Source organism: Peromyscus leucopus, chromosome 17 (assembly GCF_004664715.2).
Source record: "Peromyscus leucopus breed LL Stock chromosome 17, UCI_PerLeu_2.1, whole genome shotgun sequence".
Taxonomy (NCBI): domain Eukaryota; kingdom Metazoa; phylum Chordata; class Mammalia; order Rodentia; family Cricetidae; genus Peromyscus; species Peromyscus leucopus.
In genome coordinates, this window is record NC_051077.1 from 25,588,408 (window position 1) to 25,660,496 (window position 72,089).

General features: G+C 42.7%; 2 protein-coding genes across 2 annotated transcripts in view; both read left to right on the plus strand.

Moving 5' to 3' along the window:
- The first annotated feature begins 1,713 nt into the window (after nt 1–1,713).
- Nucleotides 1,714–60,397, plus strand: Slc7a2 (solute carrier family 7 member 2). The gene is given in 13 exon segments (XM_028872354.2): nt 1,714–1,874; nt 36,611–37,001; nt 38,221–38,376; nt 40,301–40,466; nt 42,438–42,571; nt 43,517–43,606; nt 43,609–43,738; nt 46,393–46,529; nt 49,015–49,117; nt 50,557–50,762; nt 52,026–52,192; nt 53,040–53,148; nt 54,984–60,397. Coding segments are annotated over 12 exon segments (1,971 nt in total). The 5' UTR covers nt 1,714–1,874; nt 36,611–36,625; the 3' UTR covers nt 55,181–60,397.
- Nucleotides 60,398–67,963: 7,566 nt separating this feature from the next.
- Pdgfrl (platelet derived growth factor receptor like) overlaps nt 67,964–72,089 on the plus strand; it is a 64,792-nt gene continuing 60,666 nt past the window's right edge. The window contains exon 1 of the mRNA XM_028872353.2: nt 67,964–68,188. Coding sequence (XP_028728186.1) covers nt 68,134–68,188 — 55 coding nt within the window. The 5' untranslated portion in view covers nt 67,964–68,133. The remainder of the gene's footprint in view (nt 68,189–72,089) is intronic.

Sequence of the window (72,089 nt, forward strand, 5' to 3'; positions counted from 1 at the left end):
ACCTCACTTCTCCACTGCCTCAGCTGATCCTGTTTCCTCAAACTGGAAGCCTCTGTGTCCTCATCCGAATTGATCTCAGTTGAACTGCTGCTAAAAGCCTAAAAGCTTAACTGGGGCTCTAGTTCCTGGTCCTCACGCCTTATATACCTTTCTGCTTCCTGCCATCACTTCCTGGGATTAAAGGCATGTGTCACCATGCTTGGCTATTTCCAGTGTGGCTTTGAACTCACAGAGATCTGAATGGATCTCTGCCTCCAGAATGTTAAGATTAAAGGTGTGTGTGCCACCATTTTCTGGCCTCAATGTCTATCTAGTGGCTGTTCTGTTCTCTGGCCCCAGATAAGTTTATTAGGGTACACAATATATTGGGGAACACAATATCATCTCAGAGTGGAATTCTCTATAGTCATGTCATATGACCCTAAGATAGATTGCATCCAGGGCTTGTTAGGGCCAGCGCTTCAGTCCTGCTCTAAGGCAGCAGGGTCCTTGCTCTGATCCCAACCTACCTAGAGTCAAAAATCAACCTTGTTCTGAGGTTAAAGTAACTCAGCATGACTATCCATTACAGAATGATAGCCACAAAACCTTCTATTTAAAAATACATATATACGTGATTTTTTAAAATAATAGATCCATTGTCCTTATAAAATCAGCAAGGCATCATGAGGCTTGAGAAGTGTGGGAATGAGTTTGAATAGATATTTGCTGTTAGTGTCCTTGTGTATTGATTCACTCGATGTCACTAAGGACAGTTTGAATGGAGAATCTGTGATAAAATGGCAGAGTTCTATGCTGCTGGCTTTTATTGCTTAGCACTTTTACTTTATCAGTTCCCTCGTACTCACTATGCTCTCTAGACTTGGAATTCTTCACTGAGAACCATGGTTAACTTCATTGGATACACAGCCTCTGAAGATGGTAACAGAAATTGTGTGCACTCAATTAAATTTATGTACTGCATCACATGAATGGGCACGTGGCTAACATCATTAGTAGCAGTTGAATAAAGAGCCCTTCACCACAATGTAAGCTGAAAAGGGTAGCCTTTCCTACCAAAACCATAAAAATATACAGTGATACTCAATTCTGGGCCAATGTTCTGCTTCGTTTTCTGTTACAAGAAAGTTTCACATTGTAACTTTAATCTTATCAGAAATTCCTAAAGTAAACAAAATAGCAGGGAATGAGAAACCTTGATTGTGTAACTTCTGCTTTTGCTGGCTAGGAAATACCAACTATCGTTTTCTTAAAACCCACCCCCAAATAACCATGACTGCCTGCCTATTCACAGGTCTCCAAGTTTTGATCTCCTTAGAGGTACCATTGCTTGTATGTTCCCAATTCTCCATGAAAAAGAGACAAAAACCCTGCTTCCAAGAAGCTTCAGAAATGCCCCTGCGATTGGGTCCTGCCAAGGCAAAGGGGGGCATTTTCCTCGCCCCTGCCAAGCCCTGCCTTTCCGACCCACGCCCACCCACCCAGCCCAGCACCACGTGGTGCGCGCGCCCTGGCCCTGGCCCTGGCCCTGGCCATACAGAGGCGCGGAGCCGGACACCGCCTTCCTGGGGCTCCGGCGCGCGGCCGCGGCACGCGCTCCGGGCGGGGGTCGCGAGCAGGAGGGCGGGGCGGGGAGGGACGGCCCCGCCTCTCGCCCCGCCCCTCCGCCCATCGCCCCGCCCCTCCGCCCCTACTCAGAGGGGCGCCCACGTGCCCAGCCCGCCTTCTGCAGCGCGGCGGCGGGAGCTTCTGTCTGCGCCGACCTGGAAGGTAGCGGCGGCTCCTCTAGCCTTCCGCAGCTTGGGATCCCCAGCGCACCGCAGCCGGTCACTCGCCGGTCCCCGTCCCCGTCGCGCGTCTCGGGCGCTGCCCCAGTAAGTTGCAGAAGAGTGCGCAGGGGGGCCAGAGGGAAAGCGGTGGGGCGCGGGCGTCCAGGCCGCGTCCAGCTGCGCGCAGCTGCCCCGAGGCCACGCGAGCATCGGGGAGGGGGGGTGTCCTGCGGGCAGGGGCTGCAGCCTCGGACTCTGGTCCTCCCGGCTGCACCCTGGGCTGCCACCCTCCTCCTCCTCTTGTCGACCCCCGGGGCCGCTGGTTCACTTGCACACTCGAGGCGTGCACGATCCCCGGCGGCCACGCGGGTCGTAGAACTTGGGGTAGGGCCTGTCACTGGGACTCCGTGAGTGTCCATAGTCACTTTAGTTCTGGGGGACCCTCAGTATCTCTCTCTCCGAGAGGGCAGCCTGCCTCCACACCCTCCACACGGAGTGGTCCCCCCGAAGTCGCCTTTCACTCCCTTGGGATTCTTGGTTTAAATTTGGAACAAGGCTTGGATCGCTAGAAGTCTTTTCCCATCCTCCTCTGGATCTGTAAGACAGGTAAAAATGACCCACTTGGGGTGGGGTGGGGGTCTGTATTGATGTTTTGAAGTAAATGGGTGCAGCATTAAGCGCTTGAGTTGGTCTGTGCCTTTTATCCTATTTCACGAAGCCTTCAGCCTTGATTGCCTTAAGACCATTGCTTCAGGTTGTAGCTCTGACTCGTCTATTCCGCCTTCTGTTGCCCATATATGCAGTATGCGGTGTAAGGAGGCAATCCTGTAGTTATTTCAAAGAAATATGCTCAACAGAAGTCGAACGGTCGTAGATGGCTCTCAAAGTGGAAACTGCCTGCATGCCAGAAGTAAAAGTTAATCCGGCTCAAACTTTAAACTCCGTAAAACTGTCTTCAAAGATCTTTAGGTCATGACTCCTTTGGGACTGAAGAATTAGATCCGTGTGGATCCGTTCTTTGCTAGAATGGAGCTATCAGATTCTAGGGCTTGGGCCGTGTAGTTAAGTGTGTCTGGCCTAACACTTCATTCTTTTAAAACTTATTTTTCTTTTCTACCTCCACATTAATATTTATCTTCTCAGTAAAGAGAAACATTTTGTTGTCTCTGGCTAGGGGCTGTACAGGTGGAGAATATACTATTTTTATGTTTTTTTGTTTTTTGTTTTTTTGTGCTATTCGATCTTTTTTTTTTTTCTTCCAGTTGCACCAAAGTAGCATGAAGACATGATACACCCGCTCAAAACATTTTTTTCCCCTTACACTCAAACGTTGCTAGTTGGCAACTGTCCAGGAGTGAATCGTGGAGGCAGGATGACATGTGTTTGCATTTTCAAGCTTTCCCTTTGCTTCCTGCTCTCTTTCCCTTTGTCTCCTGATTAGTTGAGTGTCATTTCCCTTAAGACATTTTAACCTTTTGGGGCTATGTCCCGACCTTGAAGATCAACCACGCTAGAGCTCCATGGTATCTGCAGAGACTCAGTTCGCAGAATCCTGATCTTCACTTGGTCAGCAAAGCCCCTTTGATTCAGTCTCCAGTTTTTATCACAAGGCTTAGAGTTGAGAGCCTGGGAAGAGGAAAGACAGCTAAGAGGGCAATATGGTCGCTGTGGGCATTTTAAACGTCTGAGAATTTGTTGAGTTTTTTTGACCTGTATTCCCATATCTCTGGGCCCCTTGAACACACGTGTCTGGAGAGCTTTAAAGCTACAAGCCACTCACCTTTGCAGAGGCATTTGCCTCCTCTCCCTCCTGGGTGGCTCAGTGCCAGCCTTTCATGTTCTTCTTCTACCTTCTAGTTCAAGTCAGTGTTACTTCTTCTGACTTTTAGCCAGGGACCCTCCTCCTAAATGGCCGTTTCATCTTTTTCCAAATATTCTTCCCTAAAGGTTTTCTTTGGTAACATGTCTAGCCCAGCTAATGAGTTAATGTTCTTATTTGGTTGCTCCTGGTGTGTGCGTGTGGGGGGGGAGGCGTTCAGAGCCATCTCCTGGTTTTATCTCGTTGCCTTTCAGAGGCAGCTTTCAGAACAGAATCCTGAAAACATCCTCACGCTGCTATTTGCTTCATTTTCCCCCAGACATAGTAGGGACATGATCTTGAAGTCTGGTTTCTTAATAGATGACTTCTTGTGTGCCAAATTAGAACAAAAGGAAATTTTTCAGTTGAATGTGTTTCTAAGCTTTCCGTGTTTGATACTGTGTGCCAGAGGAATGCTTCTCCATACGTCTGAAAGGCCGTGGGAGCTGTACGACCTCATTCTCGTTATGTTTATCAAACACCTTAGCAAATTTAAATGTTTAACTACTTCTGAACCGTTATGAAAATACCAAGAACTATGTCGATAAAACCTTGAGCATTAATAAAAAACCCATGAAGCACTTCCTTTTGTGGTTTTCTATTTCAGTAATTTGTTGTTCTATTTCCTCACCTAGTGTGACCTAACACCTGTTCAGTGTGTCTTTATTGTAAAATAGACAGCCGTGATTCCAACAACTTGAGAAAACATGTTTTGTCTATTTTCTAATGTTCTCATACTGCCACTGAAAACATATTGAGTCCCCACAGTACACCAGGCATTGGCTGACCCCACACTAAGGACTGCCATCATGGAGGGATTCTGCAAATCATTTTTGCATTTGGGAAACTCTTCCTTGCTGGATTTGAAGAACGGTTTGTTGTTAACTGTATGACAGTAACAAATTTCTGCACATGACTTGGGGGCTGTGTGCACTCAAGCACCATGATGGCTGCATTGTGACATATGAAGATGGTGCTGCTATTGGGTTATCAAAAGCATGCATGCTGGGTATTTTTGTTTCACAGAGAGCAACAGCTTTACATTGATCTGCTCATACACCCTTTTACTGGTTTTTCTGGCTTTTGCCTTAGTAGTGGAACTGTGAGTGCTACTTTGTAAAAACCAAACCCAGTAAGGATTCATTTCCAGCAGGCGGCAGCCAGTCAAGACAATCCCAGCTTCTTTTATTCATTTTTCTTGTCTGACTCAGTAAATGTAACTGTTCTGTGCTAATCTAGGGGCAGACAGAATACTATTGCTTTTCACATACTTACAGACACTTTTAGACCACAGGTGTCACTTTCTGAAGACTTCCCCTGCCCGAATGACAACATTCTGACTGGTAAGCATGGTTAGTATCAACTTAAAAAAGCTATCTGAGTTAATGTGGCTTTTTTCTAAAAGACTAGCTTTGAAAGTGTGGGTCGTAGTCGTGTGGCTTCTCCGTTCTTATTGCACCTTTCAGTTTGGATCTCTGCCCTTACAGAGAGCTGGGCTTCTTCATTGCTGGGTGGGTATGGATACAATATGTTGTTGGAAACCTTGGGTTTTCTTAACGAAGGGGTTTATTCATCTGTGATTGGCTCATCAAGCTAGAGGCTGCCATGTATTCTCTTTTGTGCTTTATGCTTATCTGCCTGAAAAGGAGTAAAGATAAAGTTTAAATTTGTGGAATAAGCTTAAAAATGAAAAGCATGCTTACACATGCTAGGAGGCTAGAATAGCTCTGTGTGTGCTGGCCCCTCCCTTCAGAGAACTGACCCTGATCAGAGAATCTGCAGCACAGAGAAGGAATACCCCGTGACCTCTCCTCCAGGAATTAATTTCATTTAAGAAATACTTGTTAAACAATATGTAACAAGGGAAGCTTATGGCCCGTGTTGGGTCTTGCTGGTTGTCTCCCCTGCTGTGGGGAAAATCCTCTTCTTTCCTGAACTCATGCTGGCTTTGAGACTCTGCTTGTCTTCCCACCATGTCTAATATGGCGCGTCTCGGCACTTCTCGGGCCATAGAGATGCCCTTCCAGTGTCCATGTGGTGGGCACAGCATAGAGACCTTGATGTCCTGTCACCCAGGGATGCAGAGCAATACCAGAGTCAGGACGCTCACTTTGTTCTAGTACTTTGCTGGGTGGGAGGGATGTTCATAGTTAAAATAATTTGGATCCGTTACACTTAAAAACAGGCGTTTTCTTTTTTTCATACCATCAGATAATAAACCTTACAACTCACGTGTTACTTGTTTTACTTTTTGTGGGGAGAAAAATGGTGCTTGAGCTCATAACCTCAATTATAATTGGGAAATAACTGTGAGGATTTCTTTCTTCACCTTGGCAAACAATGATGGTGCTAGTCACTGGTAGAATTCATAGCTATTTTATATTGAACCAAAGGGAAAAATTAGAGTGTCCTTCCAATTTCAGCGGTATTTATTTAATATGAATTTGGGACAGATTTTCTAAATGCAATACAATTTCTTAAAAAAAAAAAAACCAAACAAAAACAAGAAACAAACTTAAGATACTTGAGCAATGGTATCTAGGTGTCACCCACAATGTTTGCTTTGCTAGAGCACTTGGCTCCCCCGGGTGATTTCCCCTGCCTTTAATTCCAATTTATAGAAGGTCTGTGTCACATGAAAGCAACTCAGTGTGCTTCTGAAGTTGGCATGCCAAATTTACCTCTACCACTAGGTAAAACTTGTGCTATTTAATAATGACATATTAAGCCAGATGACTGAGTGCAATTTCCCAGGTCAGGATTCCCTTAGAACAAAGCTTTGCAACTTCCATCCCAAGAATATCCTAGGAGACATTCTGTGTGGAGTTTTCCATGGCTAGAGATTAGTTTATCTATTGTGCATTAATACCTGTTGTAGCTGTGTTTGCGTATGTGTGTGTGTGTGTGTGTGCGCGCGCGCGCGCGCGCGCGCGCGCCCACATTTATGCTTGGCTAATAGTTCACAGAATGTTTTTAATTTGCCCTAGCAGTTGTCCTGATTTAAAAAAAAAAAAAAATCAAGGCTGAGCATGGTGGAGCACCTTCAATTCCCAGCCCAGCACCAGGAAGGCAGAAACACTCAAATCAAATGAAACACTCATCCTGATAGTTTGTATCAACTTGGAAATTAATTCCTCTAGGAGGAGCCTGTTTCTGAAGCGTCAGGTGGCTCTGTAAAGCACTGTTGCCTGCTTTGTGGGCTACTTTCCGCTCACAAAACATTTATTCAGGGGAAGAAAGAAGAACCCATGGCCACAGCAGCTAGCTCCTCTTCACAGCAGTGGCTTGTAACATGTCTGATGAGACTTACAGATATTTTGTGATAAGTTTTTCTCTACCCATCCCACCCAGTTCCTTTCTCCATAGAAAAGAACACCGATCCCTGACCATCTTGCATGAGATTTCTGGACATTCAGAGTCTCTGCTTCCACCCAGTAGACAGAGTTTCTACAAATCGGGATAAGAATCCCACAATACAGAAGCCACTCCCGATGGCTTGGGGAGGTGCCTGGGGAGATTCTGTTGAGCCTGCATGGAGCAATCTTGGTCATGCATTCTGTCTTCCTTGATGCTTTAAGATGACCTACAGATTTCAAGGTGGGCAATAGTGGTTGGGGACTCACTGTGAGATCAACTGGTAAAAAGATAAGGTTTTTCCATCCCCTGTAATTGATGTGATCATTAAAGCAGAAGGGACTATACTGAGTAGCCTGGAGTTTGAGAACAGCCCCCCGCCCCAGAAATTATATCCAACTTGATACAAACTAGCAGGAAGAGTTTTCATAGTAAGCATAAGTATGACCTGCCTCTTTGTGCCGTGGTGAAAAGTGTTATACTTCCCTCGAATCTCTAGCATCATAGTCTATTCTCCAAATTCTCAGATTCATGGATTTCAGCATGCCTACAGACCAAGGAGTGAATTTGATTCAGTTTTAGCAACAGAGCACCTCGTTTGTGTATTTGTGATTACACACATAAACAAGTCCAACAAGAATGGGTAAGAATGATATGTATTGGAACATCTTTGAAATGACATTGAGATCCATCTTCCTGTTTGGTTGAACATCTAATGTAGAAACTGTGGAAATCTCTGGAATTTCGTAAACTTATTGACTCAGAGCCTAGCTAAATGCTAGTGGGGGGGGGGACACATGTGACTGGAGCAAATGACTAGTTTGTAGCAGTTGCTGGTTACATTTCTTAATAATGTGCTGAACCAATGGCAGTGAGCCCGGAGCAGGGTATTTACAGTCAGTTTCTCTGCTGAAGTCCATCTTTTGCAGAGTTTGTGTGGTTGGGATTTGTAATATTTGGTTAAGGGGGTGGAGGAGAGAAAGAAAAGGCCCTCTGATGTACTGCATTTGTAGCCCAGCGCTCCCGTAGGGGGAACAAGTCTTGTATGCGTGCTATTCACCAAGGAAAGAGCACAGGGCGCATTTACATGCCATTGAGGAACAGTAGTGGGTGTTGATACAATGTGTAGTACTAGCCGTGTAAACACATCCTAGACTGGTGCCATATTAAACTCCTGAAACTGAACATTTCATCTCCAAAACAGCCGTATTCTCAGAGGATTCGTGCATGAGTAAGGCTTATCTGCCTGGACATGCGGTTGGTTTTATCACATAATGATGGTGAGACGTGATTGTAGTAGTTGGTTTTGTGTCCCAAACTCTCCAGTACCTTGAAAACTGTCTTGTGACAAATGTCTGTCATTTCCCAGTGTCTATTTCTTGCATCCTTCCCCATGGACAGTAATGAGTGGCTGGAGCTTACTTCTATCCTAAACAGAGCACTAGACAAATGTGTAGAGGAGGGAAGCGCCCAAGAACGACATTTTAGAATGCTCTGTAAGCTCAGAAATCAAGTTCTTGAGAGAGAGAGAGAGAACATTGAAAATTGAGTACAGTGGATCCAGAGCAGAACTTAAGAATTCAGATGTGGAAGAAAGAAGCAGTTTGTTTCAGGCCATTTTGTTTTTGTGAAAGAAAACTGTAAGAATTGCTAAAATGCACACTTCGTGTGGAATTTTGCAAATGGGAATCAAATTACAATACCCACTTAAAAGTTTTTAGATTTATAATATTCTTAGACCCTAACATGTTTGCGTATTTTTAGTAGAGTGGCATTGTGAGGATGTGAAAATTTTTAATAAATGGCATACTTTACAAGGAAACGAAAACATAGGCTTAATCTGAAAAAAAGAGACATTTTCAGTATGAGTTCTAAACCGTTAATGTCAGTGCGAGCTGAACCCCCACAAATGGCCCTTCTGAGCAAGTGCTGTTTGTAAGTGCTTATTGTGTTAGCTCAAATACAAGAAGAAAGCTGTGTGAATTTTTGTGTTTTCACATTATCCTAGGTAACAGCTGGTTTGCACTTAGTTCAGTGACCCAAACAAAAAAAAGAGCAGACTTTGCATAAAATTTCTGTTGATATTGCATGTTGGCCTCACTGAAATGGATCAGAGGAACTTTCTGCATAATGAACAGCGTATTTACATTGTTTGGCTCTTTTTTTCCCCAGCTACTGATCACAAGAGAGATATGAAGAGCAAACAGCCCAGTACTGACACCTTAAAAGTTATCCTTGCGAAGTGTTTAGAATCCTCTTCTGTTTTTCTGCCTCTAGGCATTTTCCATGCCTTCTCTACCACTCAGTGTGATCAGTCATCTCACTGAACTCCCGGCACTGTACTAAGTCACCCTTTTGCAGGGATTTTAAATTGTGTGGTGTGGGCCTCTAGAATCTCAGCGTTTGGGAAGCAGAGCCAGGAAAGTCAGGAGTTCAAGGTCAGCCCAGCTGCAGGAAACCCTGTCTCAATTCCCCTCTCTCTTCACACAATTTAAAAGTATTTAGGGGTTGGGGATTTAGCTCAGTAGTAGAGGCAAGCGCAAGGCCCTGGGTTCGATCCTCAGCTCCCCCCCAAAAAAGTATTTAGATAGTTAATGTATTTTTTCTCCCATTGGTGGATGACCTTTCATAGTGTTCAGCTTTCATGATATGCAGTGGTAAAAGCTACAGGCGGTGGTGGTACCTTAGGGTGGAATGAGAAATGTTCCCAAAGTGCAGCTTGTGGAGGCATTGTCCTGTAACTCCAGCATTGAGGAGGCTGAGGCAGGAGGATTTTGAACCCAAGGCTAGCCCATGCTACACAGTAAGCCTCTGTCTCCCCCAAACAAAATTGGTGTTCCTTTAGTGGAGTCGTTCTCCTAGAAGGAAATAGGAAACACCAGCTGTCTTCTTTGGTAATAAGAGTAATAACATTTTTGAATTTTCTATTTTAAGAATGAGTCTTTATTCCAAAACATAGAATCTTAATGCATTATATGTTAGGTTCAGGGAATAAACAGGGTTGAGCGAACTGTGGTTCCACTTCTCATTTGTTTGCTTGAATCAGAATTTAGGGTCTTTTCAAGAGTTGGTGGGAAAGTTATCTCATTGAATTAAGTATAAAAGTAAGGTAAGTAAAGGAGGAAAAAATACAAAAAAAAAATGCTGTTTCTTTTTTGTCCCCAATAAAATGATGTGCATAGAATAATGCTTTAAGAAGTTTCATCTACAGTAATTACTTACTGTACTGAGATTTGCATATCTTTTCTTTTTTGTTTTTGAGACAGGGTTTTTCTGTGTAGCCCTGGCTGTCCTAGAACTTCCTCTGTAGACCAGGCTGGCCTCAAACTCAACAGAGATCTGCCTGCCCTGCCTCCTGAGTGCTGGGATTAAAGGTATGCACCACCATCACCCTGCCAGATTTGTACATCTTTAAAGATGAAATATTCAGTATTGCTTGCCAGCATTAGTGAGTTATCATATTGCTGGCTCAGAACTGTATCTTTTACATTTCTTGTCAAGCAGAGTCATGCCTGGCTATTTGTCGTAGGTCTACATATTGTGAAAATGTGGGCTGACTCTGGAATGTCTGTGCAGATGTCGCTGAAAGCAATCACATTTCTAAATGGCTACCATAAATATCTGCGTTTTCACATTTAAAGATAACAAATGGTTGAGGGTATCTGTATCTGTTTTAATACCCACCACTGCAGTGTTGGTTTTTCCAGCTCTTTACTCCAGTGCCTGGGGAACAGGGGTAGTTAGAACTTCACAAGACTGTTTGTGTTACTACTCTGAAGGAGCAAGTGGCCTATCCCTCCCTGTTCGCTGTTCCTTAAGATTTTCCCCTCCCTGCTGTGATCCTTCTAAACACATTGCGCTTGATGCCACTCTTGCGTTAGAGGTCCTGGTGTATGGCTGGGACATTCCTGATGGTTTATGACGTGTGGAATGCTGACATCAGGTCCCATGTCGTTCCCTTCCTCCCCCTCCTCTTCCTTCAAAATGAAATGAGTAGCTAGCTAAACCCAAGGCTAATGCTCATTAGTGTCCGAGCTGAAATGCTGGATCTTGTGTGGACTCTCTCTGGGTGTCCCCCTATTATCTAATATCCTTGGCCTGAAGAAATGGCTCAGAGGTTAAGAGCATTGGCTGCTCTTCCATGGTTCTGAGTTCAGTATCCAGCAACCACATGGTGGCTCACAACTATCTGTAATGAGATCTGGCGCCCTCTTCTGGTGCTCAGGCATACATGCAGTCAGAATACTGTATACATCATAAATAAATCTTTTAAAAATAGATTGTGTTTTCTGCGATCATGGAGGAGGCACAGGCCCTAGGAAATGTGCTGATGTGTAAGGATCCTGTGCTCGTCATCTGCTTATCTCTCCTTCCTCTGGTTTCTCTCCCCTGCTTTCCTCAATCCTGACTGTAAATGCTGACTCTGGAGTCACGGACAGCCTTTGTAAGAATATGACATGGGAGCAGGATAGCTATAACCCTTTAGAAAGCTTTCGTCTCCATCAGTCTATGCCATTGTGTTATCTTTGTGAGGCAGATCTCTGGTTACTCAGGAAAGGGTTAGTGTTGGGCTTTCCCGTTCTCTCTTGATTATCCATTTGAGTGCTTCTGTGAGTAAAGAATTCACGTAGAGTAGCAGTTCCCACGGGTTGAACTCTTCTTCTGTTAGTATATTTGTTACTGTTGCAGTTCTTTACAGACCTGAAAGCCTTCATTGGCTTACCTTTGCGTTGTGTGTACCCTGTCTCTGAAGTATTAATCGTGTGTCTAGTGAACAGGTTATATTTTTGTCATGTTTTTCAAGGACAGCATGTACTTCCTAGAGACGTACTGATCCAAAACATCAGACCTGCTTACTGCGGTGGGGGAGGGGAATCTCATTCCAGCTTAGACTCTTGAAAGCTCAAAGTTAAGAGTGAGAACTCATACTGGTCACTGAAGCCTGTGTCCTTTCTGAAAGCCACCCCATGATAAGCTGTGGCATGTGCACCCGTTCATTTCACAAAATAATCTATTGTCCTTAGAGGAAATGACCTCATTTAAGAATCTTTGGATTGCTGGCTTAAAGGTAAATTTTAAAAGTTTAAAAGTTTTAAGAGTGTGTGTGTGTTGACTTTTAATTTTGTGATCCTACAGTTTTATACAAATAATATAAAATCTGCTATCTGAAGTTTTTTTAAGTATCCAGTTCAGTATTGTTAAGTACATTCACATTGGTGCTCAATAGTTTTCCAGTGCTTTTGAATCCTGAAAAAAGGGGGGGACTATATCCCTGGGGTGGGGTGGTAACCACCATCCTATTTTCTGTCTCTATGAATGTGTAGCAAGAATTTTACTTGTCCTTTGTGACTGGATTATTTTATTCAGCAGAGTGTCCTAGGTTCATTCATGTTTTACTGTGTGTCCGAATTTGTTCCCTTTGTGGGAGGGGAAGTGTGGGTGGGTGTGCTTGCCCGTGTGTGTATGTTCATGTGGAAGCCAACTGTCATTCCTTAGGCTGTCCAGTTTGTTTGAGAGAGTCTCTGACTGGCCTCAAACTAACTATGTAGGTAAGGCCAGGAAGCCCTGGGGATCCACATGTCTCTGCCTCCCCAGCACACTATGATTACACGTGTGTGCTACCACACCATGTTTTTACATTTTATTTATTGTGAATAATGCATCTATGAGCACAGACATGTACCTGTTTCCTGGAGACCCTGCTGCCTTTTAGCTGTGTGCCTAGAAATAAAGCTGCTGCATCATGTGGGAATTCTACATTTTAGTTTTTCTTTCAGTTTGCAGTACTGTTTTCCAGAGAGGTGGTACCATTTCACATTCCCACCAGCAGCATGCCATCCAATTGGCTCTCATTCTCACCCTAATCTTTGGAGGGCACTTCGTAGTTACAAAGTCGCTCTAATGTCTCCAAAACAAAAACAAAGCAAGCCTTTCAAACTTTTGCTCATACACACAGAGTTTAAAATCATGCCGAATATTTTTTCCAAGATTTAAATGGTTTAAAAAGACATCTCAGGATGTCTTGTCTGTATAGTAGTGACCACCATGGGGTAGGGGACTCCTGGGATTGTTTCATGCAAATTGCATTTAAATATTAAACATTCACAGTAATGCTGGTTTCTTTCTGTGTGGGAATGTGTTCGCCCCTTGTAGGATTGCTGGGCAGCAAAAACACCTCCACAAATCTGTGATGGATGCTTTCTTTATCCCAGAGTCTACTACTAATCTGGACCCAATTCTTTGGGTCCAGAAAGGAACATAAATGAATGAAATCCGTATGCAATATAGTAAGGAATTTGTGGAACTAAAATGAACCAGAGACCAATTAACTTAGAAAATACTCTGTGTCCTGAAACATCGCTGGAAGCTGTGACGGATAAACAGTTGTAAAGGACTCAGTGCCAGGAAGCCTCTAAGTCCAGCAAATGGGAAGGTTGAGGCAGGAGGATCAGCCTGGGCAACTTAGTAAAACCCTGTCTCGAGATAAAATGTTCGAGCTGGGATGTGACTCTGAGTAAAGGGCTTGCCTAACGTGAACAAAGACCTGGGTCTGATACCCAGCACTCACTTCATAAACCAGGGCAAGAGATGAAGCAGAAGGGTAAGTTACACATCCCAGACCAGGCTGGGATACTTAGCAAGACCGGCTTGGAAGAAAAGAAACACCACTCGGAAAAAACAAGAGTTTGTTCAGGTGGTACCCCAGTGCCAGAGGCTACATGAATCGGACCCGGTGAGTCAATGATAGAGCAGTTTCTTCTCGTCTTTGGAGAAACGGTTCCCTGTCTCCTCGGTGGGTACACTGGCAGAGCCATGGGTAAGGGCAGTGCCTGCTCTTTTGAATTAAACCCACCACTGGAATAGAGGGGAACAGGGAGTGAAAGGGAAATTGCACAGGTAAACAGCTGGCCGGAATAGGTCGTTGCATCAGTTGAACCTTTAAACTTAAGGAAGGTTTACCAAATCAATATTTACATGATCTAAGTGTTATGCTGTGGTGTCATGACCTTTGGCCCTTTTCCGGAGTCATCGGTCACGAGAGCACGGCTGTTGGTTTTCCTAAATTCTCTAGTCCCTGTGGTCTTGGTGGGTGCAAGGATGGGGATGATGAATGGGGGTGAGGTTTGGTGTAGTATGTGCTTTCGAGGAGGATGCTTGCCTCTGCAGCCTGACTGTCGGCTTGAATGTGTGCAGAGAACCAGGGGCAGAGCATTGTTTTCTTCGGCCACAGAACTGTCGTTAGATTCCAGCAGCTGCCATAGCTGATACCCTACGGAATCACCTGTCCTGTGGTCACACTCTGTCCCTGCCTGTTGTTACCCAACTCCTGCATTCTTTCATTGATCTGTAAGTAAGGACATGGTCTCCAGACCCAGACACCTGGGCCTGTCCCGATCACACTGTATTTGAATACTTCACAAGGACTTAAGAAGATGAGGCTAGAGGAAGGTATCCGTTCAGGAAAATTATGAGTTCCTGCTACATGCCAGTACCAAAGTCTCTACCTGGTGTAGCTTACATTCTAAGGGTCTTTATGCTGTGCCTCTCAGGCTCTGCCACACTGCCTTGTCATCCAGGGATGGACCAGACTGGCTTAGCAAAGGAATGAAGAAAAGATGGACACACCTGGGTGCTGACAGAATTACCTGCAGTCCAGTGGACTGGGCTCTCGGCTGGAGAAACCCCAGCACCCTGGAAGCTCAGCATGTTTATTAGGTAGAGTTGAACAGGGAGGCGGGGTTGTTGCATACAGCTGAACAGGGAGGCAGGGTTATCACGTACAGGTAAGCAAGGAGGCAGTGTTTGTGGTAAACAGCTGGATCTAGGGGGCTGGTTTAGCTGGTCTCTGTAGGAACGGTCTCTGTAGTGGGCTGGTCTTCAGGTGGTATACATCCCTAGGAAGGAAGCTATGGTGGACGTTTTCTGCATACACCGCCAACACTCTCACTTTATCCCCAGAGGAAGGCTTTGCCAACCTTTGAGCCTGAGGCTGATGGAATTCTTACCATGGTTGTGCCCCTATCAGCAGCATACATTCGATTTTCATTCAGGACCTCCTTCGCTCTCCGTACCCCACAACAGCTGTTCAGAAGTAGAGGTGTTGCTGGGCGGTCGTGGTGCACACCTTTAATCCCAGCACTTGGGAGGCAGAGGCAGGTGGATCTCCGTGAGTTCCAGGAAAGGCGCAAAGCTACACAGAGAAACCCTGATTCTATGTGAAAACTTCAAATAATGCTTGAAACATACCAGACATCTCTACCTGTTACCCTCATTTTCATCACATCAAACACATTCCTTCTGTGGATTAAGAAAATAATGTGAACTCTAATTGAATTATACTAATTTACTTCCAGACATGAAATAAAGCCTCAGAAAAACCTTTTGATAATAGGAGGGGGTAGTTCCTGATATTACAGTGGTCAACTGAAATAAAAAAAAACTCTTTACAAAGTGAAATATAAAATGGTGTGACTTGGAGGGCCAAGATATTTGCTCCGAAACAGTTTTGGATTCAGAAATATGTGAAGACTTGAGAAGATTAGATATTTGAGAAGCCAAAAGTTAGATGAAGAATGTGATGAGTAAACCATGAACTATGTACAGTGTTTTAGGTAGTACAATATGGTTGCACAAAAATCAGCAGCTTTTTACTGCAAATAGCCTTATATTAAATCAAGGAAGGATTTTACAGCCGGAAGAAATAGGATTTTAATATACAGTGGCAGTCTTGACATGATGCTTATCTAGATATTTTTCTTTACCTTTAAAGATAGATTTTCTATGTTGCTTGCCTAGTAATTATTGCATTTCTCTTCTTGGCCAGTTGTGGCTTTGGGCACTTTGACATTGAAAGGCTAAAATCTCATGCAGGTGAAGTTTTACAATTCCAAAGCTTGCCAGGCAGTAGTGGCACACATCTTTAATCCCAGCCCTCGGGAGGCAGAGTCAGGTGGATCTCTGTGAGTTCGAGGCCAGCCTGGTCTACAGAGTGAGATTCCAGGACAGGCAACCAAAACAACACAGAGAAACCCTGTCTCAAAAAAAAAAAAAAAAATCCAAAGCTTTCCAGATATATATTTTTTAGTAATATCTGAATGACCTTCAAATGTCCTTTTATCAGCTGAGCATGAGGTGTGCTGCCTAGAGCCTGGGACCAAGAAGAATTCTGCATTTTCTTGTTGCTTCTAGGTTATTTGGAGCAGAGCAAACAGCAGAGACTTACCAGCCATCAGACCTCAAGTTCAAATGTGTGTGGTTTTGAACACATTATTTAATGGTGCTGAGCTTGTGTTTCATCATCTGAAGACAAGTTGAGGTGCTGAGGACTCAGTGATGCACACGTCAGGAGCCTCAGTGGATGAGAAGAGCATCCACTATTTCCAGCACTGTATCCCAAAATCTAATGTAGGACAAGCTTTGCTTAACCGTGGAATCCTCTTTGAATTACTTTTTTCTCCCCATATGAGAGCCTCAGATATTTAGTCCTTTTATTTTTCTTTTCTTTCTCTCCCCTGCCTCATCTCCAAGTATCAGAGCTAAAGAAAACACTATATCGGGCGCCTCTGTGGACCTGGGAGTTTCTCTGCTGCTGCTATACTGAGCTGGATGATGTAACCATTAGCTAACATTGGCCTCTCCCCAAGCTATGGCGACAAGGTTCCTTCCTGAAGGCATGCTGTGGGTAGTATTTCAGCTCAGTTTAGAAGGCATACTTCATAACAGGACTATTTATTCATAGAGAACTGCCTGTGCTTTGCTTTCTGGGCTGTGGCAATTAACACTTTGGTCATCTTGTTTCCTCAAACAAGTGCCCATCATGGGAAACTGAGCTCTGATAGAAGAACAGACTTCAGGCTTGCCTCTTGGGATGGTGCAGGGCACCCCAGAACTTCACCCGCTGCAGCACAAATTCAAAGGTTGCGGAAAAGAGGGGGAGAGGTTATATTCACTGCTAACTCCCCTGCATTGATTCTAAAATGCCAGTGCACATTACAGCCTGTTTTGGACAGTCAGACAAAGTTGATTCTGTGTCCTAACTTGTGATTGTCCCAGTATCTTCGTCTGTACCCTAACAAATAGCCATAGATTGGAGGCTCAAACCATCGGCATTAATTTTTTTTCTAATTCTGGAGGTTGAAATATCTGGGAGCCAGCATGGAGGGGCTTTGGTGGGGGCTCTCGGCTTGCAGATGCTTCTTTCTCTCTGTGTTTACATGGTGGAGGGGGAGTGTCAGCTCCAGGGCTTATTAAAGACACACTTGCATCATGGGTTGTGGTGATATTTTATTTGTGCTGTAACAAATAAACTTATCTGGGGAACAGAGGACAGAACCTGCCACTAGATTGGACATAGAGGCCAGACAGTGGTGGTACACACCCTTCATCCTATCAATCTGTCTGGATCTCTGTGAGTTTAAGGAAACACTGGAAACAGAGCCAGGCATGGTGGCACACACACACACCTTTAATCCCAGGATTTGAGATCTCACGTCTTTGCTTGGGAAAGATACACGCCTTTAATCCCAGGAAGTGATGGCAGGAAGCAGAAAGGTATATAAGGCATGAGGACCAGGAACTAGAAGCTTTTAAGCAGTTCAGCGGAGACCCTCAGGGGTGAGGACTCAGAGGCTTTTCAGTCTGAGGATTCGTGGAAATAGCATCAGTTGAGGAGTTGGCAAGGTGAAGTTGGCTGTGGCTTGTTTTATCCCTCTGACCTTTCAGCTTTCACCCCTATATCTGGCTCCGGGTTTTTTATTAATAAGACCATTTAGCAACTCATGTTACAATGGGGGATGGGAGCAATTCATTCATATGACCTCATCTAACCCCCATTTCCCCCTAAAGTGTCTTCCTCCAAACACCATCACATTGAGTTATAAAACTCAAGTGAATTTTGAGGAGATGCAGTCCATCCGTAACACTTAGCTGGAACTTAGTCTCTCAGGGCTCTGGTTTTGTCACCTATAAACTAGAGATGATAACAGCAACTACAGCATAGAGTAGTTTTATTGCCCTTAGGGTCCCCAAGTCCAGCTCTTCTTGATGAAGGTTGTTTGCATAGCCACACTAGTGTATTGGTATATGTTTATAAACCTGTCTTAGTTCATGCGTTTATTAGAACTATTTAAGTTTCAAAGTGATGGTTACATTCTCTGTAGCCTTATCAAAGTCTCTCTTCTGTGTTCCTGCCCCTTCCCCCAAGCTCTGTTCATCTAGGTCAGCCTTCACCCAGGGCGTGATTGCTGACACAGTCCCTGCCATGATCTTTGCCTCACATCCTTCAGACTATTTTTTTCTTGGGTTTTTTTGTTTGTTTGTTTGGTTGGTTGGTTGGTTGGTTGTTTGGTTGTTTGGTTCGTTTTCCGAGACAGGGTTTCTCTGTGTAGTTTTGGAGCCTTTCCTGGAACTCACTCTGTAGACCAGGCTGGCCTTGAACTCACAAAGATCTACCTGGCTCTGCCTCCCGAGTGCTGGGATTAAAGGCGTGTGCCACCACTGCCTGGCTCTTCCTTGTTTTTGTTGCTCTGTCTTGTCTGACTCATTCACTTCAAGATGATGTGTGTTTTTAAAAACCGGGAAGAAAAGAGTTCTTTGGGTCTTCTGAACCAGGACGGGCGGTTTCTTACACCAAACTGGTGCACTCATCTTACACAGAAGGCTCAGCCTGCTTATTCTCTACTATCTCTTCCCCAGAAAGCCTTCCAGAATGACTGACAAGAGCCCCCTGCCTCTTCTGTAAACCCTGGTTCACTTCCTGCCAGAAGGACATGTGATGAATTGAAATGTCTGTCCCCCCAACAATGAATTTGGAGACAATATAGTTTTTTTTTTAAGAATTTGTGATTAGCATCATGACATTAACACACACTAAAGCTAAAATATATTTAATATTATGTTACTTCAGTACTGCTGGCCACCTCTTTGGGCCACCAAGAAAGCCTCATGGAGAAATTAAGATTTGAGAAATATAAGGAGAGGAATAACAGGGGTAGATATAAGTAGAGATAAGTATTGACTCACTTAATCCTAAAAGAGATTAAGCCCTGACATACAGACTAGAACGTGTGTGTGTTTGAGTCACATCAGTGAACAGCTGGGGGTTCTGGGAACTGAGGGTCCTGGGGTGAACTCTGGATTGAAGGACTGCGGTGCCAGAGGTGCCCGTGAGCAGCCTCTTAGTATTTTTCTATGTAAATCTTTAAGAAAGAGGATATGTATTTTTTTAAAGGAATAGCTGTTTGGTATGCTATTGTAGATCTGTGAACACAGAACTACTGTATAAAATTCTTAAAGTATTTGGAAAAAGCCAGTCCTTTCTGCTATCTGCCCTAAAGTTATTCAACGTGTTGGTGCAGAGCTAAAATATTCGAGGTTGAAGTGACCTTTTGTAAACCTGTCCTGGACTGAACAGTTTTTAGGTTTGATTTTGAAAGAAAACACATAGTACCATAATGATATTTACTCTTTCAGATTTGTTGATATTATTGATTAGGCTAACATACGCAAAGTGACTCTAATTCTTTTACTAATTCTATTCTCCTTTTTTTCCTTGAGCCTTTTTTAGGATACTTGCCTTTTAGAAAGAAATACACTTAAAATATGAAATTGTATATTTTGATAGGAGGACAAAGAAGTATTTATATTTCAGAAGAAAATGGGGGGAAATACTTGTAGGGGTTAGGCAATGTTTAGTGTACTCTGTGTTTTTCCCACATAAGAAGAAAAGGAGCTTGTAAATGACCAGTATTTGTTCTTTGTGATGGATGGGAAGGGAACAGAGTGTGTGGCTGTAGGAATTTGCATCAGATTAGTTTGGCTAATAGCTCCTTTAGACAGAGTTTCTGTGCCGGTCGGTCTTTGGATTGAAACGCCTAAATCAAGATTGCACTGGTAGAATCTGCTCTTCGACCCCGACTAGTCCCTATCCGGCACCATTTAGTGCCTCAGAAATTCTTCCCTCAGTCAGAGCACACGGTGAAGACAGCCATAGCAGGACTTGGCTCAGGGTGAGCCAGTAGCCCTGGAGGGGTGTTCTGTGAGGGAAGGAGACGTGGCTCTGGGCTCTGGCCTCCTTTCAGCGTCCTGGCAATGACTCTCTCATTAGCATGGGGTGCTGGGATACACTTGGCTGAGGAGGAAAACTCAAGAGAAGCCTTGAAGAAAACCCAGCTCTTGTGTCCATGCCCAGAATGATGTGTTACTGGCACACAGCTTCCTTCGTACAAGGAAGAAATCAAACCCAAATGTGGAGGCAGGCTGCTTTCATTTTCCTGTTAAAGTGTTCTGTTCAGCGTTCACCTCTCACAGCAAAGGCCAGGCTTAAGGAACTGTGTTTGGAATGGTTTTTCAATTGAGACTTCAGGGGCCTTTGAAACAGCTCAGCAGGTGAAGGCACTTGCTGAAGACTTGCAACCTGAGTTCAGTCCTCTTGGTAGGTGGAGAGTGCCAAATCCTGCTAGTTCTCCACTCACCTCCACACATGTGCCATGGTGTGTGCAAATACAGTCAATCAATCAATCAATCAGTCAATCAGTTATATTTAAACTGAGATTACAAAGACTTCCAAACCAGTAGGGATGCCTCAGTGACTATAGTGACCTGGGCCCTGAAGTTTAAAAGTTTTCAGCACCAAAGGTGGTTTGGAGATTGCAAGTCCCATGTGCCCTCGGCTGTACTACCCAGGTAAGTGAGTGACTGAAAAGAGAGACCGGGATGTTACCTTGTGTGATGTAATAGAGAGTTCTGGTTGTCCCCAGGGTCTGCTTCCCGATTTTAACCTAGAAATCTCCATGAACATCTGAAGTAAAGAGCAGAGTCTCAGTGTCCTCTGAGGGTACTGTGGCCACTGAAATAACTCTAGCTGATATCATGTAAGGTATTGTAGCCTTTGCAACTTCTAGCAGGGGCCCTTCTTCTCACCCCTTTCCATGTCCAACTGATGGGAATACAGAGTTTGAAGAGCTCCTCCGATCGGGAGGTTAACTTAAGGCTGTGTAGTGAGTTGGCAGGGCATAGGCTATAAAGGGCTTGTGTTTCTGGTCTGTAGAACTCATCAGGCAGGTGACCTGGACCCACGGACAGTGAAATTAGCCTCTGGTTCAGACCACTCTGTTCTCAAGTTTTCTCTCATTGATATTGGAACATAATCCTGACACAGGGACTTTGTGGTACAAATGCAGACAGACAGAAGAGGTTTAAGTTTTCAATATAGGGGGCTGGAGAGATGCCTCAGAGGTTTAAGAGCACTGCTTGCTCTTTCAAAGGTCCTGAGTTCAATTCCCAGCAACCACATGGTGGCTCACAATGGTCTATAATGAGATCTGGTGCCCTCTTCTGGCCTTCAGGGATACATGCAGACAGAACACTGTATACATAATAAATAAATAAATCTTTATAAAAAAGGTATTCAATATAGGAGAATTTTTTAAGAGCAGACGACGTTAAGAACAAAATGCATTGGCAAGCTCTCAGATGAATGTTTTAAAACACTCAGAACAATATTTCTAGGAGTTTATACTGAGTTCTTTTTGCATAAAAGCAGAACATTTGAAAGGTTGGAGGATTTGTTTTTGTTTGTTTGTTTTGGGTTTTTTTGGATCCCTGAAATTCTATGAAAACTGTGAACTGTATTCTCAATTTCTTGAGTATATGGGTAAGTTTCAAAATGTCTGGGAGTTGTCTGATTAATAATTTCCTTCCCCAGATTAAAAAGTTGTATATGTTTTTACATGTTTATCCTGGGTGTGAGATGTATGTGGATTCTTTAGTTCCAGATGAAACTTCTCTGTGTGTTAGAAGAACATGCTGTTTTGTTCATTTGTTGATTGTTTGTGTCCACCCTTGCATTTTGTTTCCATGAGGATAAGCACTTGGCTCTGTTTAAACCCGTCTTTCCTCAGGGCCCAGGACAGTGGCAGGTGCATAGGAGAATGATGGAGTGTAGAAATGGGTTTCATCCAGTGAGCTGTCCATATCACTTGTAGTACTGACCGGTATATGTGCGTTCGGAATGTTTTAATTTTCATTTTTAGCATCAATAACTGAAGAGGGTAAGTTGAAGGCTGCCATGATGAACACACATTTGTCAATTTGTCTCTCCAGTTCTTTATTTTCACTTCACTTTGAAGCTGTTTTACTGGTGCTTCTTGTTAGATGTGACTCCTCAGTGTGAGGTTAGTTGTTTACAAGCTCAGCCCTCAGCGTGGCCACGTTGAGAGGTTGTAGGACATTGAAGAGGTGGTACGAGGCTGGAGTTGGTCGTACCATTGGGGTCATGACCCTTGGAAGGGACTAAGGTAGTCCTTGTCAGTCCTAAATGAGTTCTCACAAGAGGGTTGATATTAAAAGTGTGAGAGTGGCCTTTCCCTCATCAGAGCTTATTTTGTGATGTGATCTCTCCCTCTGCTCATGTTCCCCACATGATGCCATCCATGATGAAGCTGAAATGATGCTCCTGGATTGAGTAAATCCCTTCTTTTGAAGAATGCCCACCTTCAAGTGTTTTGTTATAGTCACAAAACGGGCATATCTCTATATTTTTAAGATTCATTTCTTCCCCAGTGAGTTGAATTTATTCTATTCTGCGGAGAGTCTGGTTAGGCTTTTAGCCTTAGAATTTACCATATCTCATAAGCTGCCATGGTTTTCATTATGGTTTCTCTCTCTTTATATTATTGGCATGTGCTTGGTGGTTTTGCCTTTATTTGTTGTGGTTATAACATTAACTAATTCTTTTTTTCCACCCACCTGTAAGACTTCCATGTTCTTCTGATTTGATGAGTCAGTAATGACACATATAACTGAAAGATTAAAAATCCAGAAGGATATCAACGGGAAATTTTTTCAGCCATATTTAGTATGATCTTTGGTACATTTTGATATCTGCATTTTAACTAGTGATTTTGTTGTCTTTTTTTTTTTGAGGTTTTTTATTTAACATAATTTTTTATTGATTCTTTGGCAATTAACTAGTAATTTTTATGTTTTGTTTTGTTTTTTATTTAATCTACTTAATTGGTTTTCTGTTTTGATTCATATTTTTAAACAGTAGTTTGATCTTTTACATTTTTATGCTCATTTGTGATTTCCATTATCTGAAGTTTTAGAAGAGTTAACATAGTTACTTTTATATGTAGTGGTTTATTGTATAGGGTCCTGGTTTGTTTTGTTGTGTGTTCGGAAAATTCTGGTTGTAAGCCCATAATTGGCTTCATTGAATCTGTAGGAATGCTGGAGCCCTCAGTGGAGTAGGCTTTCCTCCCAAGAGGATTTGCATTCGTGCAGAATACACGCCAAGAGTCTGTTTTATTAGGGACACAAAAGTGCTACTGGCCTTGGTCACTTGGGTCCTGTTTCCATGCTGGGGGCAGCTCTCTGGTTTCTGCCCTCTTGTCCTGCTCTTCTACAGACATCTGACTCCTTATTCATCCACTGCTGTACTTCCACCTTATTCGTAGTCATTCTCTGCCTCCTTCTCTCTCTCTCTCTGCCTCCCTCCCTTCCTCCCAGACCCCCCTCCTCTTTCCATTTCTCTTTCCCTCTCTTCTTTGTGGACCTCCCATCATTGCCTTTTGCCAAATGCTACTCAACTGAGCTTTCATTGACGCAGACTTCAGTGGTGGTTTGTAGGCACCTTCTGAGCATTCAGCCAATGGTTCTTCTGGAAACAGGATTGTCTGCGTAGTTGCCAGGCATTAACAGTCTGTGTGCGTTTCATATTGCACTTGTGATATGGGAAAGGTGGTTTAGCACCTGTGACATTTAACAGTGACAAATGTTTGCCAGATTCAGCCTCTGCTGAATGCTCCAGTCTCTTGACATTTGAAATTCAGGTTGAGCAATCCTTAGTCGCAAACTCTGAAACCCCAAATCTTCTCAGTCCACAATTTATTGAGCTCAAAAAGTTTCAGATTTCAGATATTTATACTAGAGATGTGGAAGTCAGTAAATATTCCCAAACCTTAAATCTCTCAAATCTGAGACCCTTCTGGTGTCAAGATATCAGATAAGTGATTTGGCTGGTACTAAGTTACCTTGCCCACACAAGACTAACTAATGTCCTCCGATTTGATTAAAGGAATTTCAGGGATGAAGAAGAGGTGAGCTAGAGGACACAGTGTGTCTCTTAGCTGTCACTTCAATCCCCCGGGATACCTTTGGGAGTTTCTCAGAATGACCCAGATAGAGGCGGACTGGAAGAGTAGCTCCTGATCTGTCTCGTCAGCTGTCTTGGGGAGAAAGGGGAGGATTCTTGGGCCCTAGTTTTCTCCTTTAAGGAGATTCTAATTTCTACCTTCCTACACTCTTTCTAAATAAAAGTTGGCAGCTTATATAAACACATTTCGGTGTTCCAAGATAAACATTTTCAAACAAATATCTTTGGTGTATATTAATGGAAATGAATTAATTAATAATAGCCCCCTGCCCCACCACACTGCCATCCATGGAGTGCTTGGTGTGTGGTGGACTCTTAACATGTGTGTCTCATGTGGTCTTTACAGCAGCCTGATAAGAATACTGTTGACTTCATTTGGCCCATCAGAAATCTATCTCACCCATAATTCCATGCTGCTTCCATACAGGGGGCTGTTTTTAGGAGCTGTTTAGGTCACTTGTTAGACCCGATGAGCACAGATGGTAATAGAACGCCGCCCTATTCTCATTAGCTTTTAAAATGTTTAGTTTCCCACGAGTGCTCTCTGAAGAGTTTTGTTATTGTTACCTCTGTAAAGGGTCAGAACAAAACAGAACAGTCTGCCCCCCCCCTTCGCCTTTCACCATTCAGAAGTGAGGAAATGACCAAAAAGTATTGATTGGGACAACAGTCAGGGTGACAGCAGAGCTCAGCTCTGTCCCTGCATGTAAATAAGGATGTATGTGGAATATTGTCCCCTGTGTTTCTTTCTATTTGTGTGATTAAAAATATCCTCTCATCCCTTCAGGTTTGCCTTGAGTTTTTAAGGTGAATGGTGCCCCTTTGCCCATGTCTCCCATGAGCTAGGATGCTTGTCTACACCATTGGGGGTGGGGTGGGAGTTTCATTGTGGATATTTTATATTTGAAGAAAAACAAATTGAGAAGGACTTCTCTTTTAAAGGGATAACCGATTATTGCCTATTGGGTGGGTCTGTTAATCTGATTGTAACCAAAAGGAACCATTTCACTGTGAAGAACTATAGTTAAACACCTTGTTGTCCACCTGAAATATGTACAATAAAAATGAGCAAAAATAGCCAGGCCCCAGAATATAACACAAAAAAGTGTCCAGCACTCCTCATCGTAATGATTACTTTTGGTTGTATTTGCTTCTTGTCTCTTCATGAATTGTGTCTGTATTCACAGGAAGATATCCCAACAAAGGGACACTATGCGGATAACAGTGTGAGACATGTGAACTGAAAGAGAGGCAAGTCCTGGGGGAGACGTAGGTGATGATCTGGAAGGATTTGTTTGCTCAGGTCTTAATTTGACAGTCAGCTCCTGACTTTTGAATGATCGAGATGGGCTATAGCTGGATTCCCACTCAGGGGACATTAAACAACTGGAAGGGTCTGGAGCTGCAGATGTTGGAATCCTGCTTTGCTTCTTGCTCACAAGGACATTTCTGTGAACAAGAATTTTTTTGTAAAGCCTCCTATGAAAGATTCTTAAACAAGCGTGTTCTCTGTTGACATAAGATAAAAGAAAGGGAGTTATCTATTGAGAGAAGTACAGTTTGCAGTAAATACTCTCTTTGGTAATATTCTTAAAATGTCTCTTGGTGACAGGGAAATATTTTGCCTGTTCCTGAGAACATTCTGTAGTGACTGGTCAGTATGCTCAGTCTGTACCTCCCAAATCCTTTTAGAGCAGTTTTTTTTTAAGTACTCAGAGAAAATACGGTTATGACTCCAAAGAAAAATCAAATATCGCGAGAGTCCTGTCAGATGGTGAATACGCAGTCTAAAGGGGGAAAGAAATGTAGATAGATAACCAAAAAGAATAACTTGGGAATTCACTTGAGGGATTTAACTTTAAAATATGCAAGAATAAAGTAAGTAGCCACAAAATATTAGAATTGATGTTTGTGAAATAGTTTACCGTGTACATGGCCAAAAAGGGAATGACTTGGAAGGGGAACCATAAGTGAATGAAAGAAGATGAGCAGTGAAATCCCCTTCTGGGGGGACCTGTACAAGAACGCAGTCTGACTAGATAGAACACAAATCCCTGGGGAGAGAGAAGAAGGACCTAGCCACTTTAATCTGATTCATATTTTCATGTCCAGGTGAATTACACCTTGGGGTGTTAAAAGAATGTGCAGAAATGCGCACTGAGTCACCCTCTGCAAACTCGGCACCCCAAAATAGAAGGGATCTGAAGAAGGAAAGAAGCAGTTACCCTTATTTTCAGATACTGGAGACCACTGGGAAGCACAGGTCGGGCAGTTGCATACCATTCAAACATTTCTGGTATGTGCTGGGAAAAGAAGGACCAGATCCCCAGAAGGCATCATGAACTCACCTAAGTGAACAACTTAGGCCTCACACACTCCACGACTTTTTTTTTTTTTTTTAATGTGGTTATTAGGCCAGTGGATCTGGGAAGTTTAGACATAATGCATGTTGTATATGGTGGTGAGTACCTGTAATTCTAGCATTCCAAGTTTGAGGTTGGAGGATCATAAACTCTAGACTAGCTTGAGATACAGATACAGGGTGAGACCCTATTCCGGGGGTTGGGGGAGCCAAAATAATACGCCAGGATTTTACAAAGCATTTAACTCCATTTGTTGTAACAACCTTGACTAGATAGGCCGAGAGATTGGCTAGAGAGAAATAGAGGTAAATTGGTAACTGTATGGTGTGCCCAAAGTTTTGACAGCAGGCCGGCTTCATGTTAGAGGAACATTCTTAGTGATACGATATCATGCTCTTGCCTTGTCAGGCTTAACATGTTAAATATAATTTACTTAAAGTTGGAAAACGTACCTGTTAAAATTGAAGTGGCACAGAAATAGATAGGGTACTTAATGAATTGATTGATGGACCTGTATCACCACAGTCTCAATATGACACTAAAAACGCTGTTTCCATTTTTGAGTGGTGTGGTAAAACCCTGGAGTTAAGGCATCCATGTGTATAGGTAGCTTTGATTAAAAACAGGCATGTGTGTTCGAGTTGACCACAAACCAGGTCTGGATCAGTCATAGATGCCTGTCTGTATTTCAACATCGGTGAAAGCACAGGACATGCAGCAAATAAATGTTCAAGAAGCTTAACAGACTCAAGGAGTATGTTGATTTCTAAAGCTTGCTGTACAAAAGCACTACAAACCAGGTGACTTCACAGAAATGAACTGTGTCACAATTCTAAAGTGACAGGTCCGAAGATCAGAATGACAGATAGGGCATAGTACTCCGGGGATCTTGAGGGGACACCCCCCTCTTCCATTCCCTATCTTCCTAGGGTGGGTGGCCCTCAACTTTTGGTGTCCGTTAGATGAAAGATGTACCACTAATTTATGCCTCTGCTACCACATGGCATTTTCCTGTGTATCACTTGGCAGTTTCTCGTCATATGTGAGCATGAGTCATCCTGCTTGATCTAATGATCTTAACGCCTACAAAGACCCTATATCCATTTAATGTCACCAAGCAGGGCACTAGGATTTAGCACTTTGCATCTGTTTGAGAAACACAGCTCGGCCTGTAATAAGGAGTAAAATGTGTTCATCCAAGTGGTTGCCTATAATTATTATAAAGTCAGAAGTGATATAAAAACCCAGAGGAGGCTAGGGGTGCAGTGTGTATGCTTTTTTACAATGTGTGAGGTTGTAGGTGGGATCCCCAGTACCAAGAAAGAAAAAGAAAAATCCAGTGCTGGGAAAATAAGAGTGATCTAATTTAATGTAAAGGAAAAAGCTGTTTTCCAAGAAGAATGACCAACTAGAAAGCCTGAGACTCTGTGTTCTGAGGAAGTTCAAAGGAAACCCATTGTTTCTCAAGGCAGAGAGGAGGGAGCAGAAGATGAGCTAAAGAGATAGGGGGAGCAGAACCAAGGCCTACATGCCATGTTTTTTGGGTCAGTGTGGGGGTTATGTGTGTATTAAAACAGTCAATTGATAAATGTCTGTCGGGTGGAAGTTGACTGTAAGCAAATGAGACTCCATATGTGCTCGGCCACATCTGGGACACTCTACCTTGTGGGGTGTGTCATTTCCTTACCCCATGGGTTCTCAGTGTGTTTGTTGGACTTGAATGGATGTGTGTATATAGGAGGGTGTCTTTGGGCAGTAGCCATTTGGATTTCTTTGAATGAGGAAACACATTCAGGAATGAAGGGCTTTCTAGCAATGCATGCTGCAGATGGGGAGAACAGGATGCCTTCGTACCCAGCCTCTGCCTGAGGGCAAAGATGAAGTTGATGTGGGTGGTGGTGGTGGTGGTGGTGGTGGTGGGGGGGGTGATGTGGGGTGGTGGTGGTGGTGGTGGAGGTGGTGGAGGTGGTGGTGGAGGTGGTGATGTGGGGTGGGGGTGGTGATGTGGGGTGGTGGTGGTGGTGGTGGAGGTGGTGGTGGAGGTGGTGGAGGTGGTGGGGGTGGAGGTGGTGGAGGTGGTGGTAGTGGTGGGGGTGGTGGTGGTGGTGGTGGTGGAGGTGGTGGAGGTGGTGGTGGTGGTGAATGAATGTGTAGTGAGGTGAGGTGAGGAGGCAGCCGTTTCCTTAAAGGCCCTCTACATGAAGTATCCGTGAGATTTGAAAGGTGGCATTGAGATTTCTCAACTATATTAAAAGTCCTTTAAAATAAAAGAAAATTAAAAATCTTAGTGTTACTGGAGAATGATCAAATACCTGAATTAATTTAAAAATCTTGGCAGCATTAGTTAGATAATTTTACTGTGCTGTGCTGTGTTTAATTCCATTTGTCTTTGCTGGCACATTAGAGTAGTCTCTGTGAGAGTCTTTAAGCCCATGTCTTTGGTACAAGCTCTCTGCTCTTCCCTGCCTTTCTCTTCAGCTGTCCACTCATTCTATCAAGGGTGGTTTCATAAAGATTATTGCAATAAATTTGCTAAGCCAAATATGTCTTATTTAGAAATGATGGCATGTGAATGTATGCATTCTGTTTCACGGGGAATAAGCAATGTTACCTTCTTTGGAGACGGGGGAACCAGAGGACAAATAGTAATGCAACAGTACATTTACCAAGGTACATTTGAGAGGGATTTCAGACCTCACCCCTATCTCTGGGAGGAGATCTGAATCAGACTCCAAGCCTCAAAAATCTCCCTTCCTCCCACTTCTCTTAGAACAGGTAGATGGATAATCTAAAGACACTCATTCTTTTGACTATTGGCTTTTCTTTCCAGTGAAGAGGAGTAGCCAGGTGCTGGTAGAGAAGGCAGAGAAATGTCTTGCTGACTCCAGTGGCTCAGACACCCTGGGGTGAGGACAGAAGCCAAGGGCCAGGGGACAAGCTGGGAGCAGCCAGGAACACACAGGTCAATATCCCTTTTCACGTATGTGGGCGAGAAAGCAAATGTTCCAAGGATAGTTGGCGAGCAGATCAGAACACAGCATTCACGTGGAGAGCTACAAAGTTCGAGGCTGGAAGGGTAAGCTGGAGATGGAGCACAGAGGGAAACCCAGGCTGAAAGAGATGAGATTCCACTGAATAAGAGCCAAAGCAGTCAAATTGAAATCTTACTAACTGTATGTCATAATTCCTGTATCTGTGTTCTGTTGTACTATATATATGGAAATACATATGTCAAATTTCCAAGTGTACTTAAAATTATAGAAGCTAAATTTTGCTTTCATAAAGTAATTTATTTACAAACCCTTGTACAGCATAGTTTCAAGTATTTGCTGCTTTTCCCAAGCATCATTTAAAGTGAGAGCTGGGAGACAGCAATGTTGGTTTCCTGGACATAGCCAGGGCTCAGAGCCTACGGTGATGCTCGCTCTCAGAGCATGGTAGTGCTAAAGACCATGCAAGTCAAATCAGTTAGTGTTTCGTAAAGCAGCAGTGGGAATTCAGAGTAGAAGAGGGTGTCTATCTTTCTTCTTACATTCTTCTTAATAACACCGTCAATGTGTATTTATAATGTAAATTGCTGGCTTTAAAATACTTTATGTTGGGTGTTGAATACTTTTTTGTACATTTGTGTGGTTATGAGTGTATGGGATCGTGTTTGGTGTGAGTGTGCACACGTGTGTTGCACATGGGTGTTGGCACTTGGGTGGAGACCATGGCTGGATAGCAAGTGTCCACCTCTTTCAGTCTGTCTTAGGGCCACAGAGTGGCTTTCTCAGTGAAGTGGAAACCCTCTGTTTGGGCTGTGCTCGCAAGCCAGCAAGCTGTGGGGTCCAGCAGTCTCTCTCCCCCTCCCCTGCCCCAGTGCTGGTTGGAGGCCAACACAGCATACCCAGCTTTTTATGTGGTTGCCGGGGATTCAAACTCAGGTTCCCAAATCTGCAGAATGAGCGAGCTTACCTGTTAGGCCATCTCACTAGTCCTTGTTTTGATTTTGTGAGTCATTTTTTATAAAACCTACTCTTCCCACATTATTTAAATACCTTAAAACTTTCGTTGATGAATGACTATCAGTTTTTGTTACGAGATAATTTAAATTTTAAATCACCTAGTAATGTAAATTGCTACTGTTTAAAATTAAACAAAATAGATGATTGGAGGAACTCTTGGTAAGGATTTTATATATTAATAATTATTTTAATAAATTTTCTTTTATTATTTATCATAGAAATGACTGTTATATTTTTGCAAAAATTTAGGTTCTTTTTCCAAGAAAGGAATTGTTGCAAATAAGTAAGAGACTGTTTGAGCCGGGCGGTGGTGGCGCACGCCTTTGATCCCAGCACTCGGGAGGCAGAGCCAGGCGGATCTTTATGAGTTCGAGGCCAGCTTGGTCTATGGAGTGAGATCCAGGAAAGGCGCAAAGCTACACAGAGAAATCCTGTCACGAAAAAACAACAACAACAGAAAAGAGAGAGAGAGAGAGAGAGAGAGAGAGAGAGAGAGAGAGAGAGAGAGAGAGAGAATTTGAACTTTCAGTTATCTTTCAGAAGTAGCAGAGGTTATGACCTCATCAAAATTTCAAAATGAGTTTTGAAGATGTAGATTTTGCTTCATTGTTAGAAGAATGCTAAATAGGTTTTCTCATTTATATTTTTTGCTTTGGGGACCAGCTACGCTGTAGGCAGCCAGCTTTATTTACTACTTTAGTTTTTGAGGCAGAGTCTGCCTATATGATCTAGGGCTGGCCTCGAACTCTTGATCTTCTTATGTCAGCCGCCCCAATGCTGGGACCGGAGGAATGCATTGCCATGCCTCGCCACTGTTTCCCAATCCCCCTCTTGAATGCTTCACTGCTTCCGGCTCCAGCTGAATTCGAACAGTGCGCCCCCTGCTGTGCGTTCTGGCAGTGCAGGACTTCCTTTCACACATGCCTCTGTAGTGATGCCCAGTCTGCCTGGCTCTCTCCTCTGTCTCTGTGCTCCCTAGAACGGTTTTAAAGGAATTCCACTTAGGCTAAAAAAAAAGTTTCAATTTTTGAAATTTCTAAGACTCGACCTTTTAGATAACTTAACGTTTTGTCAAGCAGTTGGTTGGCTGAATTCCGTTTTTACAGAAATATGAAAATAAAGACAGATTTTTCTGAAAACTTGTATGAGCAGTTCTTGACAGTTATGGCATATTAATAACGTGTCAAGACAGCCAGGCTTGCATTTTAAGAACTTCCTTGTTTCAAGTTGGGCTCGATTTTCACATTATCCTTCGTTTGCATATTCTAAATATAACTTGTGGTTCTGCACCATGGGCATGAGCTGGCGTGGGTTTCCTTCTTCCTCTGAGCACACAATAGGAGTGTTTTATTCTGAATTAGCTGAAGCCAAGTGAATTTAACAAAGTTCCCTTAATCAACAGCAGTGTTTCAAGGATCTTCCCAAGATGCCAGTGATAACAGGCTCTGCTCATACATTGTGCCCGGAATTTAAGAATTGCCAAATTGGGGCATTCATTCTTTTCAAAATTGAAAATGTAGTGTCAAAAGTGACCTCGCCACCCCCACCCCCCAAGAAATAACATCATAGCAAAACCACAAAACTAGGTATCCAGCTACATTTTTTGAGCTAAAAAATGGGTGTGAATTCTTGTAAAATTCCTTTCCCACCACAGTTTGATGGAAGGAATTTTTTGACTAGAACTGAAACAAATGTAGGATTCTAACAGCCGGCTGAGTTGAGTAACTTTGGGGGCAGTTCATGGGGGTGGGTTGAGAGGGTGTGTTTTGCCTCTGGAAAGAGAGTGAAGAGAGGAAAATCAGAGTGTCCTAAAGCGTTTACCAGTTCTTTGCCTTCAGACAAAAGACCTCTGCCATTTTCCAACCCCCATCCTGGTCCAGGCTCACACTTCCAGCATCTGGAATCTGAAATGTGGTGACTAACCCAATTTGTTTCCTGTGAACTGGCTGCTTTCAAAAAGGTGCTAAGTACATAGGTTCTTTCGGATCATCTGGATTTTCTTGGCATCCTATAACTGACAGGGCATTAAAGGTAGAATGAAGGTAATAGGAACTGTTTTTAAAACAGTCACGTTCACTTTTTAAAGTTTCTTTAAGCAGCAATATTAAATGCACCCCCCCCCCCTTGATTTGCTTCATTTTGCTGCTTTGATTTGCATTGATTCTGTTTATCTGTGCAGCATGGCTACTGCTGAAGCCCCTACCTCTGGCCACTTGCTCCTTCGTCATGACAGCATCGTCTCCCACCCTCGAAAGCCACAGGTAGCTGGACCAGAGACAGACAGGCAGGCGGGGCATACTCGGATGTCCCCCAAACTCTAAAGAACACAGTGACTGGAATACTCAAACCAATAGTGTTTAGGCTGCAATTCCCTCAGAGTAGAGGTGACTGAATGTGCTCCCCCACCCCCCAACAGGGAGACATGGCCAGAGGGGGACTGGGCGCCTTTCCCTCTTCCCTCCAACCCTGCTGAACTTGCACTGGTAGACTGTGTGTTCCTCTGCTTGGTTTCAGCTAACGCCCTGCACCTGTAAGCTGTGCTGAGCTGTGTCTAGTCATTCAAACCAGAAGCGACCAACGAAGGCCTGATGGTCCTGCCAAGGCCGCACTACCAGCCCCCGTAACTTTGCTACTGCTATGAATCCTAATGTAAATATCTTATATGCAGGATATCTGATATGCAACCCCTGCAAAAGGGTCATTCGGCGCCCCAAGCAGTTGAGACCCATAGGTTGCGAACCATTGCTCCAGAGCCATTGGGAATGGGTTTCATCTCATTTCCATCATAGGTGGACTGTGATGTTGGCTATAACTATACAATGCCTTAGTTTGTTCATCTCTACAATGAAATTAATGATAGACCTGATCTTGCAGGAACATTGAAAAAGTTACAGGATGGGACAATTAAAAAAAAAAAAAAAAGGTATCAGGGAGTACCGGGCACATTAAAAGCAGCAGAGACCTTCGGTATTTTAACAGCAGCACTTGTGAATTAGTGGCGGCTATAAAATAATTTTGAGAAGGGCATCTCCTGATGTTTGCCATGGTGCCTCTGGAGTGACTGGCACTAGTAGCTTGGGAAATGGCAACAGGTGGTGCCCTGTGGCATTCAGGGTGATTTATTGGCCAGCCATTGCTGGAGAGTGCTCATGCTGAGACCAAGCCAGGGCAAATTGCTGACTGAGCAGTACTCTGGTTACCACAGAGCCCAAGGCTTTGCTTTCATTATTTCACTTTTTGCTTCATTCTCTCTTCCCTTCCCCTGGGAACAGAGTCACACGCTTTTAAAAAAAAAAAAGTCACGTTCCATCTATTTCAATGAAAGCGCTCGATCTGGAGCACGGCTGTGTTCTCACTGCTCCTGAGGTAAGTGTACCCACGTGTTACACGCCACCCGCTGTCTTCAGGAACTTTCCAAGATCCTGATCAGCTGTTCATTTGTTGTATAACCTTAGGAGAAATGCTTGTCCATGGGAAATTTTGAAATAGTACATTTTTGCCTTGACTTTCTGGCCGTACTGATCCAGTACTTTAAAAAGGAAGATCGTACGCCATTACGGCTGTACTGGTACGTTTGTGGTGAACTCGGTTGTGTCTCCACGTTTGACTTTTCTCTACTTGCCATTCACCTGCCTGGGGAATACCTTAGAGGAAGAAGTTGTTCAGAAAGTATGGAGAAAAGAGAGGCTAAGTGTTAGGCAAAATAAATACAGAAAAGTGCTGTTCAGAAAAGCAATACTGTTAGGTTCAGCGCTAAAGCTTGTTTTTGTTGTTGTTGGCTAGTCCAGGTGCAGCAGTCACCGTTTCTGATTAAACAATACTTTGCTTTGGAAATTTTTTCCTCTCAAAGATGAGTAAAAAGAATTACCATCGTCCATGCCATATCCTTTCCCCCTTTTGGTGACGTATTTAACCTATAATATAATTTAAAACTTTGTGTTGGAATTTTAAAATCGTAGGAACCTAGTTGGTGTTGACTATGGAGATTACAAAATTGAAGTGTCTAATCTGAAGAAGAAAAAAGCGGGGGCGGGGGAGGTAAGGATCCCTGCACTATACATCATAACTGCATTTCTCTCCGCCAGTCCAGAAATGCACAGGGCACATTCCCCACCTCGAAACCGCCAGAGGAATGAGGAGGAAAAGCCTGGCTTCTAACTGGGACGAGCTAATTGGTCGCAGGCTCTTGGGACCACTGCCTCATGGCTTGCCTCCTTTTTTCGTCCTGTAGTATTTTTATGAGGGCATGTGATCATGGCACAGGGACTAAGTTTGACATATCAGCCTTGTCATAGGGCAGGAGTGGAAGAGTTTGTTTCTGTGACTTTTTGCATCAAATATGGAAATAAAGCCACAATCCAGGATGGACATTTTTCTGTAACTAGCAGATTTCAAATGATACATAAGGGGGTTGGGAGGTTGGATAGCTGCCCCCTGGTGTTGAATCATCTGGTATGAGGGTTTACTAGACCCAGAATTCTCTGCTGTCAAATTGATGACCTGGATTGAAGAAAGTTTAGAAGTTACATCTCCAGCTTGCTTAAGAAGTATTGATAGTTAGAAGCTGTCATTCTTCAGGTTGGGAGTGGGTCAGGGAAGATTCACGTGTATCCTTAGTCTCAATAAAATCATACAGAGACATGCACATAGTATTTATACCCCCTTTGTCTAATTATCTTCAGTCTCAGCTCACATGCATTTTTCTTCTTCAAACGAAGCTACTGTTTTAACAGTTAACAAAATAATCATTTGTTCAAAAAGGATATGTACTTGTTTCTGCTCTCATCAGAATCCCTGATTCTACAGGGATGTTAGAGCCCAAATGTCCTAAGGCTAAGGACATAAGGCAAGTGTCACATGCAGCAGGTTCATAAGTTTCTGTTATTGATGATGAATATGATGAAGTTGAAGGAACCAGCACCCTACACCAGCAGATCATTGTGCCGGTGTTCAGCCCCGGAAGTACAAGCGGACATGACTTAATGTCTACGGTTGCATTGATGAATACACAGCATCAGTTGTCTTCAGTCTGCTGAATTACATGTCTCTGTAGACAAAGTCAAACAGACTTTTAAAATTGCAATATTTCTTTTGCACATAAGTTATACATATTTCTTGGAATTAACCCAGAGATAGATAATAACAATATGTATTAGATGAAGTACAAAATATGGTTAGGTTAATATTTTGGTTCAGACCTTTTTTTGCTGCAATACAATGTGTGTGTGTGTGTGTGTGTGTGTGTGTGTGTGTGTGTGTGTGTACACATTACTGAAATCCACACTTTGGGCCAACTGGAGAATGGAGCTCTTTCTCTTCATTATTTGTTCCATTTGAAAAGAATGTGAGATAATACCACAGGCTTTGAACTTGTTTGTTTTAAAACCTCAAGCATAATAGGCACATGTAGTTTCAGACCAACCCATACTTAAAGCATGGATGGATGGCAGTTTTCATAAGAGAAATCTAAGCATGCTTTGGGAAGCAGATTTTTCTTCTAGTGAATTTACATCTGCTCTTTTGTTCCCAGCTTAAGAGGAAAATGGAGTGGTTCTGACACATTCAATAAAGCTTTTGAGTATATAACCACCATCCTTTACCTACATTTAGGCCATAGCTAGACTGTAAGTCCCTTAAATGAGACCACATAGGCGTGAAGCATTCTACATATATTCTAGTGCAGCCTTGGCATTTGAGAAGGCTCAGAAATATTGAACTGGATGAATGATTAGAGAAGAAAATAGTTTTAAAGGCAGGCCCTAAACCTTGCCTTCTAGTGAGGGGTAAATTAGCCATTGAAGAAGAAAGGCATCCTTTCAACGTGTCTACAGAAACTACAGTAATTGGACCAAATAGTGAATCTTTTAAGTCACTTTTTATTCTCTCCCCCAAAAGCCCCCTGTTGGAGTCCCTTTATCTTGGCATGTGTGAGTGAACCCCAGAAATATGTGGTTTTCTCATCTTTAACCCTCCTGGTTGGTTGCTCTGACCCAAGTACCTACTAGGTAAAGGAGGGGGGAGCCCGCTGTCTGTCTTTGTCCAGTGGGAGAGGAGATGGCCGCAGAACCCTCCTTGTAACCCCCCTCCCCTCTTCCCTCCCCCAGGGTGCTCTCTTCACCATGATTCCCTGCAGAGCGGTGCTGACTTTTGCGCGATGTCTGATCCGGAGAAAAATCGTCACGCTGGACAGTCTAGAAGATTCCAAACTCTGCCGCTGCTTGACCACCATGGACCTCATCGCCCTGGGGGTTGGAAGCACTCTCGGAGCTGGAGTTTATGTCTTGGCTGGGGAAGTCGCCAAAGCAGATTCTGGCCCCAGCATCGTGGTGTCCTTCCTCATCGCCGCCCTGGCTTCAGTGATGGCAGGCCTTTGCTATGCTGAATTCGGGGCCCGGGTTCCCAAGACGGGGTCTGCGTATCTGTACACATACGTCACGGTTGGAGAACTGTGGGCCTTCATCACTGGCTGGAATCTCATCCTGTCATATGTCATAGGTATATTTCAAAAACAAATATCAGTTGTGGACAGGGTGTAAATGGCTCTCCAGAGAGCCCCGGCGCTAGGGGTAAACCTGCTCTTCTCAGCGGTGGGGTGCTCCTGAGAGAATCACTTCTTCCTGCCTCTTGTTTTTGTCATCTCTAAAATACGTCCTCATTGCTGAAGTCTCTGATTATGCTTCACCTTTGATTTTGTGATTCTTAATGAGTTTGGAAGTTGTTTGGAGTTTTTAAAATACTTTTTTTTTTTTTTTCGAGACAGGGTTTCTCTGTGTAGCTTTGGAGCCTGTCCTGGAACTCACTCTGTAGCTCAGGCTGGCCTCGAACTTACAGAGATCCGCCTGCTTCTGCCTCTCGAGTGCTGGGATTAAAGGCGTGGGTCACCAGCGCCCGGCAACTCTGTCTTTTTTTGTTTGTTTTGTTTTTCGAGACAGGGTTTCTCTGTGTAGCTTTGGAGCCTGTCCTGGATCTCACTCTGTAGCCGAGGCTGGCCTGGAACTCACAGAGATCCGCCTGCCTCTGCAATACATTTTTTTTTCATGAGTTTGTATAAGGTGTGTGTGTATGTGTGTGTGTGTGTGTGCGTGCGCGTGTGAGTGCGTGCTGGTACATACATGTATGCTGCTGCACATGCTTCTGTCTTGGGGTACATGGGGAGGTCGGAGAATATGTCATGAATTTCCTCAATGGCCCTTCTGCTTTGTTCTCTGAGGCAGGATCTCTCAGGTGAGCCCAGTGGTTACATTCCAGCTAGTTTTACCCAGCTAGCTTCTGGGTCCTGCCTCTACCTTCCGAGGCTAGACTTACCAGCTACGCTGCCCGGTGAGATTTACTTAAGGATCTGAATTGACATCTTGCTTATGTGGGCAGTGCTTTAACTGCTCAGCTATCTCTCTAGCCTCTAAAGAGTTCTTTATTGCAAATAAAGTTGCCCGATACGAGCATTTGCACACCTGTATGAAGTCTGCCTGGGCTGCATGCCAAGACCCTGTCTCAAAAAAAAGGGGGGAGGGTATTCTTTTCGTGTGTGTGTGTGTGTGTGTGTGTGTGTGTGTGTGTGTGTGTGTGTGTAATTATTTGGTTTTCTAATATGGTTAAATTTTTCAGTCGGTGTGACCTAGGCCAGCCAGGTTTACCCAGGAATCAACTAATCAGATGAGTTACGTTAATTTTCTACCAGTAACCTTTTATTCTCTGAACATTCTGCTTTGGGAAGGTACATCCAGTGTTGCAAGAGCATGGAGTGGCACCTTCGATGAACTTCTTAACAAACAGATTGGTCAGTTTTTCAAGACGTACTTCAAAATGAATTACACCGGCCTGGCGGAATATCCAGACTTTTTTGCTGTGTGCCTTATATTGCTTCTGGCAGGTAAGAAAACGAATCATATGCTGTTTCCTGTAATGAACCACATCAATGGGCCCCGGGAAAGTAGGTCACACAGATTTGCAGCCTGGGTTCTCTGAATGAGGTCAGCATATCGTATCAAGGCCCGCTAAGGTCAGTGCCGGGTCACTGTGGGCTTTGTCTCCTCTCTGTTTCACAATAGGATTAAATGTACATGAAAGGGAGAAACCTCGCTTTGGAGGAACAGGCACCTGGAATGCAGTAAGTCATAGGACGGAGATGTCAGTTTTTGTTTTGAGAGCATCCATTTTTTTAATATTAATGAGAGACGTTCCTTTATGCCATTAATGCAGTTGTTAGGTCAGAGTGGGAACTGTACATGCAGAAGAATGAGATTCATCTGCTCTTGTCCATGCTTGCACAGTTCTGCTTCCGTGGAAGTGGGTGCTGTGGATACAGGGTAAAGGCTAGTAGATCTGTGGCATTGTCTTTTCATAGAAACCATTGCCCCCACAGTAAATGCTGAACTAAGATCCCTACTTCAGGTGGGTTGAAGATGCGGATAGGATAAGCATTTAAAAACTAAAAGGAAACACGTGAATATTTGAAGGTCAAAGTCTGGGGAAAATCTCATTAGAAGTAGATACTAAAATAGGTAAATGTCAGTTATTCTAACGAAATTTTACATTTACAAGCAATGGGTTAAGGTTAAAAGCAAGTTACTGGGATGAAAGTGAAGTTCATTGTGAGCATTTGGCTAAAACACACACAGGGCATGGGCTCTCGATTTATCCCTGAAATAAACCAATTGAAGTCATTTTTAATATGATGGAGATGGAAACTATATGTTCCACGAATGACTGGCAGAGAGCTAATAACATTAGTGTATAAATACCTCTTATAAATCAGTATAAATAAAATACTCTTAAAACTTGTATAATGAAAGTGGGGCCCAATTGTTTTGTATGAAAATGCATGTCCTGGGGCTGGGAAGATGACTGGTGGGTGAAGAGGCTGCCATGCAAACGTGAGTCTGGATCTCCAGGACTCATCTAAAAGCTGGGAATGGCCATGTGCATCTGCACCCCCCAGCCTCCATGTGCATTCTCATGCACACATGCACACACCCATATGGACATGCTGTATACTACACACACACACACACACACACACACACACACACACACACACACTGCATGCCCTCCCATACACTCAATTTGTAACACTACTGTAAGGAAAATGTTAGAAAATGCAGGGGGGTATTTATAAGATGGCAATGATGTCAGTGCTGTTTATAAAGTAAAAGCAAGAGTGACCTAATTGTCCATAAATAAGGGATTAAAGTGTCTCCACATAGTATGTTATGCAGCTGCTAAAACTGATGATAAATTTGTTGGTGCAGAAATATATGTGTGTGCATGTGGAGAATTCTGCAGGGATATCATAGCTGATCTTCATTCTTTACACTGTTCTGTTTTTTCTAACTACTAGAATAGGATATTTACATTCCTAATATAAAGTAAATCTATCAGGTGAGAATGAATTTAACAGAGAATGTTTTTGGCATGGCACTTAGGAGAATTATTTTCTGGTGATATGATCAGAAGGTGCATGGCAGACTTTTACATTAGCCCTGGAATAGCTTTTAAGGACAGCCTTTCAAATTAGTTAGGTGTTCTACTAATAACCAGGATTACTAAACTTACATAGACAGTGTGGAACTCTTGAGTGTGAGCACAGTCTGCTTCCAGAAATCAAAATCAGTGGTGTCTCCAAAGGCATTGCTTCACAGAAAAGTGATGACGTGAACTGGCCATAGAATGGAAGAAACGGAAGGTAAATATATGAATGCTGGTGTCATCATCTCCGGTGCATGTATTGGCATCAAGAATCCATTGCCTTTTCTGCGGGTAAAGAGCCCACGTTAATGCCTTCTCCTTTTCCGTAGGTCTGTTATCTTTTGGAGTAAAAGAGTCCGCCTGGGTGAATAAATTCTTCACAGCTATTAATATCCTGGTCCTTCTCTTTGTAATGGTGGCCGGGTTTGTGAAAGGAAATTTGGCCAACTGGAAGATCAGTGAAGAGTTTCTCAAAAATATATCAGCGAGTGCCAGGTAAAATATTTAGCCCCTCCTACTCCCACTCTTACATTTTAAGAGAACATACTTGCAAGTTCTCTTCAGAGTAGCTGTTCTCAGTCTTGTTGGTGCTGAGACCTGTCTGGAGGATGGTTCTAGGATGCGGCACCTCTTCCCAGGCTCCCCACACTAAGGTAGGGCTGGGCTTCCAACTGAGCCACTGGGTGAAGCTCTGCAGATGCTGGCCCCCAAGGCAGCCTCGAGGGCAGAGTCTAATCCTGCAAGAGCTCCCCCTCTGCTCCCCAACAGTTCACCAGCTCTAAATAACTAGGAATATTTTTGATTCTTGCATCCTGTGGTTTCTCCTTTGGGACCATCAGTTTCATGGTTTGCATGCTTTCAGGCTTTTAAGGATTTTGGAAGCCACATGGTGTTGCATGCCTTTAATCCCAGCATTTGGGAGGCAGAGGCAGGCAGATCTCTGAGTTTGATACCAGCCAGGTCTATAGAGTGAGTCTCAGGACAGCTGGAGCTACACAGAGAAACCCTGTCATGAAAAAAAAAAAAATCTTTTTGGGAGCCTGTCTTAGTTAAAGTTTCTACTGCTGTGAGGACACACCATGAACACAGCAACTCTTATAAAGGAAAACATTTACTAGAGTGGCTTACAGTTTAAGAGGTTTAGTACACTGTCATCATCCCTGGACATGGCAGCATGCGGGCAGCCATGGTGCTGGAGAAGGAGCTACATCTTGATCCCACAGGCAGCAGGAAGTGGTCTGAGACACTGCGCGTGGCTCTCTCCAGCAAGGCCACACTTCCCGTTAGTACCACTCACTTGGGGGCCATTTTATTTTTATTAGTAGTATTACTTTTCTAAGCAGACAAAAGATTACAGGAGTATCTATTATATGGTGTAAGGTGTATGTACATGTTTTTTTTATTTATATATATGTCATTTCCAGTCATCCTGATAGGGGAAAGATAGTGTCTACTGGTCTTATAGTTTTTATTATATGGTAATGCATTAAACTTTCAGGATGATTAATCAAGCCTATGGGATTCTGTTCTAACTTTTTCAACTATATTCTAAGTAAATTTGGGTTTTTTTTTTTCAATTTTTTAATTTTATTTATTCAGTGTTTATCTGTGTGTTTGTGTGTGTTTGTCTGTGTGTTTCTGTATATCTGTGTGTGTGTGTGTGTGTGTGTGTGTGTGTGTGTGTGTGACTGTGTGTATGTTTCTGTGTGTCTGTGTAACTGAGATAAGTGGGTAGATGTCAGAAGACAGTTTACAAGAGTCGATTGCCTTCTTCCAAGAAACTGTTCTGGTTCTGGGAATCAAATGCTGGTTGTCGGGCTTGTGCTTCTACATTGTCACCAATTTACATCACTGTAAATTTACATCACAATTACATCACAATTTACATTACATCACCAGCCCCTACATGAATTTTAAAGATGTACAGTCTGCCTTTCTTTTTGTTTCATGTGTTAAAAATTGATTCTTTGCAGGGAGGAGGGGAGAGAGAAAGTTCCTTACCTTTATTGTAGAGCGTGGCTCACATACGAGATCTCTGATGTCAAAACCCTGCTTGCCTGTGTGCTCCATCTAGCACATGTCTATGTAGATCAGCACAGTGGTGCTCACAGAAGGCCGAGGGAAGAGGATTGACAGAAGTTTAAGTCTAGCCTGAGCTATATTGCAGGTTCCAGGCCAATGAGGGCTCATAGTGAGACCTTGTCTGTCTGTCTGTCTGTCTTGGCCTTCCGTATTTGCTGTTGAATAGCCTGTAGTTGGATGTCAGTGACATAGAGCGTTTTTTATTGTGAGGGAGTCTACCATGTTCTGTAGAACAAAATGACAAAATACAGTTTTGGTCTTATATACATTAGCTCCAAAGAGCCAATGAGCAACAACAGTCTTCCAAGGATGCGGTTTGGGAGAAATCACCAGAAAGTACAGTTTCTGTGAAGTTGCTGATAGTGTCTGTTTTTTTTATTTCAGAGAACCACCTTCTGAGAACGGAACAAGCATCTATGGGGCTGGGGGCTTTATGCCCTACGGCTTCACCGGAACTTTGGCTGGCGCTGCAACTTGCTTTTATGCCTTTGTGGGCTTTGACTGCATTGCCACAACTGGTAAGGGCGGTGTCTCCTCGATAGTTCGAAGCACAGGGTTCCACAGGGGTAGGGAGCTGCAGGTGCAGCAGAGGGTCAAGGAGAGAGGATGAGATGGGGGGTGGGAAGGGTACCACCAACTCCACATCCACCCGCAGACCACGCTGCATCTGGTACATAAGCCACTGGGTGAAACTCTCAGAGCATCGATGTCTGTCCTGTCCAGAGCAGCACCTGCCCTGAGGATATTATGACGACCACCTAAGACAACACATCTGGCTGATTGGATGAGGAATCTTAAATGATGCTCACAATTCCTTAACCTTTCAACTGAAAGTTCTGTGCCTTCCAGAATGGTCATTGTCTTAAATTGTCTCTTCCATTCACCAGGCAAAATACTATACCACTTCTTTTCTCTTTATCCGAAGTGACAAAATACTCACCCTGGCATCTTTCAAGCTTTCCAGGTGCATAGCCTGGTAATTCACTCACGTATCTGGGGAGCTTCAAATGTTAATATTGTAAGAAGGATATTCTGATTTTTTTTATAGAAACTAAAGTTTCATGTAAATAGATAAAATAAATTTGTTTGAAGCCTTGCAGTTCAAAAGCTTACAAAATACCAGTGTGGCTGTTTCCCACATCAACTGCCATTCTAGGCCTAAACACTTAAGAGGGGCTCACAGGTCGTTTCCCCCCAACTTTTCGCAAGTAAGAAACTGACTTGTATATTCCGTTCTCTTCTCCCTCTGATAGTTGGATCATTTTTTGTTAATACCAAAGTATCCTGAAGAAGAGAAAGGAAATTTCACATGAAATAGATAGAACCCACTAAGAATGTAAAAGGGAAAAAACATGGTAGAATGACCATGGAGGCAGGGGTGGAGGGTGCTTTGATCCACAGGAAGTTTCTAAGCTGCTTGACTGTTAACTAACCATGCAAACCTTCTGTCTGTGTTTCCTTAGGTGAAGAGGTCCGGAATCCCCAAAAAGCTATTCCCATCGGAATAGTGACTTCCTTACTGGTTTGCTTTATGGCCTATTTTGGGGTTTCTGCAGCTTAACGCTTATGATGCCTTACTACCTCCTGGATGAGAAGAGCCCCCTTCCTGTAGCATTTGAATATGTGGGCTGGGGTCCCGCCAAATACGTGGTTGCTGCGGGCTCCCTCTGCGCCTTGTCCACAAGGTACATGGTATTGTCCGTGGGACTGGGTCTCCCAGGGGTCTTGCAAAGTGTAGTCAATATCTTCAAATTTGCTTTAGTGGGTTTTAAGGATAGCTCTGTGGTAGAATTTGTGACTAGCATTCTGGAGGCCCTGGGTCAGTACCCTAGCCACTGGTACCACAAGATGGATTTTGTATATTCTAAAAATATCCTAACATGAGGAATGCATTATACAACTATGCACTCAATGAATAATTTGCCCAGAACCTCCTTCTAAAAATCTTGAGTGATTCCAAAAAAAGAAAAAGCGACCATCATCAGCTAAGCCAGTTTTTTTTTTTTCTTCAAGATAATGGTGGTCTAAGCTACAATAGTAATATGCATAGCACTGGGACCCCCACATACCTGTGTCACACATAATCACATATTACATTAGACACCTTTGGGGTGTTCATGCTACTGCCATCAGTATTGTTCACATTGTTTCAGTTAGAGACCATACACAGACTTCACCCTTGGGACAATTCTCTGTAAAGCAGCAGTGTGTCTGGGACCAGAAGCCATACGCTCTGTCATTTTTTAAAATGGAAATGTGCTTCTGACTGTGGCATACTGAACCTTTGTTCCTTATAGCACTGATCAGAGTGGATTTATTCAAGAGACAGAAATTACCATTCTGACATTACCAGTGGACATTATTTATTTATATGAAAGGCAAAGGGAATTTGACTGTCAAATGTTCAGATTTCCAGGAGCTCCTCATTTAATATGTTACAGCTCAGGTTTCCAAAGCCTCTCCTATGATCCAAAGCAACACATTTTGTTCTAGTTCATACCACACTGCAGAGTAGAACATTCTCAAAGAGAAAAGCTTTTTGCCTGAGAATTCCTTTTTTAAATTGAGAACAATTTTCACAATTCTGAAACTAGACATTTTTCTCAATATAATTTATCAATGTGATTTTTATTTTTCTTCTTTCAAATGTACTTTTAGTTTCTAGTGTCCTGGTCCCAATAGTACTAAGCAAGTTTAGGAATTCTCAGTCATCCGCTGTTGGTGCGGTTTATTATGAAGAATTTTGAACAGTTTGAAGTCCAAACTTTGAAGACACTGTGCCACCATGATCTTCAAAGCCTGTGGCTACATCAACTACTGATGCACAGCCTACTACTATGGTTGGGCCTTGCACATATATAATTTGGATTTTTGGAAACTTTTGCTGTCAACTTTGGAATAAAAGTTTCTCAGTTTACTGTGTTGGGTTGGCATTGTACAGAAACCAACAGCCACATTGGACTAGAAATGTTAAACTTATTTTTTTTTCCATTTGTGCAAGGGTAACACACTGAATTAAATATGTATGGTCTCATCTGTGCAGGTTTGATGACAGAAACTAATAAAATATTCTCTAAATAATGGGGTAAAAAAGAAAAAGAAAATAGTTGTTTTTGGAGACGAGGTCTTGCTGTGTAGCCAGTTAGCCTGATTCTTGCTGTGAAGTCCAGGCTAGCCTCAAAATTCAGCCATCTTCTGCCTCAACTTCTCAAATAATAGGGTTTCAGGCATGAGCCACCATGCCCAGCCAAAAAAAAAAAAAAAAAGAAAGCTTTTAGAATCAAATATTTTACCTCTTTTTCTTAGTTACTTTCACAGCTGAATCATATGTAGAATGACACAATAGTAAACATAAATAATTGAATTTACCTTAAGCAAAAATTATCCATTAAGCCTCACTGTTACTAACACTTAATTGTAGCTCCTTCTATATACTAAATCTATAGTATGTTGTTTTTTTAAGCCATTGTTTACCTTGATAATTTTGATGCTTGGAACTATTACTTGTATCAAAGATCAAGCTAGAGGTTGCAAAATCATGGTAATATGAAAAATACATAATCGCTGTATAAGTGGGTGACTTACTGTGACATAAAATGGATTAATCTTTTTTAATGACCCATTAATTTGGGAATTTTGCCTTCTGGATTGTTAACACTAAAACATCTTGGTGTTTCACCCTTCATTTTATTTTGCAAAGTCTAATTCACTTTTAATTCAGTAACAATCATGGATACAAACAAATGACTTGCGATACTGTTGTCAGTCTTATAATTTGTGTGGGCAGATATTTGCAAGAGTACTGGGTAACACAATGGCCGATATTGGCAGGTGTGTTTAAATGCCCAGTTATATTGCACTGTAAGCCTGTGTGAGTCCTTGGTCCCAGCTGCCGCGCTGAGTGTATTACAATCACTGTGTTTCTCTTCTGGGTGTGATCATGCATGACCGTGTTTGCCATACTGCATGTCTTTGCTTTTTACTCAGTCTTCTTGGATCCATTTTCCCAATGCCTCGTGTAATCTATGCTATGGCGGAGGATGGGTTGCTTTTCAAATGTCTAGCTCAAATCAATTCCAAAACGAAGACACCAATAATTGCTACTTTGTCATCGGGTGCAGTGGCAGGTGAGAGAGTTGACTTTTACTAAGAAAAGGGGGATCGTTTTCATCCAGAACTCTGGAAAATGTGGAGTTAGGTGGTTCTCTGTTTTGATTAATGTAAGGTTCAGTAACTTTGTGACTTTCTTATTTTGATATTTTGACTTCTTTGTGTACCTGTATGTACGCTGGTAGAGTGATACTCAACTCACGTTGGATTATGAATTTTTCTGTTCTAGTCTTCTGGGTTCTATGTTCCCCTTACCCCGCATTCTGTTTGCCATGGCCCGGGATGGCTTACTGTTTAGATTTCTTGCGAGAGTGAGTAAGAGGCAGTCACCCGTTGCTGCCACGTTGACCGCGGGGGTCATTTCTGGTAAGCTTTACAAACCCGGGGTTTCTCCATCATTGGACTAAAACGTGCTGTGCGCATGCGTGGACTTAAAAAGGGTCTGCATGCTGTGCATGTAAGTTAAGATCAAAATCCTGGGTAAATTAGTGTGTGAATCTTGGGATTAACATCTGACAATTTTGGTGATGGTGAAACACTGAAATTCATTCATAACTAATCACTGGGGATTCTGTGTTTTTACTACTTTAACCATTCAGGCATCTAACCAATGTACAAAGAGTTAATGACTCTCCACTATGTATTAGGTATCACTCTTCTAACTGGTGAATAAGCACATAAAGTTATAATTTGGGCACAGAAAAAAATTCTAAGTTGAACCATTGCTTAATATTGGAAGTACTAATTTTAAAATAATGATTGCAGGACTTTTGAAAAACTAAGCTTTACCAACTCTTAGTCTACCGTAAGAAAAGAAATGCCAGAGATAATCTGAAGTTGGTTGTCCTCACTGCCCAGAGTGAAGTGGGTTGCCCAGCAGGGTTAGACTTGTACCTTCTCAGCCCCCATTAGGAACCCAGTTGTCCTTCAGTAGTTTGGACATGCGGGTTTTGCTTTTAGAATACAGATTGCCTACACTTTGACATGCTATGGTGTCCATGTTAATTACCTCTGGCCAGGTTCTTAGAGCATGCAGGAATTTCCAGGGATGGTATAAACTGAGACAGTAGTCTTAAGGGTCCCGACACAGAAAGAAGAGAAAGACTGTAGTGAACTTTATAGCTAAGTGAATTGAAACTATCTCAGGAGTAGATATTTCAATAAAAACTCTGACTTTGTTAAGACTCCAATGTGCTGGGAAGTTGGGATCAAGAATGTTTTATTACCTATCCAGTTGGTTTTTCTTTCAGGTCAAGAAACATTTGCCTAAGTAGTTTCCACCTGGCACACATCTTCTAAATCTGACACTTGAGATGTATGTAAGAAGGTCAAATCATTTTTCTCAGGCTTAAATTTCTGCCCTCATAAAATGATTTTTCTAGGTCAGTGGTTATCCACCTGTGGGTTGCAATCCTTTTGAGGTTGCATATCAGATATCCTGCATGTCAGAAATTTATATTACCAGTAGCAAAATTATAGTTATGAAGGAGCAACAAAATAATTTTATGGTTGGGGGGTCACTATAACATGAGGAACAGTACATGAGGTCAGCACATTAGGAAGGTTGAGAAGCACTGTTCATCATAATGGTAAAGATGAGCCACGTCATAAATACTTCTCCACAAAGTAAAAAGCTTTCCCATTAATAATTCTACCTTGAATCTAGAATTTTAAAGATAATTTAACTTTTCCTTAACTTAGGAAGAATGGAATTTAACATTATAATAAGACAGTTAATGTCTTTCTAAAATATTGTATATTTTACATTCTCACACCCAAATTTGCACATTTTTCCATTTGGGTTGTTGAGTTTATATGAATAATTAGTATTTGGCTATCTATGGTTATCACAAGCATGCTAAAAGTTTAATAATCTATTGTATAATTATACTAGTAATGAGATGTTTGCAGAGGGAGGCATGTGGTGCATATTCAGAGAGAAGATGAAATACTGTGGAGTTGTAAGGACAGGAAAGCTCTGCCAGTACCTCCCATTGTAACATTCTTAAATCAACCTGTCTATAAGACAGGAATAATCCTATCAAGGAAGACCATGGGTTTGTAAAAAATAAGTAAACAAATAAATAGTCAACAAATATTGTCCATTTTATGTAACTAAAATGGAAGTAATTTCCTCTGCCTGCTAGGGTCATTGATGGAAGATAAAGTGAGGTCATAGACTATAAAACTTGTAAAGAAGTCTAGGACATCATATAAATTGAATGTGGTGTTATCTGTTTACTAAAATAGGGAATAGTATGTGGTAAGTTCAACTAATATAAGGTATTTTTACTTATTAAGATTATTGAGATTTCGTGTACAGGATTGTAAGTTGATCTTTCCCATCTAATCAGTCTTCCAGAATGTGTGGCTTTAATTTGATTGGAGTTTACTTTACATCCCAAAATGTCATTTTATTGAAAAATACGTATTATTTTTGTAAAGACTACTTAAAATGTTCTGAGTTGCATATGACTTGATACAGATAGAATTTAAAGTGATTATATAATCTGTTATATAGAAAATTGGTATTGCCTGGCAGTGTTTCTTTACCTTCTAAGACCTCAAAACGCAGTATTTTGTTATTTAATATTTTCACACTTGGTCAAGCCAAGTATGTCTTAAATAATCGTACCAGATGTATTTAGTGTTTCCTAAAGAGCTGGGGGCTTTGAAGTGTTAGTGTTATCTGTTTATATGGCCCAGAGACCATCTTAGGATGTTGTGATGTTGATCTGTTATTGGTACCCAAAGAGAAAAGTGTCAGTCAGCTGTCCCTGACTGAGTGACCAACTATAAGAAATGTCCTCAGAGGCCTTCGGCTTTACCTTTCTTATCTGTTTCCCAATAGCTGTGATGGCTTTCCTTTTTGACCTGAAGGCTCTTGTGGACATGATGTCCATCGGCACCCTCATGGCCTACTCTCTGGTTGCAGCCTGTGTGCTCATCCTCAGGTGAGTCTCTGTAGGTTCTGAAGGGTGTGTGCCCGGTGGGATACAGGGAGCAGAGACAGAAAGGACTACAAAGAGCCGGCAGTTTCACCAAAGTGGGAGGCCGTGGCCATTAAAGCAGTAAGATGGAGTACGGGAAGCAGACTTGGCTTTTAGCAAAAAGTCAAGGTTAGTTTGACCCTTACCGATAGCTGGTCCCAGTCTACAAGGCAGTTTATTAAAATGTGTGGAGATCCATAAACGTGTTGTGTTTTTGGAATTGTAAATACTAGCAGACAGACAAATAGAGCCCTATTCTTGTCTACTACACAGCACTGCCTTTGTTATATTAGCAATATATCCTGAATATTTTTCCAAGTCAATAAATGTATATCTCCCAAATATGTATGTACTTAACCAGTACTTTTGGCATTAACAATTTAGTGCTAAGATTTTTCCTAAAGACCTTATCATGGAGACACCAACAAATAGATGTAAATGGTGCTCACAGAAAAGGTAGATTGACAAGTGTGAAGAAAACGTAACTGGCTTGAGTAACAGTAGGAGAACAGTGACGTAAAAAAGGGTACATTTGTTCAGTGGTTAAAAAACTGTCATTTCGGTATATTGATAACTATTCCAATTTGAAGACACAAAGCTACAGCATTTGGATTTGTTTAAATAACATTACAGATTTACATTAAGAAATAATGAATGTTGATGTCTGCATACGTTCCAAGATGAACTTGTACCGAAATGCTAACTTAAGGCGATTAAGTTAATGGTGCCATGGGTCATTGTGCCTTCCTTCTGTATTCCTTTGTGCATTTTCCTTAGTGGATGAACTTCTTTGGGGGCAGTTTCTGAAATAGGCAAGGGCTGCGGGTACTAGGATGTGAAGCGGGTGATACACTGAGGGGTTGTAGCGGAATGGGGGCAAAGAACAGAGGGAAATGGTGCCCGTGGCATAGTTAGGTGGCCAAGTAGCTGAGTGCGCATCTCCGGGTGAAGCTAGATGAGTCGGTTAGAAACAAGGAAACACGGGCAGAGAGTCAGGCTCTGATGGCAGCCTTTGAATGCCAAGCCCAAGGGACTCTGGCTTCCATAGCTGGTGGCTGTTCCTGTGCCGTTTTCATGAATCCCGATTCCAGTGGGCACCAGAGGCTGCGGGTAGCATCCTGTCTCCATCACTGCTTCATGTTTAATCTTAACTTTACTTTTTGGCATCTCCTGTACAACTCTCTGACTACACAGCAGTGAGGGGGAATTCGGAGTTGCTGTGGGTATTTGATGGGAGAGGTTTGTCCCCTTGCCTAGCTGGGCACCCTGTGAGTTGGAGTCACAAGACGTATCACCTGACCGCACACGCTGTGGCTTTGTAAAGCGTCTCACCAAAAGAGTTTAAGGTGGCAACTTCACGTGGGCCGATGAGAGTAAAGACGCCGATATTTATTTGGGGATAGGTACCAACCTGGCCTGTGTTATGAGCAGCCCAAATACACCCCTGAGAAGGAAATTCCGGAATCGTGTACCTGCGCGACGTCAAAAAGCGAGTCCCAGGTCACCATGATACAAGGACAGGGTTTCAGCCTCCGGACCCTCTTCAGCCCCTCTGCCCTGCCCACGCGACAGTCGGCTTCCCTCGTGAGCTTCCTGGTGGGATTCCTGGGTAAGTCGTCACTACAGATGTGGAAAGGTCCAATAGATGTGGGTGGGTAGAGCCAGTGCTTGTGGGAGGGAAAGGACAAGGCCTCGCATTGCCTGGGACGTGTTAGCAGCCAACTTGAGACATGAAATTTGACCTACGGAGGTACTGGTAGTTGGGGTCCTGGTATATTATGTAGGAAGATTTATGAGCTGGAGAGAAAGCTCTGTAGGTAAGCACATGCTGCACAAATGTGAGGCTATGAGTGGAGATTTCCAAAACCCATGTGAAGCCGAGTGAGGAGGTACATGCTTGTGATACCAGTGTGACCGTGGCATGGTAGGAGTTAGAAAGAGAATTCCCCAGTAGCTTGCTGTACACGGCGACAAATAAGGGACTCTGCCTCAAACAAGGTGGAAAGTGGCAACCAACTTCCAAGGCTATCTCCTTACCTCCGTGTGCATGCCATGACACACAGTTTCCACAGTCGCACACATGCACACAAAAGCAAAGGACTCCTACAGTAAGAGTGGCAGAATTATACGCTGGCACATTCCATTAGCTCAAGGTGCTCCCTGTGTTGAAGAATTAGGCCAAGTAACAGAACTGGAACCTGATGGGAAGCAGTACAGGAAAGATTTGTTTGCTCAACTGGTTACCTAATCTTCTTTGTGTTTAGTGACATCTACTGGGTATTACCTGAGTGCCAAACACTGTTCTGGGCACTTGGGATAGCAAGACAGACTCTTGCCCTTGGAGATTGTATAATAAGACCATGGCAAACTAGAGAAGAACAAGTTTCTCCGAGAGCAAATAGGAGGGGCTTTTATTGCATACTTGATGATCAGAAGAAGCCTGACATCATTGCCTGGAATTGGAAGATTCAGATCATGTGATATTACTTGTTTGCATTAACAAATAATCTTTATAAATAGCTTAAATAGGCAATGCTCCATTCTTCACTTGAGAAAAAAAAATGGAAGCCACACACCACCAAAAACATCCTATCCATATAGTCTGAGGATAGGAAATGAGGAGTCATATGACAGGATGTTAGTGGCAAATGGGAAGGTTGGCTTCTAAAAAGACAGAGATGAGGACATGTCCATGCTTCCTAGATGGGTGAAGTGCACTGCCTGTCTCTTTTGCACAATAGAAAAGAAGTGAGGGGTCGGTGTGCAAAGTAGATTATAAAGAGCTTGATGCTGTGCCAGGATAGACCACTAGGTCTGAGAAGCATGGGGAAAGGACGTGTGCTGACTCTGCCATGTGTACTGACCCCCACAGCCTTTCTCATCTTGGGCATGAGTATTCTAACCACGTATGGAGTCCAGGCCATTGCCAGACTGGAAGCCTGGAGCCTGGCTCTTCTCGCCCTGTTTCTTGTTCTCTGCACGGCCGTCATTCTGACCATTTGGAGGCAGCCACAGAATCAGCAGAAAGTAGCCTTCATGGTATGTGAAATAGTAATTAGAAATCCTAATTATTATATATACACTTCCTCTGTGTGTTTTCTGTGTTTAATTTTTCTGAACAAAAGCAATCAATGGACAAGACTGTCAAAATTCTTTGATGAATTCCTTTTAGTCACAGTACATGAGTTATCTTACTCCCCTTCTCAAAAACTTGAGGATGCATATGTATGTACGTACATATGTACATGCATACATGCATATATATATACAGTCAATGAATAATTTTTGTGTTGAACAGTCTACAGTATCAGAAAAATAATTCCTGAGATTCTGGGTTTAATCCTCAGTACTGAAAATTAATAATTAAATTAAGATGAAAAGAAATAAAGAAAGGAAGACGATTTGAGGATTTTATTTTCAGAGATCTGAAGCCCTCTTGTGAGGACTTATTCCCACCAAGTGCCTTCATCTGCAAAATAAATTATCCCACCCCACTGGAACTAGGAGTAGGCTTCGGTACATCCTCAAGGATGCTGCATGTATCCCGAGTTCCAGAAGCATTCCCTGCTGTTGGCCAGATGAGACCACTAGACTCTGAGCTACACTGATGCCTAAGCCCTGTGGTGTCTCGATGATAACCTGCAGATGTGATTGTGTTTCTTTCAGCGCCAGCATGTCATGTCAACAGTGACTTGCCTTTCACTAGTTTCTATAGGGATGGCATTTATTCAGGTTCTCCTTTTTTTTTTTTTTTTTTTTTTTTTTTTGAGACTGTAAGCTTAGTGACACAGTATGCGTACATGTCAGATATTGACACGCCCTTGACGTTACTTGGAGACCATGCTTCTACAGTAGCACTGTATTCAAAGGATGTTTCTTCCCATAGGTCCCGTTCTTACCCTTTCTGCCAGCCTTCAGCATCCTGGTCAACATCTACTTGATGGTCCAGTTAAGTGCGGACACGTGGGTCAGATTCAGCATCTGGATGGTGCTTGGTAGGTCTTGTAATGCCTTACACTTGTGGAGTTTGGTTCACCTTGCTTTGTGGGCTGTGGTTACAGGAATGATGTGCTCGCTCCCTTCCTAAAACTAAATGTTCTCATTTCCTCCCATTCCGACTTTATCTCAACGTTTACTTTCCCCATGTTTCCAAACACCTTTTCTTTGTGCTTTTCTCCTCCCTTTCTTTTCCTTTCTTTTGTGCTGAGGACTCAACCCAGGCCTCAGACATGCTATCCCAGGCCTGTATCACTGAGCCACATCTCCAGCTCTTCAGATGCTACTTTTCATTCATTCATATCTCCCAGTGACCCTGGAGTTCACACAGACTCTGCTTTCTCCAACTTATGAATGAGAAAAGGAAGCCCTCCAGGAGTTGTCACAACAATCCCAACTCTCACCCGGCTTTCTAAAAATAGAACTAAGAATGGGCAAATACATATTTATAAATAGTTTTCCTCTAAGGATGATTAAAACATGGCCTCCTTTCCCTCACAATTAGAATAGTTATTGACAATCATTTTGTGCCCCGGCCTTAGGCCTCCCATTTGACAGTAACAGGTAGAAGGACATCCCTATCCTTTGTGAACACGGGGCATGCTTTCCAGACTACCCGACCATGACTCTGATAACTCACTGCTAGGATTTCATGTGTAATGTGAGCCTTGCCATCATTCTGCTTAAAGCTATTCTGTTGTTTTGAGAGCATAAGTAGAAAATTTCCACCTAACTGCTGTCTGAAAATGCTTGTTGAGATAAAAATATATTCTGTAGGGTTGGGATGTTACAAATGAAGAGGTGCTTTCTGTCTAGAATAGGAGATCTGTGCAACTTCTCATTTTCACATTCTGTTTTTCATTTTCAAGATTTTTTTATTTAAATATATTTTAAATTGAAATATAATTATATTAATTTCCCTCCTCCCTTCCCTTCCTGAAGTCCCACCCAAGTACCTCCCTCTAGCCCCTCCCTTCTCTCTCTCTCTCTCTCTCTCTCTCTCTCTCTCTCTCTCTCACACACACACACACACACACACACACACACACACACAAACTCTGAAGTTGATAGCCTCTTACCAGGCTTTTTCTTTTGGACCACCAGTCAGCTCCCAAATCATAGCATGGAGACTTCTTATGAATGCTCAGCCTTAGCTTATGCTCCTTTCTGGCTAGCTCTCATCATCTGTGTTTTGCCTCGGGGCTCTTTACCTTTCTTTCTGTATGTCCTACTCTGTGTCTGCTGGCTGGGGACTGCCTGCCTGGCCCCAGGAGTCTCTCCCTCTTTCGCCCTCTTTCTTCCTGAGCCTTGATTTCTCCTATTTATTCTCTCTGCCCACCAGCCCCACCTGTCCCTCTCCTGCCTAGCTATTGGCTATTCAGCTTTTTATTGGACCAATCAGGTGCCTTAGGTAGGCAAGGTGCAACAGCAACACATCTTTACATCGTTAAACAAATGCAGTGGAAGCAAATGCAGCACACACCATTGCTCACTTAAATTAATATTCCACAGCATAAACAAATGTAACACATCTTGACATGGTTCAATATTCCACAACGGCCTCTAGAATTACAGGCAACAACAGCTAACAACTGCTGGAGGAAGGAGACTTAGCCTCTCCTTCCTCCAGCACTTGTTAGCTGTGGAGTGGTCAGCCCTGAAGCCATATCCACATGGATGACAGAAGCAGACTCAGCAGATTGTATTTATATATTATATATGCACACATTCTTTTTTCCCAAGGTTGCACAGAAAGAGAGGGGGAGACTTACTGTATTATGTTATCCACATTAAAACACTTCCTAACACATTGATATGCTTTTCCTCCCCAAAGGCTTTCTGATTTACTTCGCTTATGGTATTAGACACAGCTTGGAGGGTAACCCCAGGGATGAAGAAGATGATGAAGATGTTTATTCAGACAACATTCATGCAGCAACAGAAGAAAAATCTGCCATGCAAGCAAACGACCATCACCAACGAAACCTCAGTTTACCTTTCATATTCCATGAAAAGACAAGTGAATGCTGATGCTGGCCCATGGTTTTACCACACACAGCTTACAAGGAGTGAACTATGGCAGGACGTCACCATCATGCTGGGATGTCATGGGTTTGCTGCAGAGATGGTCCACCTAACTTATATTTCCTCCTCCAGACAGCTTCTCTTCAGATGGTGAATTATGGGTCTGGGGAAACTGCCTGAGCGCACTCCTCAGCAATGAGTATCCCCAAAGTAATGTGTCTGTGTGCGTACATGTGAGTTTGGGAATGTGAGTGTTAAGTGTTGTTGGTTTTTATTACTATGTGGCATTGTTCCAGCGTTGTGATGGGTGACAGATCCTGCACGTACTGATATAGAGTATATTGTCCAATAGAAGTTTGTTCTGTATATGTCCTAGGTAGTTAAGATAATAGCGATGGTTTTCCTTAGTAGGTCTGTGACTGTCAATTTGGACATACTGAAAATGTAGCCACCTTTCAGAGGTTTAGCAGTGGTCAGGAGTGGGGAGGGGATAAGGAATGAGCCTTTTCTGTAGATTACAGTGCCTCTGTAGAGTTTTTACACATCTTCTTCTCCTACTTGCTAGGACAATTCACTAAAACTTCAGCCCGGGGGAGTGTTTGGTTTTTCAGTATGACAGGATGGAGAGAGAGAGAGTCTGTGACATCAGATGATCACTCCTGTTTGTGAGAGCCTTGATCCTTACACATAACACTTCCACCTGCTATAAGTGATATGCTTCCCCAACCCCAACCCCACTGAGGACTCAGGAGAGGTGCCAGGACCTCCTTGGGACCCTTTAAGCCAGAAAATGAAGGTGGTCCCATGGCCGAAAGACCAGAGGTGTAGACAGAGGCTCAGATAGGCTTTCTGTTTTTAAAAGTGAATGAAGACAGTCCAGGTCCCCATGTCACACATTTGGTGGAATGGTTCAGGTTGTTTTCCGTTACTAAGCACCTGATCACAGCTCAGCGGCTGTCACAGCATCAGCCGCTCTTTTGCTTCTGATAGTTTCTCTGATCTAGATGGAAAGGGACACTGTAGCAAATTCTATCTTTACAACGTACAAAGAAGAAAAAGATGAAGGGGTGTGGGGAAATACCTCTAGTCCAGTCTCACGGGGCATTGGGGCCCAACTTATGGATTTTGAGACCTAGTATACCTCTGATGTTTCTTTTAGAAATGCTTAGAGATTCCTGCTCCACCCCACCCCATCATTTATCACTTTTTCTTTCATTTGCTTTTAAATGACCACATTAAGCCTATTAACACAAGCTCTGATATTATACAATAAATCATCAATGACTTTCAGAACACAGTTATTTAAAACTTTGAGTTAGATAACCAAATTGAATTAAAAACACAGTGATCTTTGTATATGATTAAATAAATTTTATATGTAAGATTCTCTGCTACATTTTACTTTACAGGGTTCACTGATAATGGATTATACATCTCCAATCTTTCTTATTCCTCATGAGTTAATTTTGTATGAGTAATTAAATGGTTTGTCAGGTAAATTTAGAGGCTAGACACTTAACACAGGTGTAGCACTCCCAGGAGACTGTGTTACCAGGAATGCTAGTTACCTGGCGTAATCCAAAGACAAGGAAAACAGTTGCTTTCTCATAATTCTTCTAAGAGATTGTTTATTTTACTGATGCTGTTTAAAGGCAAGTTGCAATCCTTCATGTGGAAATAGACATTTATTGAGATTAATTATCAGACAAGCAGGCAAAGGTTCTGGGTTCTTGGCTGTTAGGGGTGCCTCCCTAACCCAGGGCTCAGTGCTGACATTCCAAAATTTCCAGGGTGCACGTGATAAAATCTGAAGCCCAGACACTCTTTCCAACTGCTTGCTTTACTACAGAAGAAAAGTAGGAGAAGCAAAGGCTAAAATAGTTTGGAGAGGTCTATAGGCATGATCAGGAATTCTTGCTATCATTAATGGCTGCCCAGAGAGAGAGAATCAAGGATGAGCTCCCTGGTCAGTGATGTGATCCCAGTTGGTCAGCATTAAATACTTCTATACACAAGCAATACTTAATGGACTCAGCAGGTTCTTTACACACACACACACACACACACACACACACACACACACACACACACGTATGTAACAATCATAAAGAAGAGGTCATGGATTTGATAGACTATTGGGGCAATTGTAGCAGGGGAGAAGGGAGGGTAGAAAATTATCAGAACTGTATATTCATGTAAAAAATTCTCAAAAAAATTTTAAATTTAAATTTAAAAAAATCCTTGCTGTTCCAGCAGTACTCTTTGCTCAAAATGTGAAGAACTTCATACATGAATGTCTGAATGTCTTACTGTAACAAAAAACAGATTTGTTTGGACCGTGATAGGCAACTAGAAGTACTATGCCCACGGTGTTCAGTTAGGAGCAGAATGTTCACACCAAAACACGTTGGAAACACAGATGTCTGTGAAGAGATGTTTTGTCAGAGACCATACTCTTCTTTTTTTTTCTGTGAAGACCCAAATAGACAGGCATGTCTGTATGTGTATAACATTTATAAACACATTGGTATATGTATGTGTGATGTATATTTGTGTGTGTTTGTTGGGGGAGGGGGCATTCGGTTATCAGTGTCTAAGTTGGGTTTCTGATGAGCTTTGGATGTCATATTGTTACATAGATAAAAACCCAATTGCTGTGGAGAGAGATTAATGTTTTATATTGATAGATATTTTAGATTTTTAGCTATTTTAAAATACACAATTTTATATGTATGTTTTCTATAGATAGATTCTTTAAGACATATTTATCATGTTTCTAATATGAAATTACTAGACTATACCATATTATGACAGGTGCTTTGGAATCTGAATGGAGTAGGGGTAGGAACCTTGGGGTATTCTTTTTTGTCTCTGTAGTACTGTTTCTGACACACATGTTCTTGGGTGTGCTGGGCAGTAAACGCCAGTACTACCAGCTCTTTGCCAACCCTCTGTCCTCCCAAACTTGAGTTCATAACACTTTGAACATAACATCCTATTCTGTTTTGTAGGATCACCAAAATATTTTGTATAGATTTGACTAGTGGGCAAATGCTCCAGAATCTCAAATGTGGACACCTTCTATTCATCATGACGAGCAAAAGCAGTTTGTAGTACTTTTTTTTCTTAAACTAAGAACTGTGTTGTTGGTATTTTCAATGAGATTGTCTCATCACAGCACCTTAACTTCATGCCTTCACAAAAGAGAATGCTCTGTGAATTAGCACATAAATGTCAGGCCAACCATATATTTAAAAGGACGGTTATAAAAACTCAAGGTTAGAAGCTCCTTAGAAAAACTTAACTAGAATCTTTGAGATATAAAAACTATCTTAATCTTGTTTCCTTAGTGATAAAAATGTCAAGAAAAATAACCAAAATATTATCTATACACATATATATATCATATACAGATATATATCAATGTTAATATGTAGAATCAACATTAAAACTACTTTTGGTATGTTACCTTTAGTACTACTAGCTGTAATTGATTTAAAAAGAATACCAGCTTCTGAATCATCTTTCTAAAGAATAAAAGGTTAGATAATTTTAATTTTTATAAAGTTTTTTTTTTTATTTTAGTCATTTTTTTCCAAGTCCTAAATGTTTGCAGGTAGTTGTTTAAAAGGTTTTCTAATAAAACACTGTAATTCAGAATTGTTACTAGATAATTTTCTAAGTTTGTTTGAATATTTAGCACAGGTGAAGAAAAGTAATTGTCCTACAGTGCTAAGGACTCAGAAAGAATACCTGCACCTTACCCTCTTCTTATATCGAGTGCGTGTGTGTACATGTGCGCATGTGCAAATGTGGCTGTGTAAAAAAAAAAAAATGTGTATCCCCAAATTGCCACCCAGATAATGAAGTTGCACTAAAGTCCCAGCTCTTGCTTCCTTGCAACAACCTAGGGATTTCTCCAGATACACTTCAAGTGGTAGTCCCCCAAATACAATTTCGACAGCACTTTAAAAGATTGGGTTTAGTGTTATTAATGGATGATTCACATTCACGTAGTGTGTAGGGGTTGGTGACATGAGTGACGCTAACTGTTCTTTTTGCTAGTGCCCAAATTGTGCCTTCTCTGTACGTTTTTCTATTTTATATATCAAGGAAAAGTACTGAAATTCATGTAGTAAATAATGCCAGCCAAGGTCATCTTAGCTATAGATGTGAAAATAAGATTGCTAGACTTTGTTGTTTAGCTGAGTTTTTTTCCCTTGTATACTTATATTTATAGAATTTAAAATAGCTTTGTGGATTTTGAGAGGTCTTATACTACTGTTGTATTGCTGGTTTAGGTGTTGGCTTTTGTAGTATTCGTGATTGTTTATATTTACACAGTTTTGGTCTTACTGATTTCAAATGTATTCTGTTACGACATAACCCAGTTTGAACACTACTGGTCAGGAGTTCTGGACTTGTCTGTTCTTACGGCTGAAGCCATTGCCACAGTCTCTGGGCTCTAAACAGCCTTTCTGACCACTGATAGGCCCATAGAGAGTACAGCTAGGGCCCCAGTTTGATGCCACAGCCAGGCAGCCTACTGTACGTGGGTGTCTGTTCTTACACTTTGGCAGTGTCTACGATAGTGAGGCAGAGTGGGAAGCAAAGGATTTCTAATGAGTAGAAGGTCATCTGGGATCCCTAACTTCAGTCCCAAATATCTCCTCAGTATGTTAAGGTGAATAAGGACCAAGAAATATCTATGACTCATGGAGGGGGGTGGCTATGTCTTGGAATTGGCACAGTAGGGCCTGGCCTGCTGTGTTTCCTACAGGGACACAGCCTCCAGGTGAGAAATGCATGGCGAAAACCCTGTCGGTAGAAAGCCTTGTACTGCCAGCAGGGTGATCCTCTGTACCCACAATTCATGGATGGGCCCCTCATTTTTCATGTCCACTAGCAGTGCCAAATTGTTTTATTGCTTTATTTTGTTATCATTATATTTAATAGCAGTTGGGCATGAAGGCCTAATGCAATCTAAAATTTCTATGTCTACAAAACCCTACAAGTACCCTATTGTACCTGTGCAAATGTAAAGATGTTTTGTTCAGTAGATAATTTTGATGTTTTTAATAATTGGTGTTCCTTTTTACATATAAAGTTGGACTCTTTTTTTTTTAGAATTTGTAATAAAAACTATTGCTGCTTTAACTATTATAATGTTATGCTTTATAATGTAACCATGTGTTTTTAAATAAATCTTAATATGACTTATAATGATTTGGTATGCATGTGTATCGCACAAAACAAAAGCACACATCTCAAACTCACTTGTATCTTGGAAGCTTATGTTTGTCTTTGTTTTCTGAATTTAAGGACCTTTAAAGCTCAGAAACAATACAATACAATCTACTTCATTATTATTTTATTACACTCAGAGGGCCATTGCTGTGACTACCCAGTCTTATGAGATAAGTGAGAAACATCCACAGAACTTCAGTCCTCATGATACATCATGAAAATAACCAGCTGTTTTTTGAAGTGTGCCATCCTGAGATCCCATGTCTGAGATTACCATTTCAACTGCTTTGACATTGATCTTCAGGAAGCTCCCCCAGCATCCATCCCATCACTAGCAAAATGCTTGATGAGGGGATGCAGAGATAGCTGGGGATGGGGGAGGGTGGAGGGTAGAGCACTTCTGTGAAAGCAAGAGGGCCTGAGTCTAAACTCCCAGACCCCAGGTAAATATTACGCCTGCCCACATGTGCCTGTAATCCCAGAGCCAGAGGAAGTATTCTGGGTGGAGATCAGCAGATCCAGGGAAGTTACTAATCTAACCTAAATGGCCATCTTGGGGTTCCAATGAGAGGCTGCCTCACAAATAAGGTAAGAGAAGGAAGAAGACACTCAGTGTGTTCATCTGGCCTCCAAATGCATGTGACAGGTATATGAACTTGCACACAATACATGCACAAGCACACCGGGTACATGATAGGAAGAGAGAGTCATTTTGGCTCCTGGTTTCCAAGGTTTCAACCCATGGCCACTTGGCTAAGTTTTTCTGTACACCATGGGGAAAAGTGTGGCAGAAGAAAAGCTGCTCCAGGCAGCCAGGGAGCAAAGAGACAGAGCAAGGGGCAGAGTCAAGCAAAGGCACCCACAATGACCCACTTCTTTAACCAGGTTCCACCTCCCAATAGCCCATTAAGCTATTAACTTCACAATGGATTGACCCATTGCTAAAGGCAGTACCCTGGTGATCCAGTCACTTGTAATAGTGCCACACTCAGGGACCAAGGCCTTCAGTGCATGAGCATTTGGGGCCATTTATACCCAAACAGTAACAGTTTATCATAATTGGTGGTTAGTAGGTAAGTAGTCCTCAGCTGAAAGCTCTCCAGCTGAAAAGCTTTCAGTTCCTGTCTCCTCACACCTCATATACCTTTCTCCACCCAGCCATCACTTCCTTCCTAGTACTGGGATTAATGGTGTGTGTGCTTCCCAAGTAAAGGCATGAGATCTCAAGTGCTGGGGTTAAAGGCTTGTGACTCCCAAATATTGGGATCGAAGGTGTGTCCCACCACTTCCTGGCTCTGTTTCTCTCCTAGACTAAGTCAATCTCATGTAGTCCAGGGTGACTTTGAACTCACAGAGATCCAGATGGATCTCTGCCTCCCTAGTGCTAGGATTAAAGGTGTGTGCCACCACTGCTTGGCATCTAGGTCTAATCCAGTGGCTTGTTCTGTCCTCTGATCTTCAGGCAAATTTTATTAGGATACACAATATATCACCCTTTCTCCCTCCCTCCCTCCCTCCTCTCCCTCCCTCCTTCCCTTCCTTCCTCCCTTCCTTTCTCCCTTTCTTCCTTACTTCAACTGCTTCTCTTGTCTGGCTTCTGGCCTTGGGCATCTCCCTTGTTCTCTCCTCTCTTCTCTCTTTCCTCTCTTGATCCTAGATTTCTATCCCTATTTATTCTCTCTGCCTAGCTATTGGCCATTCAGCTCCTTAAACCAATCAGTTGCCTTAGGCAGGCAAAGTGGAACAAATGCAACACATCTCTGTGTAATTAAACACACATCCTTAAATTGTTAAACCAATGCAGCATAAACAAATGTAACACACCTTTTCATAGTTAAATAATATTCCACAACAGTTCGAGATTCTATAATTCTCTAATTGTTGATTCTCTGACATGCCAGAATCATCCCTGACCTGCTCACGCATAAGAACCAAGGGTTTCATTGTCCGAGAGAAATCAGGCTTGTTCATGCAAGAAGTTGCTGTACTGTAGCTAGAGTTTTCCTGCCTTGCCCACAGTCAGGACAAATCTTTGTCACCCACCAGTCCCACAGCCACTCAGACCCAACCAAGTAAACACAGAGACTTATATTGCTTACAAACTGTATGGCCGTGGCAGGCTTCTTGCTAACTGTTCTTACAGCTTAAATTAATCCATTTCCATAAATCTATACCTTGCCACGTGGCTCATGGCTTACCGGCATCTTTACATGCTGCTTGTCATGGAGGCGGCTGGCAGTCTTCCTCCCCCCCCCCCCGCCGCCGCCTTCCTGTTCTTTCTTTTCTCCTCTCTGTTAGCCCCGCCTATACTTCCTGCCTAGCCACTGGCCAATCAGTGTTTTATTTATTGACCAGTCAGAGCAATTTGACATACAGACCATTCCACAGCACTGTAACCTGCTCTTCTGAGAAAGATGAGCCATCCAGGCACTGGGCAAATGGCATATCTCCTCAAGGGTGACAGTGGCTCCCTGGACAGTTTCCACAAGACTCTTCTGTGTATCTCACCTTCTGTGCACACACAAGAAAGGAGCTGTAGCTAGAAGTTTTCCTGTGTCCTGCCTGGCCCGCAGTCAGGACAAATCTCTCTCACCCGTCAGTCCTGCAGCCGCTCGGACCCAAGTAAACACACAGAGGCTTATATTAATGGCTCAAACCTTTTGCTAGCTAGCTCTTATATCTTAAATTAGCCCATGACTATTAATCCTTAATTAATTAGTTATGGTCCGTGGCTTTACCTGCGTCCCATTACATGTTGCTCCTTGGGCAGCTCACTGGTGTCTTCTCCCCCTCTTCTTCCTGTCTCTCCCTTTGAATTTCCCGCTTGCCTCTAAGCTGCCTTGCCATAGGCCAAATAGCTTTATTTATCAACCAATCAGAGCAACACATATTCGGCAGTGTACAGAAAGACATTCCCCCATCAAGGAGCTGGCTCCTGAGAGGTGTGGCCCCAGAGAGGTGTGAGGTGTGGTCCCCAAGTTGTTCAGCTCATGGATTTGGGGAATCAGTAAGAAAGCAAGTGTGAGATAGAGGGAACAGGCAGCTATAATCCGTAAAGAAAAAGTGGATGTTGGCTGTTCATGCAATCACTTACCCAAAAATCCAAGAATTTGAAAACTAGAAAAATAAATCCACATATGTGAGCTGCCATAAGATAAACAGATAAAAATCGGTCAGCTCTTAGGGAACCAGGCTTCAAGCTGTGTTTGACTTTGGGCCCCAGGAGAATATGTACTTTTGTTGGCTAACATTACAGCAAGTATTGAAAAAAAAATAATAGAAAGGATCAACACAGAGAAGCTAATAACAAAATTCCTTCTCAGCCTGGAGACAAAACACATGGGCTTTTAATGGTGAGATAAAATCCACTGAAAATACAACAGAGGTAGTCATGTTTTTCAGGTTCAAAACTGTGCTGAGATAATCTCATTCCAGGTGAGTAAGCCTCGTGGTTAGGCAGCTCCGTGTCTCTGAAAACGTTTACCCTTTGTATCCCTGGTCCCATCCTAACACAGACCCCTGAACAGGTTTCATAACACTGTTAGGACAGAGCACCACAGACCGAGTGGGTTATTGTAAATGTAACCAACTGTCTTATTAAATAAGAAACACAGAACCAATGCAAAGAAGAAAGCCAAGAGGTCAGAGCTAAGCACTAAAACCTTACCCTTCCTCCTGCGGTGGTCCTACCTCTCTGAACCAGAGCTACTTCCTGTGTGTCTGTCTTTTTATAGTGTTTCTGTTCTGCCTTCTCATTGGTTGTTAACCCAATCACATGACCGCCTCGTGGCAGTCATGTGTCTGTATAGACCTCCAGGTTTTCTGTGATTGGTATGGAGATTAAAGGCATGTGTATCCAATACTGGCTGTATACCTGAACACACAGAGACTTACCTAGCTCTGCCTACCAAGTGCTGGGATTACAAGCGTATGCCACCACTGCCCTGTTTTCCTATGGCTTGCTAATAGCTCTGACCCCTGGGCAGCTTTATTTGTTAACATACAAATAACATTTGAATACAAATAAAATATCACCATAGGTTATACAGCAGAAATCTCTTTTCTCCTGGTTCTGGAACACGGATGTCCAAGAACAAGGTATTAGTAGATTTGGTTTCCTCTGAGACCCGTCTCTGGCTCTTACGTGCCCATTTTCTCCCTCTGGTCATCTCGATAGCCCTGTGTCAGAGTCTAGACTTCCCAATGGCCTCAATTTAACTCCCTCTCCAAACACCACCACATTCTGAGGTGCTGAGTGGTTTCAAGGTACAAATTTTGGGAGGGACCCGATTTTGCCCATAACACAGCCTAGGATGAGTTTAAATATTTAAAATTAACTCAAGGGCACGTGAGCTATAACACGGAATAGGCTTGGAAAAATAGAGTTCCCAATCTTATTTTTAAACAATTTGAAAGTATAATGAGAGAAATTGTATTGACAATAACAACAACAAAAAAAAAAGTAAAAATAAAAAATAAGCCTAACAACATGTTAAGACTTCCATGGGGAAAAACATGTAACTATCCACCTATATAAGAGTTCATATGCCTATGTGCCCTTGTACCTTGTCTAAAACACACACACACACACACACACACACACACACACACACACACACTCAGTCAGTCAGTCCAAATTTAGCTAAAGTGTAAAATAATTTAGGAACTTAGAATTTCAAAATTATTTTCCAAGTACCAGCCTTAACCAATCAGGAAACGTAATGAGGGTGTAAAAGAGGATACATATCATTATGATGCTCCTGGGTGGGAAGACTCGGGGTTGTAAATAGTTTCATTGTCTTCCAGTATGTAAGTTTAGTGCATTCATAATTAAAATACAGCGATGTTTGTATGGAGACAGACAAGCTGATTCCAAATTTACCTGGAAGAGAAAATGAATATAGATCATCAGCAGAGGAACAATGATGGGAGGCATCCCTTATCCATGGGAGGAACAAAATATACTGTATATGAATAATAAAGAATACAGTATGTGATCCCCAAAGGCACAAATGAATAGAATGAACCAGAAAAAAAATAAATCCATCTTCATTTGCCATCAGCATTTCTAAGTGAATTTTAATAGATCAGAAAATGTCCAAAGAATATAGACATTACCATCTCATTAGAAGCACAGCAAATCAGAATTCTAAACTGTCATAAAGAAAATTAATTGTGGATAGCTTTAAAGATCAAATATAAACAACAAAATTATAAAGGTTTTAGCTGAAAATAATATATGGAGGTTTGATAATTTTGGGGGTGAGGGAAGCTGTGAAGGAAGTTATTGAAAATGGAATTCCTTAGGTATTTGCTTGAACAATAAGTAGTAGTGTTGTCAAAATGCACACAAGCAAAGAAATAAAAGAACGTGTCTGCAAAACCACAAAAGCTTTGAGTGAAACAGGAGAAGAAAAGGGAGATGCTCCCACCCAAGATGAAAGGGGCAATGACGATGACTTGGGGCAGTCTCTCTAACACACCTACTTAGTAGTCTCCTGCAGGGCAAGGAGGCTGCTATGTTCAGGGGAAGCACACAGGGTCCAGAGCTGGCCTGCTGTGAGCCCTTCTGAGGGCAGGCAGACAACCCTGCCCCTCCACCACTGTGATGACTCCCCTGCAGAGAGATGCCCAGGTTCATCAGGTCCAGGCCCAGCTGCTTATCTCATCTCTGACCAGACCTAAAGGAGCAACCACCTAGTTTCTCTGGGGTTGTGAATTGTAGTAGCCTGGTTATCCTTTGTCTTACATCTAATGTCCACTTATTATACCATGTTTGCCTTTCTGGGTCTGGGTTACCTCACTCAGGATTTTTTCCAGTTCTGTCCATTTGCCTGCAAATTTCATAACGTCATTTTTTTTAAATCACTGAGTAATACTCCATTGTGTAAATGTATCACATTTTCTTTATTCATTCTTCAGTTGAGGGGCATCTAGGTTGTTTTCAGGTTCTGGGTATTATGAATAATGCTGCTATGAACATAGTTGAGCAAGTGTCCTTATGGTGTGATTGAGCCCAAGAGTGTTATTGATGGGTCTTGAGGTAGATTGATTATCAATTTTCTGAGAAACCATCATACTGCTTTCCAAAGTGGCTGTACAGGTTTGCACAATCACCAGCAATAGAGGAGTGTTCCCCTTGCTCCACATCCTCTCTAACATGAACTGTCATCAGTGTTTTGATCTTAGCCATTCTGACAGGTATAAGATGGAATCTCAGAGTCGTTTTGATTTTCATTTCTCTGATGACTAAGGATGTTGAGCAATTCCTTAAAAGTTTTTCAGTCACTTGGATTCTCTGTTTAGATCTGTACCCCATTTTTTAATTGGGTTATTTGGTATTTTGATGTCCCTAAGAGGGACACACATGAAATGCCCAGAAAGGGGGAAATAGATAAGATCTCCTGGGTACACTAGCAGGGGGCAGGGAAGAGGGGAGAGGGGAAGGGATGAGGCATGAGAACATGAGGGAAAGGGATGCTTAAGTGGGGGGAGGGAGAGACAGAGATGGAGAGCAATGAAAGACATATCTTGATAGAGGGGGTCATTATGGGGTTAGGGAGAAATCTGGTGCTAGGGAAATTCCCAGAAATCCACAAGGATGACCCCAGTTAAGACTCGTGGCCTTCCTCTGTAATCAAATTGTCATCATACAGCCTTCATCCACTAGCTTGGTGGAAGCAGATGCAGAGATCCACAGCTAGGCACCTTGAGTCCAGTTGAAGAGAGGGAGGAAGGATTGTATGAGCCAGGAAGGTCAAGATCATGATGGGGAAACCCACAGAGACAGCTGACTGGAGCTAGTGGGAGCTCAAGGACACTGGAGTGACAGCTAGGGAACCTGCAGGGAACTGAACCAGGCCTTCTGAATGTGGGTGACAGTTGTGTGGCTTGGTCTGCTTGGGGGTCTCTGACAGTGGGACTTGGATTTATCCCTGGTGCATGAACTGGCTTTTTGGAGCCCATTCCCTATGGTAGGATACCTTGCTTAGCCTTGATACGGGGGGAGGGGGCTTGGGCCTGCCTCAACTTGATGTGCCAGACTTTGTTGACTTCCCATGGGAGGCCTTACCCTCTCTGAGGAGTGGATGGGGGGGGGGCGATGTCTGGGGAGCTGGGAGAGAGCGGGAGGAGGGGAAGAAAGGAAAACTGTGGTTGGTATGTGAAAAGAAAAAAAATTAAAGGAGCAACCACAACAACCAATATTTTTAAGTGCAACAACAAACAGTTCCGCCCCCCCCCTTTTTTTTTTAGTGCAAGTGAGAGAATCCCTGGGAATCAAGAGAAACTCAGGGCGCGCTTTTTGCTGAGAAGAGTCCTGTGCTTCCATCAGCAGGGTGATGCTGAGGCCTTCCTGAACAGGGTAAAGCTAAGCCCAAACACTGAAACTCTGGAGAAAATCGAAGCATGGCATCCTTTTAGTTTCCCCAGTGCTTGGAAATAGCGCTATCCTTCACGATGCCACCAGAGGGCAGGAGAGATCATATTACTCGGGGGAATTTTTTTTTCTTTTCCTTTTTCTTTCTTTTCTTTTCTTTTTTTTTTAAATCTCCTACTTTTCTTCCAAACTGTGTTCTCCCTGATGAAACCGAATCCTCCAGCTGTGGTGTCCCAGGCGCCGCCTCCCTCGGCGCCCCTCTCCTGCCCTGCCCTGAGCAGCCAGCCGCGCCGCCCACAAGCCCCGACTATTCCGCAGGTCACCAGCCCTGAAGATGAAGGTTTGGCTCTTGCTGGGACTTCTGTTGGTACACGAAGCGCTGGAAGATGGTGAGTGACTGGGCCGGGTAGTATCTGGGCTCTGCCCGCCGCCTTCGCCCAGGACCCACAACAGTCCCCGAGATTCCCCTAACCACTCCCCTAACTTTGGACCTAAGGGATCGGCTCCCGGGTGGTCAACCATCCCGTGCACCTGGCCCCTCCTAGTCCCCTGGTCCACTTTGTTCCAACCCCCACCTCCCGGGAGACCCCTCTGGGAAGGTGGCGGTGACGTTGACCCTTAGGAGCTCATCAGGACTTCTCTAGCCTTACCAGAAAACCACAGGCGATCAAACCCTTCATTCCCCAGCCAGCGACTCTGTGTGTCAACGTGTCAGTCTGATGGCGGTGGATGCTTCCACCTTCCTCCAGGGCGGGCGTCGCCGCTCCCGGGCTTCTGCTACTGAGAGCCTGTACCACCTAAGCAAAACGAGTCTGGTGGAAAACTCCGTGTCCTCCTTCCCCTTTGCAGTCCTGTTTTTGTTTGTTTGTTTGGTTTGTTTTGTTTTGTTTGTATACCAACCTGAGCTAAAATCCTGCAAGGTCTTTAACAACAACAAAATTCTGCGCTAAACCGCAAAAAAAAAAAAAAAAGTAAATAAATAAATTTAAAAAAATAAACTACACCGCAGTTACATTTCCCGTATAAATGGGAGGATGAGTGAAAGAAAAGAACTACGTTTTTGTACCATAAGAGGGCCTTGCGTGACTTAATTCTTTAAATTACATTTATTGCCTGTGTGTTTGGGTATGTTTTGGTATGCGCATGCTAGTGTGGAGGTCAGAAGACAACCTTCAGGAGGGGATTCCCTCTTTGCACTATGTGAATTCCAGGGATTGACCTCAAGCTGTCAGACTTGGAGGCATGTATTTTCACTCCGTGAACTATTTTACCAACCACGGCATCACTTTTTAAAACGTATTGGGATGAGTACCTGCGCTAGGTCCATCCTGCTGTGTAGATGTATGACCACAGGGTCAGGCTTTATTGTTACATATTTGTGCATGTGTTTGTGTGTGTATTGTTTTTATATAAAGATGGCATATGTGCATATTACTGCTAATTATTATTATTTTGTTAGTTTTTATTTTTTTCAAGACAGGGTTTCTCTGTGTAGTTTTGCGCCTTTCCTGGATCTCGCTCGGTAGACCAGGCTGGCCTCGAACTCATAAAGATCCGCCTGCCTCTGCCTCCCAAGTGCTGGGATTAAAGGAGTGTGCCACCACCGCCCGGCTTGCTAATTATTTTATGTGCTCAGTTATTTATTTAATTGTTGGTGTTTGCATAGTACATCTTTCATCAGGTGACATCCTGTTAACTCAGTGCTTCTCAGCCTTCCTAATGCTGTGACCCTTTAATGTAGTTCCTCACATTGTGGTGACCCGCAACCATAAAAGTTTTGTTGCTATTTCATGACTGCAACTTTGCCATGGTTACGAATCGTAATGTAAATGCCTGATACTTCTGATGGTCGTTAGGCGACTCTTGTGTGAGGGTGGCGACCCGCAGATTGAGAACCAATGCGCTAACCTTGGAACTCCTCAGCCACTGCCACACATTTGTGTAGACTTGGTTGAAAAGCAGACTTTGCTGTTATGCAACCTCACGCTGGAGACAGCTCACCCTGGCTCGCATGAGATCTCCAATCCTGACCCACCCCTTTCCATCCTCCGAAACTGCAGTCACCTTCCAAAAAAAATACCAGACTCAAGTGTGCAGAAGTTCAAGGTGGTGGTAGCCCATGACAACTGTGCATGAGGCTCCTTAAGGACAGAGCCCTACTTAGTAAAGGGTAAGCAGAGCATCCGGGGGAGGCAGACAGCAATTCCTCTTTGCCCAGAGAAAGGCTGGCATGAGCTCAGTTTGCACAATACAGCATTAAAACATTCCTGGCAGGTCCTTGTATCTGACTGGGAAAGTGGTGGAGCTGGAGTATTTGGTATCGTTTTTTTGAGTAGGGCAAAGAAGGCCAGATAAAATAACTTCAAATAGTCCATTCACATTTGTGAACCCCATGATGGCAGCTGGAGAGGCTCAAGAGGTGACTTCAGCCAACAGGGATCGGAGTATGTGAAGTACAACAGACATCTGTCTAAATGAATTAGCATCCGTTTAGGCAAACTGCAATTCATTCAAACAATAAACATTTATGAGACTGTTAGAGAAAATGGAAAACAGGCCAAATACTTTGTAATTGAGAATGGGTAAACTGTGAGTTTTGTCTTTAAACTTAGCTATAAATGCATGATACATACATTTGTTTTATATATATATATATATACATATATATGACATACATATGTAGATATATATGATGTATAAGCCATGGACAAAATTTGAACATACCTATTGAAGACTTAATGATTTTACTTCATTAAGTTATTTAACTCAAGTAACTTCAGTTAACTTACTTCATTAAGTTAATATTAAGATATTAACCCTATCAAGAATTTTGTTTCTTTGTCATTTTGGATGCTAGGGTGGTGACAGGGGAGGGACAGAGCTAACCACAGACAGTGAATATACCAGAAGTTCTTCCAGTGTTTCCCTCTGATCGGCAGGTCAGGATATGTCACCCCTGGACCATCCCCCAGCACCAACTGCATGCACAGGCTGTGATTCTAATTGTCCCTGAGCCTGTCAGTTTGGGGACCACATTTGGGAGAGAGCCTCACAGGAAGAGGACATCCATGAAGTGGTCATCTGTCCTAACCAGTGACATTCGCCTTGTCCAACTCTACAGTGACCACATTGTGAGAAATAGTGTTATTTCTCTTCATGAGAAGGAGCTGACAGACCACATAGTCTACCCATTTCACCAAACGAAGGCTTGAAAACAGTGAATAGATAGGCCAAAGACTCCAGCTAGGGAGGTACTGCTCCAAGTACCCTCTTCAATGTTCTGTCTAACACTGCACTGCCATGTTCACACTTAAAAGTATAGAACTGTGGTCACCTGACTTCTTATCATCTACGTATGTGTATTTAGTGTTAGGGGAAAGTGCTGAGGTCCTCATATTGGTTCTTTACTGTGGTTTTATTTACCTATACAAGCCCCTTTATCCAATACAGTCTTCAGTTCAACACGCATTTATTCTGCATCTTATAAAAGAATTTTCTGAGAACTAAAAAGACTCATCAAAACCTGAAAGGGGAAAGCCAGGTCTCCAAGAAGATAAGGAGAGTGGTACAGTGACCGTGACCCTCCAGCAGGGACCGTGTATCACTTTCCTGTGTCAGTTTGCTCCTTGGAAAAAGACAGTAGATCAGAAACATGTATAAAAATAAGTAAAAATTCATAAAATACCTCTTTGATTACAAATGCAATTAACAGATATTTCAAAATATTTAGGATCTTGACCTGTGTGTTTGGTAGATAAAACTGTCTTCCATACTTAGGGCCAAACAAGATGTTAGTCTGAGGGCATGTGTGTGTGTGTGTGTGTGTGTGTGTGTGTGTGTGTGTGAGAGAGAGAGAGAGAGAGAGAGAGAGAGAGAGAGAGAGAGAGAGAGAGAGAGAGAGAGAGAGAGAGATTGCTATTAGAGGAGTGAGCAAAATCCAGAAGTAGGGTTTTCCGTGAGCAAGGCTGTAAGGTCCTTTCTTCCTGGTCTTTATGATCAAAGGGAGAGAACAGACAGCCAATGCCAGGTGAAGACATAATTTCAGAAACTGACATCACGGATCTCATTAACATGTTGGCTTCCTAGAGCTGCTGTGGCAAAGGACACGCTGACAATCTCTCCAAAAAATTCTTAGGAGCGGAAATATTTCAGGCCAGAATTTTTTTTTTTTTCAGAATTTTGAAATGTTTGCATAAATATAATCAAATTTCTTGGATGTGGGACGGGGCGGGGGGGGGCTAAAGATGAAGCTTGCTTAAGTTTTGTGTGTCTCCTATCCGTAATCTGAAG